The 72,089-nt window shown below is 41.9% G+C and overlaps 1 protein-coding gene across 2 annotated transcripts; it reads left to right on the forward strand.

The window, feature by feature from the left end:
- Window positions 1-26,066: 26,066 nt before the first annotated feature.
- On the forward strand, window positions 26,067-46,451 carry LOC311223248 (myosin heavy chain, fast skeletal muscle-like; the record flags this gene model as incomplete). 2 transcript variants are annotated; one of them, XM_084308018.1, is made up of 39 exons in its annotated part: window positions 26,067-26,273; window positions 26,364-26,507; window positions 26,600-26,756; window positions 26,845-26,872; window positions 26,970-27,078; window positions 27,182-27,274; window positions 27,362-27,425; window positions 27,506-27,604; window positions 27,728-27,831; window positions 28,357-28,495; window positions 31,646-31,764; window positions 31,964-32,113; window positions 32,220-32,390; window positions 32,485-32,785; window positions 32,994-33,064; window positions 33,159-33,246; window positions 33,362-33,479; window positions 33,559-33,682; window positions 38,109-38,245; window positions 38,339-38,594; window positions 38,702-38,944; window positions 39,033-39,209; window positions 40,158-40,303; window positions 40,418-40,508; window positions 41,299-41,688; window positions 41,775-41,901; window positions 41,981-42,099; window positions 42,195-42,391; window positions 42,484-42,667; window positions 42,759-42,924; window positions 43,040-43,164; window positions 43,312-43,620; window positions 44,710-44,913; window positions 45,019-45,144; window positions 45,490-45,660; window positions 45,770-45,874; window positions 45,996-46,091; window positions 46,193-46,324; window positions 46,431-46,451. In XM_084308018.1, the coding sequence occupies 39 exons, from the start codon at window positions 26,067-26,069 to the stop codon at window positions 46,449-46,451; spliced, it is 5,808 nt and encodes a 1,935-aa protein (XP_084164144.1). The 2 variants fall into 2 exon arrangements, with proteins under 2 accessions (XP_084164144.1, XP_084164145.1); XM_084308019.1 differs by having other exon boundaries at window positions 26,367-26,507.
- Window positions 46,452-72,089: the final 25,638 nt, after the last annotated feature.

The raw sequence follows: 72,089 nt of genomic DNA on the forward strand, positions 1-72,089 counted from the left end.
TATGTTGATATGCTACTGTGAGATTACAACATCTGATGTGATATTACAGAGGATTTTGATTGCAATATTTTATTGTGAAATAATAAATAAATTATGTGAAATATTCATATGCTACTGTGATATTACAACATCTGATGTGATATTACAGAGGATTTTGATTGCGGTATCTTATTGTGAAATAAGAATAATATAATGTGATATGTTGGTATGCTATTGTGAGATTACAACATCTGATGTGATATTACAGAGGATTTTGATTGCGGTATTTTATTGTGAAATAAGAATAATATAATGTGAAATCAAAAGATACTGTCTTTTTTACATGTATTTGTTGGGATATTACAGGAGGCCTTAATTACAATATGTTACTGTAAGATAATACTGTTAAATGTTGTGAAATGCTGGTTACTTTTTACAGTGTAGGGTTCCCAAACTTTTCAGGCCAGGGCCCAGAAAATAAGGCGTCAGAGAGCCGCGGCCCAATGCACATCGTCAGGCTTTTTTTTTTTTTTTTTTTGCCAGGCGACCGATTTTTTAAGCCAAATATCACTTCAATCCTATTAAGTTTGTTCAAGTTAGTTATTCATTTATATGTGCTATTTATGAGAGGGCTAACTTGTTGCAAAATAATAATGATAATAATCATAGCCTCATTAAAATACTATTGTTGCTTCGGTTGTTTTCAGCGTTTTATGTGCATAATCTGTTATTTAGTTTGAAATGTTCGTTGAAATAAGTAGATTTTTCGTTTTTGTTTATTTATTAAGTTAATATAAAACCATATAGTCACATTTTAGAATACAATAGAATAGAATTATAGAATACAACTAGAAACACTGTCCTGGCCTGCTTCTAAGTTCAGTGGCCTGACAAAAAAAAATTAAAATTAAAAAATTAAAAATTAAAAAAATATTATTCTTTAATTTTTTTTAATTTAAATTTTTTTTTTTTATCATCTCGCGGCCCACCCGTGGCTGCTCGCGGCCCACCTTTGGGTCGCGACCCTGACTTTGGGAACCACTGATCTAGTTGACTCATTGACTGAGACTGCTAGATAATTGGACAATATTTCTCTCCCACCCCCCCAGCAGTGTTGGGAAAGTTCACTTTCTACATGAACTAGTTCAGTTCACAGTTCAACATTTTTAAAATGAACTAGTTCAGTTCATAGTTCATAATTCAAAATGTTTAACTAAAGTTCATGGTTTCAAAAATGAACTAATTTAGTTCTTTTTAGTTCTTTTTTTATTTATTTTTTATTATAGATTTTTCACGTACAGTTACTTACATTACAAAAACACACATTGGGACAAGGGGGGGGGGGGTCCTCCAGTTCATCTCTATGCCATCATCCACACCATAAGCAAGCAAAAACAAAACAAAAAGAAAAACAAGCACAAAGGAAAGCAGACCAAGACAGGCACTGTACAGTATTGCACTTGCCTCGAGCGCATTCACATGTAGACATTACATACATATATTTATTTTGTCCATACAATGGGGCACTGGGCCTTTAGAAGGATCCGATACATTTCAGCAGGATAATAGTCTAATAGTGGGGCCCACACCTCCTGAAAGGAAGCGTCGTTGACTCTATGCATTGCACAGTGTCTTTCATGGGGTAGGAGCACACCGAAGATCTCTCTATACCACATTTGTAAAAATGGAGGCTTATCCTTAATTCAGTTTATCAGAATGCATTTCCGGGCTGAAAGTAGAAGTTTATCAAATCGTTTGAATTGTAAACTCTTTTAAATGCATACGCCGACGTCTAGAGGTAGAGTCTGACTGTGACTGAGCGAGTGCTGCTGCTGCTGCAGCTCTCGGCTTCTGCGCGCAGATTCCGAGTGATTCCTGTTCCACTGCTTGTTGTGAGGAGGAGTCTGATGACGTAGCAGGGGGTGACAGGCTGGTTGCCAGATCGGGTGGTTTTACGCATAATCTTTAAGCCTGTTTACAGTGTTTTAACTGAGTATTCGGCTGAAATGCATTATGAAATATGGCACATATTTGAACGCCGTTATAATAGAGTGCTGAGAATGAACGCACTTTTGAACTCCGTTACACAGGGTTGAGAATGAACGCGTTCTCAATTACGTTCAGTTAGCGGATATACAGTACGTTCAGTTCAAGTTCGCCCAAAATACGAACGCGTTCATGAACGATCGTTCATTGAACGCGTTCAGGTACATCACTGCCCCCCAGCCCCTATAATGTACAGTCTCCTCCCCATGTATATTCTCTGTTAGGATCTATGGGTAACAGTACTGTATATTTGCATATCGTATATGTCACAAATGTAACAGTGATATACCTGTATGTCATGTATGTCCCTATGTCATAAATGTCATGTATGTCATAAATGTCACTATGAATTGAAAATGGGGGACCCTGATGTAAACAAGACAAACATCTTTCTCTGGTCTGCATCCCCTTAATAATTGTGTGTATTGAGCCGTACTGTATTTGTAAAGGCCATATGAGTGTTTTGGTTATTATTATTATTATTATTATTATTATTATTATTATTATTATTATTATTATTATTATTATTATTATTATTATTATTATAATTATAATTATAATTATAATTATAATAATTATTATTATTATTATTATTTCAAATAGAAGGATATGATTTATGGGAATGTTATGATTTATCTGTGTAAGAGCCAAAGCTATATATATTTCGGTTATTGTATTACATGAATGTTTAATATTGATTGGATTTAGGGCGGCTACGTGGTGTAGTGGGCAAGGCACTCGCCACGAAATGCTGGAGACGCTGGGCTCGTCAGTTCGAGCCCAGCGCTCCACATTTGCTTTCAGTTTAGCTGGTCGTCCGTACTAATACACATTGGCCGTATTAGGGGGTGGGAAACTGATGGGTGGGGATCGGGCGTTGTGGACAGCGACAGTGGGAGGCAAGAAACAGCGTCCGTGACAGGGGAGGGTTGAATTGGATGATACGAAATTGGGATGGGAGAAAATATAGAAAATGGGAGAAAAAGTGGATACAAAAATATTGATTGGATTTAGATAAAGTCATTGAACCGTCGTATTTGTCATAATAGGGCATTCTGGAACCTAGAACCTTCTACAGCGTTGTGGTGATGTCATAATAGATCTTGCTGGAACATAAAACAGACTGGAACGTTTGTGGTGATGTCATAATAGACTTTCTAGAACATAGAACATTCTAGAACCACCGTATGACATGATGATAGAACGTTGTGGAACATTCGTGATGGCACTGTATGATGTCATAACCGAACCTGCTAGAACATTTGGGTCTCTATATATAGCCACGATTCTCTCTCTGTGTCAGTTGCATCTTCGACCAGACTGGACGGGACCGAAAGGATGGACTCAACAATGAACTGAAGCCAGAAGCCAGCAAGTAGATTTACGGCTGGCACACTACGAAGGAATTTTCCTGTGTGGAGTCGGCGGTGATTTTGGAGACTGGGAAAATACAGTTTTCTTACCTTGTAGTAAGTAGTATGTGCATGAGCAGTGTTGGGCAAGTTACTTTAAAAAAGTAACTAGTTACAGTTACTTCTTCCAAAAAGTAACTAAATTACGTACTCAGTTACAAATTATAAAAGTAACTAGTTACTTCAGAAAGTAACTATTGCGTTACTTTCAAGATTTTTTTTTACATAAACAACATACAAATCATACAAATACAAACAGAATAGATGTTTTGGAACTTTTGATATGTATTGCCCCTCAACAGGCCACAACTGGGCAACATTAAATTATGCTTGTTAAGCACTATACCAAAAATAAATAACAAATATATACTGATTGATTGAACATTTTAATTAACAGATTTCAGCCACCCGAACAACTGCCTCTTTGAACTGCTGCGGTCAGGCAAGCGATACCGGAGTCTTAAGGCGAGCACAGAAAGACTCAGAAGAAGCTTCTATCCCCAGGCCATCAGGCTGCTAAACGAACAATAATCACTATGCAACAACCATCAAATGCACACAGCACACACACCCACACGCACACACTCACTCAAACAAACAACACACTGCAGCACCCACTCTCCACACTTTAGATCACACAAACACACTTACACTTTATATTTATTGATAAAGGATTTGCACTACAACTCGTACACCTACTGTGAATTGTACCTAAATTGCACCTCGTCCCATTTCTCCATTTCTGCCTTGCACTATATAGTATTGTATATTAGTACACTGCACAGTATTGTATATTGTATGGTAACTACGTCTATTCTGCATCGAACATTGTACATATGTCTAAACTGAACACTGTGACCTCATTTTTTTTACTTCTAATTTTACTATGTTATTTTATTTCATACTTATCTTGTCTTGCACAGTCTCTGGAGCGCAACAGTAAGAAGCATTTTGTATAAAAGTATTCTGTACTTCTGTATGACAACTATTAAAGAAACTTGAACTTGAAACTTGGGTACAATACAGTACGGCTCAATACACACAATTGTTAAGGGGATGCAGACCAGAGAAAGAGTTTCGTCTTGTTTACATCAGGGTCCCCCATTTTCAATTCATGACATTTATGACGAAAGTCTTTCTCTGGTCTGCATCCCCTTAACAATTGTATGTATTGAGCTGTACTGTACTGTACCCATTCTGCAATCTGTTAATAAACTTTTCAATCAATCAATCAATGACATACACAACATACAGATATAAGAATCTAATCGAATCATCTAAACTAATCTAATCATTACATTTAAGACATGCATGACATACAGAGATATATATATCTCTGAGCACCTGAAGCCTGTGCTATTAAACCAGGAAGTGCAGCACTGTTGATAAGGCTGTCAGCACTGCAGTAGAGCCACTCAGTGCCCTGCGCTGCAGAGTGAACACAAAACGCTCATGGACCCGCGGTCTCATGTTGACTGAGGGTGTGGTTACACCTTTCGTTTCATTTTCGTATCATTGTCATATGCGTTTCGCCGCGACGTTGTGCGCCTCGAGTCACACTTTCGTTTTTTTTTCGTTTTTGTCACCTGAGCACACTGATGTAGTACACTGCCAAAGCAGTAGGTGGCAGTAGGTGGCAAACATGAAGGCAATTTCAACCAATCAGTGCCAACTTGAATGTGCCAATACACTTCCTGGAAGCTCCAGCAAAGAAAATGTCAACAAGGCAGACGCCTATGCCGCGCCACCATCTTGCCTATTTACTCAATGCAGCAATTCTTTTTCAGCAAAGCCTAATAAAAGTGCAATAAACAAAACGGATACATTCACTGTGTGTTCTGCCTGTCATTTGTTGATGAAACAAAACTAACATCAACACAAGTGACCACCAAGAGCGGATAGTTTAGTCTAAAAAACGATCGGTAGCATTGTTAGCTGCATGCTAACGTCAATGGAATTTGCCATTATAACAGTATAGCATTGTGGCTAGAAGCTAACGTTAGCTCACGCTACTTAGCCAGCACCAAACTGATGATATCGGGAGCTATCAGTGGTTAGATAACATTAGAGACAACGCTGTGTGTATTAAACAAAGGTGAATAGATGACTGGGCCATTTTGTTTAATGCTTGTTAAGTTGAAAGAGGAGCTTTGAGCTAACAGGGTTTGATAGCTAACACTAGCTCATGTTATCCAGTGGCAGTGCCAATCGGTAATGCTAGCAGAATGAATGGATGTAAACTTTCTTTAACATATTGCATATGGGTACAATACAATACGGCTCAATACAAACAATTGTTAAGGGAATGCAGACTGTTGTAGCTTGGACTGGGGTCCTTATAACAATAACTTGACAACACATAGTAGCTGCAGCTATTTGGTTTGGGACAGCTCTCTGTCACCGGAAGGGCACGCAGATGGTATCTACTGCGCATGGGCGTTTTCGCAACAACGGCTCATGCAGACTACACGTTGTTGTCGGCGCGTTTTTTAGCGTTTCTCCAAAACGCAAACACAATTTTGCGTTTCAGCCGTATCCACAAAAAAACGCCAAAAAACGCATTTCTGTGTAATAGGGACATGAAACGTATTCAAAAACGTATAAAAAAACACCACAAATACACTAGTCTAACCATGGCCTGAGTCGCTTGTGTTGTTCGTTGGATTCGTTTTTGAGCTCAAAACGTACACTACACGGACCGCGTGTACCGGTTCCGCAACAGTAAGTGACTTCCGGGTAGGCCTGATTGGCCCCCGACAGGCACGTGACGCGGCAAACTCAGGACGCGCAACGAGGCTGCTGAGAGCTGTCGCGCGGAAATAGGCTGTCTATTGCCATTCTCTAACACAAACTCTAACCTTAACCAGCTCCTTAACAGCGCCTAAACTTAACCGTTCTAACCTTAACCAACTCCGAAACAATGCCTAACCTTAACCTTAACCATGCCTAACCTTAACCATAGAAAGAATATTGCCATTCTCTAACACAAACTCTAACCTTAACCAGCTCCTTAACAGCGCCTAAACTTAACCGTTCTAACCTTAACCAACTCCGAAACAATGCCTAACCTTAACCTTAACCTTAACCATGCCTAACCTTAACCGGCGAAAGAATACACGTTAAAAAAAAAATCACGTTAAAAAAAAAAGATTTGATAGGATTCGAACTCACCAACAACGGACCGCAGGATCGCAGGACCGCTGCTCTGCGAGGTGAGCTATAGCGCCGAATGAGAGTCATGGCGTATTTGGACGGTTACGTAATTCCGTAAGGGCTCCGCGGAGCGTGCCGCGCGGCAGAGAAAGTTGCGCGTCACGTGCCTGTCGGGGCCAATCAGGCCTACCCCGGAAGTCACTTACTGTTGCGAAACAGCTACACGCACACGGACCGCGGTCTCATGCTGACTGATCAGTGATCGCTTGTCTTGTCGCGCTGTGTGTCAGACTCTGGATGCTTTAGACACCCGCCCACCTCCACCTCTGATTGGCTTACCATGACATTGTATTCAACCTCAGCCAATCGTCAGCATGTATGCTTGGCTCGCGCACTGTCCACTAAACAAGGAAGAACATATTATTGCCTCTCGGCGCAGAGATATGTCTGATGAAAGAAACAGGTTCATTCATAGTAACGCGCCGCATTTTTTTGTAGTAACGGTAACAACGTTATTAAGATTGGAAGAGTAATCCGTTAGATTACTCGTTACTGAAAAAACGAACGCCGTTAGTAACGAAGTTACTTATAGTGCCGTTATTCCCATCACTGTGCATGAGTGACAAGAATATTTAGGAAAGTAGATTTAGGACCACTTCTGTAAAGAAAGGCTTTGCAAATAAACAATTTGAATATCTTTACTATACACGGAGCGGCTGTGGACATTGCTTTTCTTTATCAACGGACGTACTACTCACAAGTAAGTAATTTGACCAGTGGAGTGGAGCCCCGGCCCGCACAGTATTGTTTGTACCCACTCTGCAATCTGTTAAATAAAGTTTTCATTCATTCAGTCATGTTATGTAGTGTAGTGGGAGTCACACCAACCCAACTAACTTGGTCTGGACCTGGCTGAAGCCCCCCTGCCCCTCCCCCACGTCCACCACTTAACACCTTGTGTTGCCCATGCGCAGGACTGCACAGCGGCAGTACCTGGGGACGCCTGTATCAGTTCCGCAACCGTTCCTATTTCCGGGGTAGGCCTGATTGGCCCCGACAGGCACGTGACCCGCCGCGGCCACGCCCCGCGGCAGCCCCAGGACGCGGCAACGAGGCTGCTGTGGTTCACCAACGAGGCTGCTGTGGTTCACCGCCGCTTTCCGCCTTCAACGCCGCAGAGTTACCATACGCTATACAATATACTATGCAATGTACTAATATACAATACGGCTCACTTTTCCCACTTCAATGACAGAGCCGCTGTTTAATAATATTGTCGCGGCGGAGCTCCGTCGCGGTAGCATTATGTAGCAGTAATCCCCCCTTTTTTACCATCGACAACCAGCTCAATTGGTAACGCTGCTTGGCTGTGGATCCTATGGTCCGTTTGTGATTCGATTCCCTTAATTTATTATTATTATTTTTTTAACGGATTTTTTTTTTAGCAGAATAATATTTTCCCTAATGTGTAATTACTCTGGTAAAGTACCGAAATAATCTACAGAAGTATAAAGATTACGTACCTTATCACTTTTCATGGATAAATCTACCAAATGAAGTCAGCCATTTAAACACGGAAGGTCGGACAAAGACGGTTGTAATAATATTGTAAATCATCAAAAAGCAGTAGGGCTTCATGCACTAATCGTGGTTATGCAAACAGACATATTCTGTTTACTCTATTTGAACTCAATACATAACTAAACAAGCTTGGGTTTTACTATTTTGAAATACTAACCTCATTAATGAATATGACATGAAACGAATCACAAAATAAAACAAGCTGATGAAATCAAATAAAGTAGTAATGGAAATCTTCCCAGATTATAAATACATGCAACATTACACCCACTGGGAAGAAGTTAGACACCCGCAGTAATATATTTTAATGACTCTGATCATTGCCAAGAATTCAATTCAATGAATTCAAAGAATTCAAACTGTCTGCCTGACAGTTTGTGGGTATCGCTTCTCGGCCTTTTGGCTAAGATCAAGTGTAGTATCTGTTCTTATCAGTTTAATATCTGATACGTCCCCTACCCGGGGACCATATATTAAATTGATTTTTGGAGCAGGGAGATGGAAAAGGGGCTTGCTCCGTCCACTCCACGCATCGACCTGGTATTGCAGTACCTCCAGGAACGGTGCACCCCCCTAACTCTGTCAAAATAAATGTCACCATAATAACAAATCACGTTATGTGTGTGATTCCTTTAAGCCCGACGGGCCCGGTACATGAGATTCATATCACTCCATAAATATATCAATAGTACATATTAATGAATGATTGGTCTTTATTGTCATTGTCACAAGAATGGTACAACGAAATTTAAAATGCAGCCCTAGGTGCTAACACAACACTTTGATGAACATTGTTACTCAGCTGATAGAGTTGTGCCCTTCCTGATGACTTGTCGTACAGAACTTGTAAGTCGCTTTGGATAAAAGCGTTTCAGCTAAATGACTAAATGTAAATGTAAACAGTCACACAGTCCTAAATAATAACAACAGTCTTAAAATAATAAAGACAAGAGTGAGACATAATAGACATAACAGGGGGGGTATAAAAAGAAAATTGCACTATTCCCTTGGTGTTGTGTGTGCGTGGGGGGGGGGGGGGGGGGTGCAGGGGAAATTGTTTGCTTTAAATTTTAGCTGAGTTTATTGCACTTATGGCCCTGGGATAAAAACTGAACTTGAGTCTGTTAGTCCGGGTGGGCATGACGCTGAAACTCCTGCCCGAGCGCTGGCGTATGAGGTGTTTGTTGCCAGGGTGGTGTGGGTCCTTCAGTATTTTAACTGCCTTCTTAAGCCTAAGACAGCAGGAGTTGTATAGTTCTTCCAGTGAGGGGAGAGGGCATCCGATGATTTTCTGTGCCGAGTTGCCGACCCTCTGGAGCGCCTTCCTCTCTGCTGCTGTGCAGCTGAGGAACCACACGTTGATGCAGTAGGTGAGGATGCTTTCCACGGAGCAGCGAAGTATCAGTCTTTTTTTCAAATCCTGCATTCTAGTGAATTTTCATAGTAACACACTGCACTTCAGACAAACTACAACTGGTGATGTCTAGGTCTTTACGTGTTAAACAGCTGAGAGCAGTCACTGCTGTTTTTTGTAGTCTTCTTTCATACAAGATACAAGAGTTTTATTTGTCACGGCATACAGGTATACAGTGAAATGCGGGGGGTCTTGCCCGCAACGATGTGCATAATACAATAGTAATAATATATAATAAGAATCCAACCAATAGCGACATTGTGCAATAAACAAGTAAACAAAGTAGGGCATATCGATATCTGTACATGAGTTATTTACAGAGCATGGTAGGACATGCTAGGTCCTGTGGTAGTGCAATACACTGTTAGCTACGGATGAGGCACTGGGTCTTTATGTACACTGCTATACAATGCTATATTATACAATCTCAAGCTCTACTATACTATTCTTAAAGTGACCTTCTGTAAAGTGTCCATAAGTGTGAGCATGTGCAGCATGAGTGTGTGTGTGCTCATGTTAAAGTGGCTGCTAGTGTGTGAGCGTGTACAGTGTGTGTGTTGTGTGTATGCTCATGTGTGCTTGTGTGTGGAGAGTTCAGTGTTCAAGGCTCTGATGGCCTGGGGGAAGAAGCTGAGCCGAAGTCTCTGTGTTCTAGTTGCTGGTGTTCGCAGGCGTTTGCCTGACCGCAGCAGCTTGAACAGGCTGTAGTTGGGGTGGTGAGGGTCTTTCATTATCCTGCAGGCTCTGGATTTGCACCTCTTGTTGTATAGGACCTGCAGGGGTGGTAGAGCAATACCTGTGGTGCGCTCGGCTGAGCGCACCACTCTGTAGGGCCTTCTTGTCCTGTGCCGTGCTGTTGCCATACCAGGCAGTGATGTTTCCAGTCAAGATGCTCTCTACAGCTCCGGAGTAGAAGGACTGGAGTATCTTCCCAGATACTCTGAACTTCCTTAACTGTCTCAGGTGGTAGAGGCGCTGGTTCGCCTTTTTTACGACTGAGTCTATGTGTGTTGTCCATGTCAGGTCCTCTTGAGATGTGGACCCCCAGGTACTTGAAGCTGCTCACCCTGTCCACGGTAGCCCTGTTTATCCTCAGTGGTGTGTGTGTCTCCTGCTGTCTCCTCCTAAAATCCACAATCAGCTCCTTGGTTTTACCAATGTTCAGGAGCAGGCTGTTGTCCTGGCACCAGCGTTCCAGTACCTCAACCTCCTCCCGGTAGGCCTTCTCGTCATTGTCCGAGATCAGCCCCACCACCACTGTGTCGTCCGCAAACTTCACTATGGAGTTGGAGCTGAACTTGGCCACACAGTTGTGTGTGTATAGTGAGTACAGCAGGGGGCTCAGAACACAGCCCTGGGGGGACCCGATGCTCAGGGTGATGGTGTTGGAGGTCTGACCCCCCCACCCTGACCGCCTGGGGCCTTTCGCTCAGAAAGTCCATTATCCAGGCGCTCAGAGCGGAGCTCAGACCCAGCTCGATCAGCTTGTCCACCAGTCTGGTGGGGACTATGGTGTTGAACGCTGAGTTGTAGTCAATGAACAACAGTCTCACATAGCCCCCCTTCTGGCGGTCAAGGTGAGAGAGGGTGCTGTGCAGTACTTGGGAGACCGCATTGTCAGTGGACCTGTTTGGCCTGTATGCAAATTGCATAGGGTCCATATCACTGGGGAGGGAGGCACAAATGTGATCCTTGACCAGCCTCTCGAAACATTTCATGGCCACAGAGGTGAGTGCCACCGGTCTGTAGTCATTGAGACATGTTGGGGAGGGTTTCTTTGGTACAGGGATGATGGTAGACATCTCGAAGCAGGCAGGGACCACTGACTCCGCCAGGGATCGATTAAATATGGCGGTGAACACAGGGGCTAGCTGGTTGGCACAGGACTTAAGTATGCGTCCTGTTATTCCATCTGGGCCAGCAGCTTTTCTGGTGTTCACCTGCATAAATGCTCTTCTCACACTGTGTACCGACAATGAGAGAGCGTCCCCGCCCCCCCGCGGATGCCCCTCCACAACAGCCGGCGCGCCACACATCTTACCAAGTTTTTTTTACTCACTGTCATCACTGAGCACTCTTTGCCACCACCGCAAATGCAAATGAGTGCTCACTGAGTTAAAAAAAGTAAAAGACAAATTATACTTTGGGGCGAGCCAAAGTATTAACATGCAGCAGGAATCTCCTCTTTTCCTCACCCCTCTTAACTCCTCCCCCCCCCCCCCCCCCCAGGTTGATAAAGGCCACCACCTCCTGTCCGGTGGCGACCCCGTCGTCAGGTTATGAGAACATGAGTCACTACAGGGTTAACTTCAAGAGGCAGGAGGGGGCTCTACGCTCCATTGACTTCATCACGGGTACAGTTAGTGTATGATACTATGTTCCTCTGGGGACGTCCCCTTCTAGTCCATTGATTGGTCAGTTTTTATTTTAGTTGATTTGACCTTATTTTCCTGCCTTTCTGTTGATGCGACTGTTCTGGATGCTCTGTGGGATAGGTTTGCACGGCATGGGGTGGGTTCTAGAGTTGAAGACGGAGGGTTCTGTTTGGAAGAACCAAGGAGTTGGTCTGCTGGAGAAGAAGGGGGAGGTTGGAGGAGAGGTGGAGGGCTGTCCCGCCCCTCACCCTGTCAGAAAGGGAAGCTCGTATGAAGTCCAGGACGGAATGAGCACACAACAGGTACAGTATTAAACATGATGGAAATGGGCAAATGTTCTCATAGTTTGAAAACCTTGGAATTTCAGTTTTATTAATTGAAAGTTTACTTGGTCCTGTATGTGTTAAAAGAACACGCCAGTTTCCTCTCTGTGCGTTCAGTAGAAAGCTATCTGGCTGCACGTTAGCCTAGCTTAGCACAATGAATGGAAGCGGACATGGCCGGTTAGTCCAACTAACACCTCTCCCGAAGGCTAACCGGCCGTGTCGGTTGAAAATCCCTTGTTTGAAGTGCCCTTTTAAATTTTTATGAAAGGTTAGCCCTCAAGATGAACCCTTTTATAAATTTTGTATCCACTTTTTCTCCATCTATTTTTCTCCCATCCCAATTCCACTGCCAATTCTCCCCTCCCCTGTCTTGAACATTGCTTGCATATGGCCCCACTGGCCGGTTGTAGGGAGGATAGAAGCCTTGCATCATGTGTCCCCTCCGGTACACGAGGAGGCAGTCTGTCGCATCTTTTCACCTGCCAGCACGGACTCTCATTGGCGAGGTGTAACGTGTGGGAGGCTCACACTACCCCCGCCATTTCCTGTCTCTGCTGTGCAGGCGTCCCCAACCGACCTGTCCAGATTACCACCCATCGACTTCCACCCGCTAACTCTGCCAATTGAGTTAGTATGACGGCTGGCCCAAGCCGGAGGCAACGGCGACAGCCGGAGTCGAACCCGGTGTCTCTTGCGTTGGTGACGAGCGCAATGTCCGCTGCGCCACCCATCCGCCAAGTTGAACCCTTTTATGAAAGGTTTCCTTTTTGCAAATGGAAGGTTTTCATCCTACACCCAACCAGCTAACCAATAATAGTGGGCAAGATTAAATTATTGTATTTATTAATAATAACTAGGGCTGTCAGTTTATCGCGATAATTAGATTAATTAATTACACAGCAAATTATCGCGTTATGAAAATTAACTAAAAATGTATAAAAAATAAAAATATTATTTAATTTTTATTATTTTTTATCTCATTCATTCCATAAGAACGTAGACTACACATTTATAGATTTTTTTTTAATATGGTCCATTTGCATGTTCTTGGTATCTGATTCTAGGGACATCTATGGATCTCCGAAATACTGTGTCTGTTACTAGGCTTGAGTAAATTGTAATGAACCAAATGAGAATATCAATAAAAAATGTTTTATCTTTGACTGTGAATAATAACACCATGCTAAAATTGACCAGACCTGAAAAATCTAATGTAGCAGCCTGAATATTCTACAAAGTATTCAGAAGTGCTAACTAACTGTTACTTTCCCTGTGTGTGTATAACGTGTGATTAACAGTGTTCTTTTGGATAGCTCGCCCAGTCTAACGACGAGGTGAGGTGCTACTCTTCTCCGGCTTCAGTATGAATCACTAACAATAACATTGAAGCCCTTTTTCCCTTTCTGGAGCGGTCCTAAAGTGGGATCAGTGGAGGTTGCCAGCAGGGGGCGGAGTGCCAGTGGTGGCAGGTGGAGCGGAGGAGAGAGGAAAGCAACGAGGAAGAGCGAGTTACCTGGGAGCGAGAGTACCAGGAAGCTCTCTTCGGCAGTGGACTTGACCGTGATCAGTCGCAGTTACAGTGGGCGGGTGCTCAAACGAGCCCCGTTGTTGGAGAGCCCCGTCGGAACGAGCGACGGGTGATAAGAAGAGAGCCCCGTTGGAACGAGCAACGGGTGATGAGAAGTACTTGCTAGTGACGGGTTATCCTAGAAGTACCAGCGATAGTGTGTGAGTAAGAGATACAGAACCGAAGGACTAACGTCTAGAGTTAACGGGACTAACGTCTATCGTTAGCGGGTTATAGTAGTTACAGTGTGCGGTGTATTAGCATGCTGCTAGCGGCTCCGTCTGACTTCAGTAGACTACCGGGCGCGCGGCGCTGAAGACCGGTGGTATAGCCAGCCACGTTGCGTTAGTAGTACAACCGATATAGCAGGAGGGTGCATCCAGACCCGAAGCTTAGCTGTGTTTAGGGTAGCAACAGTATTAGCTTGCGCGACAGTAGCATGCAAGCAACAGCCAGCAGTGGACATCTCCCAGACGGTACAGAGGACGCCTCTTCCCACCAGCAGAGGACGCCATCCAGCACGCTCCTCCAGCTAACCACTGCCTATGCTGTTTGCCCAGCCCGCTGGCTGTGCTCGCGGGATCGCCGACGCCATCTTGTCACCTGGACGAGTCGTGACAAGAGTGGGTCCGCCATCTTGGCTAAGTACTAACGGTACCCCGTGTATTAACAGCAACGTCAAGTGAACGCTAACAACCAGTGTCTAAGGGGTACCCCAAACAATTTAAACCGGCTTAGGTTAGGTTTTATTTTGGTAACGTGGGCCCACATTTACTTGGTTTTATTTTTGTTATTCTGATTATTTGGTTATTTGAATTCCCAATGTTTCTCTACTTTATGCCTGGGTTCCCCTAGTACAAGCGGGGTGTTTTAATGTATTGAGCATGCGGTGCCTATGGTGGGAAGAGCTTCCCCTACATTAATAGTGAGAGCACCCGGTGCCATGTATGAATAAATGGAAAGTGTTAATTGTAATTGATAACCTGCCCAGGCTTCAGTAAAGTAGACCTTATTGGGAGCATTGTCTGTGTGTCTGTTTCTTCCATTTGCTATTCTAACCCCTGGGTAAATATTGTGACTGCATAATTATTTAACCCTTACACCCCATTCATAGAATAGCATTTGAAGGGTCTATACAGGTGGTCAAGGAAGGGTACTGCTTAAAGGGAAGCCCAATAATACTATTGAACTGACAGTCACTGGGTGTGGGAGGGCTGTCGGAGGTACTGGGGGAAGTGAGGGTGTGTGGGGAGCTACTGCTGACCGCCTTGGAAGGCGAGGGAGACCAGAGTACCAGTCCCCAGGTTAGTAAATCCTGGGCCCCATCCACTCCAGCTGCAAGCCCTCCAGAACGACGTTCCGGGTCAAAGACGGGGGTACATATAGGTCCAATACTATAGTATCCTACTACCCAGTGTCTGTGTACTACTACTCCCACAAGCAGGGATAATCCACCCTTCTACACTAAGCAAATGAATAAATGGAAGATGATTAAACAGAAGGTTTTGTAGATACAGTACTGAATTCTGCCATCCGGACACATGCCATTTGAAATATGATTATAGAATATAGAATATCAGGCCTAAAATGGTTATGCGATTAAAATGTGATTAATTAGATTCATTAATTACAAATCCTGTAATTAATTAGATAATTTTTTTTAATCGCCTGACTAATAATAACTTATTATTATTTAAGGCTGTCACGATTGCCTTTAGTTTGCTTCAGGGGTAATTATGGAATAATCTCGTTTCAATGTGGTGGGTAAATGAGAGCTGTGGGGGTACATACATTTTCTGAAAGATATTTCTTGCAAACATTTTTGGAGGGGTACAAATTTAATAAAAATACAGACAAAGCATTAGTCTACGTTTAGACATTGATTACCATGGTAGCCATTAAAGCTTCAAAACCTAATGATAATGATGCATCTTAAATAAACCGATGGTGCTTTAACACTTTGAGTGCCACTCACGGCTTTTCTCGGGTTTACGACCCGACCGTTGAATGCCACGCCCCGAGTATTCTCGGGTATTTTTTTATTTTTTATTATTTATTAGCGATCTGATCACGCGAGCCTACCGTTGGAGATCCAGGGACCGCCGGCGCTCAGATGTGAAAAAAGCGCCCCCTATCGTCTCCCAGATGGTAAATCACCCTTTTGGAATGGACTCAATGAAAGTGAATGGGAGAACGGATTTCTGACTCCACATTTTACTTCTCACTGATGCAGCCGGGGTCTACCAGAGTTCATTCTGGAGCCTCTGAGCCGCGCGGATCGCGTGTTGCTTTTTCACAAGCCAGTAGTGCAAGAATGTGACAATTTGACCATGTGACCGCGGCAACGCGGGAGAGCGGCAGTGCGGAAATAGGCTGTCTCTAAGACAAACTCTAACCTTAACCAGCTCCTTAACAGCGCCTAAACTTAACCGTTCTAACCTTAACCAACTCCGAAACAATGCCTAACCTTAACCTTAACCTTAACCATGCCTAACCTTAACCATAGAAAGAATATTGCCATTCTCTAAGACAAACTCTAACCTTAACCAGCTCCTTAACAGCGCCTAAACTTAACCGTTCTAACCTTAACCAACTCCGAAACAATGCCTAACCTTAACCTTAACCTTAACCATGCCTAACCTTAACCGGCGAAAGAATACACGTTAAAAAAAAAATCACGTTAAAAAAAAAAATTTGATGGGATTCGAACTCGTCAACAACGGACCGCAGGACCGCAGGACCGCTGCTCTGCCAGGTGAGCTGAAGCGCCGAATGAAAATCATGGCGGATTGCGAGGGCGGTTACATAATTCCGCTTGCGCTCTGCCGCTCCGCTCGCTCTGCCGCTCCGCTTGCTCTGCCGCTCTGCTCTGCGGTTGCCGCGCCTGCCGCGGGGCATGGCGCAGCCAATCAGGGAAAACGCGGAAGCAAAAGCAGCACTACTGGCTTGGCATTAAGCAATAGGCGCGCGGATCATGTGTTATACTGTACACACGATGGATCAATACATTTATCGATTTTAAACCATTTGGATACCATCTGACCTCAGGTAAGGAATCTATGTTATCAGTGTTAGGATAATCAGACTCGTTTTCACTGATATATAAGCGTTTATGTGATATGTGATATGGCTGTTTTGACTGTAAAAGCCATGAGGAAATAAGTGCAGCGATTATCAGCGCACGGCACGAGCGTGCGTGCGCACACATATACTATCGATCATCTAGGGTTTATTTGAAAACGATTCATAAATAGGCAGACAAATGACAACGTTCAGGAATATTCCAGTAAAAGGCGATTATCATAGGCATGGGTTGTTTTTCCCCGGAAAACGGGTGATTTTCAAAATGCTATCAAACGGAAATGAAGCGATAAAAATACAATCTGCCTTGCCAATGTTGACTGGAAAATGAGTCTTTGATAAGCGACGGGCAGATTAGACACATAGCCATAATTTAAAACATAGATTAGGCGATATTAACGTTAACATTGGCCGTGGATGGTGGCATTCAACGGGGTAAAAAGGAAAACACGGCCTGGCACTGAAAGTGTTAAGGGCATTTATTAATTTGTTTCTTAACACTTTGAATGCCCATCACGAGATAACTCGGGTTATCAGCCCGCGGGTTGAATGCCCATCATGAGAATTCTTGTTTTATTTTTTTTATTAGCGATCTGAATTCATATTTCATCAACCGAGTCTACCGTTGGTATACCTGCCCCGCCAGGCGCTCAGATGTGAAAAAAGCGCCCCCCTATCGTCTCCCAGATGGTAATGCACCATTTTGGATTGGACTCAATGAAAATGGATGAGAAAAAAAAACTCCGGAATCCACATTTTACTTCTCACGCATGTAACCGGAGCCGATCAGATTCATTCTGGACCCTCAGCACAGCGTGTAATATGTGTTTTACAGTATACGCGTGGGATCAATAGAAGGATTGATTTTTGGAATGGCGATCAGGAATTGGAATAATCCATTTGGATACCATCTGATCTCAGGTAAGGAATCTATTTTACCAGTCTTAGGATAATCAGACCTGTTTTCACGGAGATATAAGCTTTTCCCCTATAATGTGATATGGCTGTTTGACTGTAAGAGCGATCAGGATCTGAGAGAATCGATTTTCAGCTCGCGGCACCAGCGTGCACACGTACACATATACTATCGATAATCTAGCGTTTATTTGAAAACGATTCATAAATAGGCCGAAAAATGACAACGTTCTAGAATATTACATACAGTACAGGGCGATTATCATGGAATCTTTTATTTTTCTTCTTCGTGAAAACGAGGGCTTTTCAAAATGCTATAAAACGGAAATGAACCGATAAAAAAACAATCTGTTTCTACAATGTTGACTGGAAAATGAGTCATTGATAAGCGAGGGGCAGATTAGACACATAGCCATAATTTAAAACATAGATTAGGCGATATTAACACTTTGAATGCCCAGCAGGGGGCGCACATTTAGTGCTTGAATGCCCAGCACCACTTCAATGTTAACGTTAATATCGCCTAATCTAGGGTTTTAAATTATGGCTATGTGTCTAATCTGCCCGTCGCATTATCAATGACCCATTTCCAGTCAACATTGTCGAAGCGGATTGTTTTTTTATCGGTTCATTTCCGTTTTATATCATTTTGAAAAGCCCTCGTTTTCACGGAAAAAATAAGAGATTCCATGATAATCGCCCTGTACTGGAATATTCTAGAAAGTTGTCATTTTTCGGCCTATTTATGAATCGTTTTCAAATAAACGCTAGATTATCGATAGTATATGTGTACGTGTGCACGCTGGTGCTGCACGCTGAAAATCGATTCTCTCAGTTCCTGATCGCTTTTACAGTCAAAACAGCCATATCACATATAGGGGGAAAGCTTATATCTCCGTGAAAACGGGTCTGATTATCCTAATACTGGTAAAATAGATTCCTTACCTGAGATTAGATGGTATCCAAATGGATTATTCTAATTCCTGATCGCCATTCCGAAAATCGATCCTCTTATTGATCCACCACGTATACTGTACAACACATAATCCCCGCTGCTCTGAGGGTCCAGAATGAAGCTGATCGACTCCGGTCACATGCGTGAGAAGTAAAATGTGGAGTCCGGGTTTTTTTTTCTCATGCCTTTTCATTGAGTCCAATCCAAAAGGGTGAATTACCATCTGGGAGACGATTGGGGGCGCTTTTTTCACATCTGAGCGCCTGGAGTGGCTGATTTACCAACGGTAGACTCGGTTGATGAAATATGAATTCAGATCGCTAATAAAAAATTAAAACAAGAAAAAAACGAATATTCTCATTATGGGCATTCAACCTGCGGGGGGTAAACCAGAGAAAACTCGGGTTGGGCATCCAAAGTGTTAATGCTAACATTGAAGTGGATGGTGGGCATTCAAGCACTAAATGTGCGCCCCCTGCTGGGCACTGAAAGTGTTAAGGCTGGAAATCCAAAACATGGACATCGTCTGCTCTTACTCATTGAGCTGCACAAGACTTGATTAGGTTTATTTCTAAATACGTTAATTAACATTTCTGTGAAATGACCAGATTTAGCCTGCTGTTGCAACTGCTGTCAGTTTCTTTAATAATCCTCTCTCTTTCCATACTTTCTTCTGACAATGTCGAGCACTGCGTTCTCACAACATTCACTCAAAAGGATATCGCTTTCAGTATGTCTTTCTGCCTTATTGGGGACCAAACTCATCTCGTCTTACTTTTCACCTTGCTACCAAACTAGGAGCCTTTCTAATTAGGTACCTCTGGATGTAGGAAATAGAAGAAGCATTAGTTTGAAACATGCTTTACATTTACATTTAGTCATTTAGCTGATGCTTTTATCCAAAACGACGAAGTTCTGTACGACAAGTCAGCAGGAAGGGCACAACTCTCTCTCTCTCTTCCTCCCTTCATCTCTCTTCCTCTCCCTCTGTCCGTCTGTGTCCGATACATTCCAGCAGTCTTTCTGACTGACGTGTTCCTCTAATGACCTCTGGGAGACGGCCAGACATCGGTTTGGCCACAATGAGGTATTTTGTGTCGCGGGCCAACCGGCATGTCAAGCCTGACTTCCCTGCCAGAACACCCATGACCCTATCACTCCCATTCAGCGCGGGTGGCTGTGTTATGCTAGCTCATCTGAAAGAGTTAACCTCAAATTAACTCTGCATGCTTGCTGACTGGGGGGCGGGGGGGTACTGACATAACGACATTTAGAGAAAATAATGACTTGTGTAGCCTAGTAAACATATCTGATGTAAAATAAATGTTTTATGAATGAATGATCTTTATGGTACAACGAAATTTCAAATGCAACCCCAATCAACACAGTCCTAAGATAATAAAAACAAGAGTGAGACATAAATAGGGGGGATATAAAATAGGGGGAGTGATCGGTAGGAATCAGAATGTATCTATTATGTAAACTTATATACATTATATAGTACATTAAATAAATAATATACATTATATGGCGTATTTACAGGGGAGTTGAGCATGAAACTGTACTTTTTATAAGCATATAAACATATGAACTAGTAACCCCAGGTTAGTAAACCCTAGGCCCCATCCATCCCTCTGCTAAATCCCAATTCTAATACTCTTACACTACAGTCGGGGGCTCAGCCGGACCCAGATCTGCTGTGCTCCCACTACCTGGTGACAGTTCATATCCACTCTCATGAAGTAGGGATAATCCACCCTTCTACAATTAGTTGTCATACAAAAAAACAGAATACTTTTATATGAAATGCTTTTTTCTGTTTTGCTCCTGAGAGTGTGCTAGATAAAAAATAGATAAAGTATAAAATAGAAAGTCAAAAGTATGTAAACAAGTGTAAACAAAAGTGTTCAATATACACATATACAATACAGAGTAGAATTTTTTTGTAACCGAATTACAATACAATATACAGTACAATGCAGAAATGGGATGAGGTAAAACTAGGGGGAAGGTGCAATGAGGTATGAGTTGTAGTGCAAATCTCTTTACCAATTAATATAAAGTGTGTTAAAGTGGGTAAAGTGGGTGCTACAGTGAGTTGTTTATTTAAAGTGAGTGTGTACGTGTGGATGTGTGTGCTGTGAGTGTATTTGATGGTTTGTTACATAGTGTTATTGTCGTTGAGCATCCTGATGGCCTGGGGATAGAAGCTCCTTCTGAGTCTCTCTGTACTGGCGATGAGACTCCGGTATCGCTTGCCTAAGGGTTATGTGCAGGTGTACAAGCAAATATATATAGGGTTGTATGTAACTATATCTAATTACAATCTAATTACAATCCTGGGTGTGTGTCTATCAGGGTAAATTGCTGGGCTAGTGTAATGGTCTGGGAGCACTTCATGCCTACCAGGGGCGGGCCAGTGGCAAATAGGTGTCACAGCCTTTTTTGTGCTCACATGACCTTCTCTACAATTACAGTGAAATGCTTGGTTCTGTATGAGCCCCCTGAGAACGTGCTTCATACAGTAAAAAAAATTTAAAAAAAAATATATATTATAATAAAGTACACACACTATACAAAACACTATAACACTAATACTACCCATGAGGTCCTGGGTTCAATTCAAACCTGGTGCCACTTACTGTATGTAATGTTTTCATATCTAGAAGTGTACTGCTTTTAACTCTACACCCAGACTCCACTTAAAAGGCAAGTCTTCATGATTGGCTTGGCTGAGCGTAGTCTGTGAATAGGAAAAGTAAAACTAAATCGAGTACACACATTCCTCACTTGATTAAAAACAAGCTGTAAACACTAGTTCTCTGAGTCCTCCATATTTCTACAAAAATGATTTACTACCAAAGTATGAAATGAAAAGTAAAAGCACATGTTCACTTTGTCTCCAGGAATGTTTGCTATTCTTGATTCGAAGTGAATCATTTTAATTAATGACCCAACCCTGTGTTTATTATGAAAACTTCTTATTTAAAATTGAATCAATGCAGGTGTTTGATAAATATAGTGGAGAGAGAACTGTGTTATTTTCTTTGAAATATAGCAGAATAATATTTTCCCTAATGTGTAATTACTCTGGTAAAGTACCGAAATAATCTACAGAAGTATAAAGATTACGTACCTTATCACTTTTCAAGGATAAATCTACCGAATAAGTCAGCCATTTAAACACGGAAGGTCAGACAAAGACGGTTGTAATAATATTGTAAATCATCCAAAAGCAGTAGGGCTTCATGCACTAATCGTGGTTATGCAAACAGACATATTCTGTTTACTCTATTTGAACTCAATACATAACTAAACAAGCTTGGGTTTTACTATTTTGAAATACTAACCTCATTAATGAATATGACATGCAACTAATCACAAAATAAAACAAGCTGGTGAAATCAAATAAAGTAGTAATGGAAAACTTCCCAGTTTATAAATACATGCAACATTACACCCACTGGGAAGAAGTTAGACACCCGCAGTAATATAATTTAATGACCCTGATCATTGCCAAGAATCCTGTTATGGTTGCAATGTTGTGAGCACCCTGGGTTTATTAATAGAGTTCTATGTCAATGTGATTAAGATGCTATATTATATGTTATTATATATTAGGATATATTATATCTTAATATGTGAAACAATTATTGAACCTTTATTATGAAAACACACATGTTATCTTGTTGATTGTAATATTTTGTAATTGTATTAACTATTAATGCAGCATTAAATCCACTGAATGCAAAAATTAAACATGTTGTATATGAATAAATGAAAATGAAATACACAAAAAATAATCAATATGGTATAAAGGCACATGATCTAGCACCACAGTAGTGGGTGGTGATAAAAAAAGCGAATATAAATCAAAAACCATTTGACCTTTTGAGGAGATGCCCACATTTAGTTTTTGCTTGGCTTGCAGAGTCAGCTCTATATAAGACCGTTGAGAGAGATGGAGGTAGTGGAGTGGAGTTCTGTTCCAGCTGGGGGTAAGTGACAAATGCTTCAGCTGCCATTCACAGTGAAGGAATTGCATGGGAGATGTTTCAGTGCTATTCATTTCATCACAATATTTATCTTCGTTTTAAATGTATAAGGGCATTTTCCAGTATAATGTTTTCCAGTACAAATTACTATGTGACCAAACATATTTGTATGTCTTTAACTTTTAATAAAATTGTCAGGGTGCTATTTCATTCAAAATGGTCTATATTTTTTTTTTTTAAATACTATGCAAGGAACACATTTTTAACTAAAACTAAACTAAACATAATTAACTAAAACATGCAGTATTTTGTATGTATGTACACAGTAAATATTATGTAGGGGAGAACGGGGGACGTTGTCACACTTTTTACTCTAGTGTGAATTGCTCATAATCAAAACATCTTTCAATAGTTATTCCTACATTAAATTGAAGCTTAAGATGTTGGCTTGAAATGTGTATCCCTCTCATTTTCCAACGTATTGTAACAAAGAGTTAATCATCTATCAAAGCCACTCTGACACATTGTGACAACTAACCCCATCATGGGGATGGTTGTCACACACTATGGGGTTGGTTGTCACCATGTGTTTTAAAACTTTTAATGGGGAAATCTTAAAAAGAAGACAAGATTTAGATTTCAGATAATGATTGAAGAAGTGCGTCTTTAGTCGACGGCGAAAGATTGGATGGGTTTCGGCTGTCCTAACTGGGGTGGGTAGTTCATTCCACCATTGTGGGGCAAGGACTGAGAATAGACAAGAAGGCAGAACTAAATTTTAAAGTTTAATTGCATTGACAAGTTGACAAATACATAACTTAGTGCATTTTAATGAACATAAACAGGAAACGCATCTTTAGGCCATCCTATATAACAAAATAAGAACACAATAAATCGGCCTAACAATAATAGCCTACACAACATGTGACAACCAACCCCAAATAAAATGTGACGACCAACCCCAACTGGAATGTCTTGATAGCATCAAGGCTAACAGCCATCTAACAACTAGTTAGCTAGCTAACAACAATCTAAACTATAGCTATCCCATCACATTTTTTTTTTTTTTTTTTTTTTTTTTTTATTATTACTTAACATGAAAACAAGACAACACAATACAACCATAATAACAATACACAGAACTTCACAGGGAGATAACAGAACAATAATAATAAAAGAAATAACAATTTATAAAAACAGAGTACAACATTTTAATTTTAAAGGGGTACTATCTTACAATTGGCCTTTCCCAGTATTCAATACCGTTTCCCGGCCGTGTGGCTCTATATCAATAAGACTTATGTCTCTAATTCTCATATTGGCGCACTCTTCCAATTCCCCTCACATCCCTCACCCTCACCAAACTGAGTCATCTCAAAACGTGCATATCAGTGATGTCAGAGATTTCCAGCTGCATAACAATGCCACACAGTGGTTGGAGCCCAGCCTCAAAACGGCTTAAGATCCTGAGGTAGAAAAACGCTGCCCCTGAGTACCCGACCAGAAATACAAAACAATGAACCTTTTCGAAAAACAAAAACCTACAGAGTGTTCCATAGACTCACAGGAACCGTGCAAAAGTGCCCAAACAGTGAAGAAATAGCAAAATAGCAAAATAGCTCCCCCCAATAAAATTCCCCCAGTTAAAGTTAAGAAGGACAAGACAAAAGACAAGACAGACAAGACATTTCGTCCTACCCCTCCCACGAGACCGCCGGACTCCCCCGAACAAGCACCTCAACCCCGCTCAGCCGCACACGGCGGTCCTGACCTTCTCTGCTGTTGCAAACCACAGGTCAATACCAGCCTGCCCCACCCCAATCACCCGCGCCGTGGATATCTCAAGATAAATCACATCAAACAGTGTTAGGGACCAGTTAATCACTGTGAGCTTCTCAGGCTCCTTCCATCTCAATGCTATTAGCTTCTTCGCTGCTGTGACGCCCGCTAGGACAACCCTTTTTAGTTGTACGGACGCGGGTAGTGTCGTTATATCGTTCAGGAGTAGCGTAACAGCTGTGAATGGGATAGTTAAGCCACACAAATCTGAAAGTTTGTCCGTTATTGACCTCCAGAAGCGGGCCACTGGTGGGCAATCCCAATACATATGCATATAAGTGCCAGCGGCCCTTTGAGAGCACAAAGTGCACCGAGAGTCGGTTACCAGTCCCATAGCAAATCACCTTTTAAGGGTAATAATTGTTTCATTATAAACCAATTGTGTAAAAGCCTATAGAAGAAAAATACTGAGGAGTGGAATATTTACAAATGGACATGAAAAACACAAAAAGTCCTCTCACCTCAAATGCAGCTGTTTCACTCCAAATATGACAATGTAGGTGAACTCTGACCCCAATTCTGGACATTTAAATACCAAAGTATGGGAGACAGGATCCTCTGGTGGTGAAATATAATGAATGTGACAACCTACCCGTGTGACAACGTCCCCCGTTCTCCCCTATGTATCATGAAAGACGGTATTGTAAAAATCCATACCTTTGACGGTATACCTTCATATTTGGTATACCTCCCATCCTTCAAATAATTGTTCTTTGGGGAAATAATATTGGGGATGTGTCCATAATTCAGTGTGATCAAATTTAAATTAATATACTGGGGGAAAAAACATATAACTCAAGTAATAACGGAATAACATTAATACATGATTATTCTCTCAAGCAGGGTTCTACATTGTGAAAAGTTCTTCTGTGATCGGGTAGCAACAAGGTAAGAACAGAACATCCTACAACCTGCCATTATTTCTCCAATAGTCTTCTGCAATCTTTACCCCAGTGGTGGTTCAGAGTGAATTTAGTTTTGTTTCCACATCCATAAGTTGGTCCTAGTGTAGGTTGTGAACTTAAAAATTGTCTTTCAGTAATATGCTACAATAGAAAACAAGACTAACATTTATTTTTGTTATATGGGAGATGTGGCTGATATACCAATACACTGCATGCAATATAGTTATCTCTTGTGCCAAAAAACTGGCGTCATGATAGACATCCAATGTACTGCAACCTTTTAGTCGGTTCAAACTAAAATGAACAAGGACACAACGTATCAAAGATGCAAAGAATGGTGACATTAATAGGTATACTTCAATGTATTCATGAATGAGTGGTCTATGAGGTCTAAATATATATACACATAAGATAGGAGAAAACATGGTATCTTTTTGTCAGTCAAATATAAAAGCAGCATGTTTGTTAGTTTTAATCTTAATGTACTAATTATGTTTTTGTCTGTTGACAGGAAGCCGCCACCATGAGTACAGACGCGGAGATGGCCGTTTATGGCAAGGCCGCCATTTACCTCCGTAAGCCAGAGGCTGAGAGGCTTGGAGCTCAGACCGCACCCTTTGATGCTAAGGCTGCTGCTTACGTGGCTGATAAGGAGGAGCTGTACCTCAAATGTACCATCCTGAAGAGAGATGGTGCCAAAGTCACTGTCAAAGTGCTTGACACTCAGGAGGTAAAGTAGGCTGAAGTGTTTCATACAGAATTCAAAGCAATACAACTTGCAGATGACTCGGTAAACTGAAATTGTGTTTCTGTATTTCAGGAGAAAACCGTTAAGGAAGATGATGTTCACCCTATGAACCCTCCCAAGTATGACAAAATTGAGGACATGGCCATGATGACCCATCTCAATGAAGCCTCTGTGTTGTATAACCTCAAAGAGCGTTATGCCGCATGGATGATCTACGTAAGATATTCTCAAATATGAGTAAAAGGTGCAATATTGATTAATGAACCTTATGATAACTTACTGTAAATGGAATGTCTATTCCCCTTCAGACCTACTCTGGGCTGTTCTGTGCCACTGTGAACCCCTACAAGTGGCTCCCAGTGTACGATGCGGAAGTTGTAAATGCCTACAGAGGCAAGAAGCGTATGGAGGCCCCACCCCACATCTTCTCTGTCTCTGACAACGCCTTTCAGTTCATGCTTACTGGTATGTCCTGGTCATGAAAATCCTATGAATTATTATTTTTGGTTTGGTTAAACAGATAATAAATATGTATTTTCTTTACCTTTCACAGATAGGGAGAACCAGTCTGTTCTTATCACGTAGGTTTCTCATCTATTGTTCATCAAAAATATCAATATAATCAAAATGATTGAAATTAGTTTGCGAGTTTCTCTTAATTCAATTATCTATACACAGTGGAGAATCTGGTGCCGGAAAGACTGTGAACACCAAGCGTGTCATCCAGTACTTTGCCACAATCGCAGTGGGTCCTGGTGGAGAGAAGAAGAAAGAATCAAAGATTCAGGTAAAATACTGAGAGAATATACTGAAAATGGAAACCACAGACATTTGAACAAAGAGTGGACATTTACTGATATGATTGTTAAAATGTGAAAATGTAATTATAGGGGTCACTGGAGGATCAGATCATTGCAGCCAATCCCTTGCTGGAGAGTTATGGTAACGCAAAGACCGTCAGGAATGACAACTCCTCTCGCTTTGTAAGTTGAATATTTTCTTTTCTATCAAATATCACTTGGGCATTACTTGGTTACACAATAATAACACTGTTGTGGTCTTCTGAAAAGGGTAAATTCATCAGAATCCACTTCCTCCCAACTGGCAAACTGTCCAGTGCTGATATTGAAACATGTAAGTATAACATTCACATACAAAATTAAACAAGTGACATTATTGGTAGGCTAGATATTTATTATGACCAAACCTCATAGATCTGCTGGAGAAGTCCAGAGTGAGCTTCCAGCTTCCAGATGAGAGAGGCTACCACATCTTCTACCAGATGATGACCAACCACAAGCCTGAGCTGATTGGTGAGCTGAATAACTGATTAACCGATAACTGATATAACTAATCTTAATTGTCAACAACAATGGTCCATAATCATTTGACGGAAGCAGATCCAGTCTAACTTATTTGATGCGTTTCCACACCAGAAATGACTCTCATCACCAGCAACCCCTATGACTTCCCCATGTGCAGTCAGGGTCATATCACTGTGGCCAGCATTGATGACAAAGCGGAGTTGGATGCCACTGATGTGAGTGATGTGTAGTAATCTACCTACAGATGTTCCAACTTATTATATTATTTTGTATGTTTAAATGTTAATTTAAGAATAATTACATTAGGCTACATATGCACTTTCTCAAATTGCCATAAGATGGTAAATGACTTAGAATTAACCTGACCCGTCGGATGGTTTGTTACACAGAAGAACCATCTGGGAAGTATAGTTAGCATGAATTCTCAAGATGAAAAGCAAGTCAATACATTGCATTAAAGCAAAACAGCAATGATCGCTTATCCACTTATCCAAAACATTTTAATTTAAAAACCTAGTTGGCCTGAAGGAAGCACTATGGAGCTCAAATTTAGAAGGCCTTCAATTCAACACCAAAATTCTAATTACAGAGAAATGTAGCTGACATATCCAGCTTTCCTTGCTCTACAAGTGTGCCTTTAACCCACTAGTCCACAATAAAGCTCTTGGTCACTTGTCTGCATGTGGCTGACATTCTTATATATTTTTTTCTTTTACTTATTTCAACTTCTTTTCATACAGGATGCTATTGACGTTCTGGGCTTCACTGGTGAAGAGAAGAATTATATCTGGAAGCTGACTGGTGCTGTGCTTCACCATGGCAACATGAAGTTCAAGCAGAAGCAGCGTGAGGAGCAGGCTGAGCCTGATGGCACAGAGGGTGAGTATTAAAACATAGGTTCACTATTTTTCAAACCAGCCCTTATGTTGCTTTCCATCATTTATAATCATGCATCGCAAAATCTCACTGATAGATTTAGTGTTGAGAAACATATCCCTCCACTGCAGCTTCTCTGTGGACTTAATTCAGTCTCAGTCTAATAGGGAGGTGTAGTGGTTACGTCATTTTCGTTTTTTCCTGTTAATGTATTTCCCCATTGCCCATTTCTAAAACGGTTCATTTAAAACAAATAAAGCATGGACATTGGCATGGTGTACCTTTCTGTGCGTATTCATCCACAATCTATAGCTCAACATGAAAATATTCGCAATTAATCGTAAAGGTAGCAAAATAACAACGTTTATGTTTTCGTTCGCTGAGAAACTACACTGCTATTTGGCGCTGCTGACTGACGTCACCACAGCGTAGACGCCTGGCTTTAGTCGCAGACCTAGGATCAGATTTCCCTTACATTCCATAAGCTTAACAATTCGTACAATGGGAAAATAACTGACCCTGAATCTGTGGCTAGTATCTCTCTGGTGATCATAATCATTTATCAGATGAAGCCAACCACCATTTCTAAAAGCAACAACCACGTTATCATTATTTGTATTCACTGCATATTAAATCACTGTAAATACTAATGTAAATCATTGTTTCGTTGTACATATTGTGTATAGTCTATAAAGTTATTGTTTTTACGGCGGGCTCTACATGCCCCAATTTAAAATGGTTATCTCCTCTTTGTATACTTTTGTCCTCACAAACAAAGTATTCTGCCAGGGAACTTATAGACACGACAGTAGTAGGCCTAGTTAAAAGGTTTTTGAGCTTGTAACGTTCACGCTAGTTAGCTATCGTGGTATCAGACGGCTGTGACATGTAGCTAGCTAGCTTGCTAGCCGGCATGATGTGTGCAGTCGGTGCACAGGTCTGAGAAGAGGACCTGCACATTTTACTCTGTCCCGAAATGCCTCTACATGCCCTGATTTTAAATGGTTAACGACAGTAGACATTGCTAACGTCTAGTACGTTTAGCGAGGTAACGTTAACGTTAGCTAGCTAGCTAGCTTGGTATCAACTGGCCGTGACGTGGATTAGGCGACAGCACTGAACAGGCTGCCTAGTGAACAACAGGCTGCCTACTGGTAAATGTAGTTCTTTTTTTACGACAAATTAAAAACCTTATAACTACCTTTATTTCAACCAAAAATGCTTAAACAATAATGTTAGTGGTAGAAGGGAACTCATTTTGTGCAAAAATGCAAGCTTGTCAATTTCCATGCGGCACAATTGTTACAATTGAATAGCCGATAATCCATTTTCCCAATGATAAATCCCTATACGGGTGGAACAACCAGTGACGTCAGACTACACCTCCCTATTGGGCTTTACTTTTATAGTTTAGACCTTCAAAAACCATGATAAATCTACTTTTTGAACTCACAGTATATGTTTACAGTAAACGTTTGACTGAAACACAAACCATGCTTTCTATCAGGTTATATTGACTTTATATTGTAAATATGTTCCCTTGGCTACATCCACGCAAGAAGCAAACATTGTGCTCCTACATTTTTCTCCCCCAAGAGGAAAAACTATAGTTTAATCAAAAGAAGGAAAAATCTACAAATGTTTTATAATTAGCCGTAACTCCAATGGAATACATACATACTACAAGAGACAAGATACAAAATCACAGTCTGTTAAGTCGAGGGAAAGTGTTCAGCCTGGTCATGATGAATGGGTTGGGGTCAGATTGGGCAATTATTGGAGGATGCTGCTTACACCTAAAAAATTTACATTCACAATCCATTGTGGTAATTTTCTTTTAAAAATTCTAAAATAACATGATCGTTTGAGCAAGTATCATGCAGAATTTTTGCAAGAAAACATTTTCAGTGATACAATCCTGACTTTCACACAGGCACATTTGCCTTGGGCTCTGTTTTTGTTCAAGTATTATATTCCATCTTTGCTATGCTAGTGTGACTCTATGGCATCATGCTGTCTCTTTGCTATGCTGAACCCTAGGTATTATGCTATCCAGGCACGTGCACACATAGAGGCCAATGGGTGCTCGAGCACCTGCCCTTTTGAGCCTCATAAAAAAGTGCCCTTACATTTATTTTATTTTTTTTATTTCATTTCTTTTCACCGTTGCGCATATAGACTGTCCTTCCAACTGAAAAATGTCAGGATAGAATCAAAATATTAGGTAAAGAGAGAGAGATGCCCCGTATTCCATTGTAGTTTGCACGGCCTCCTCAGCGTGCCTCTCTGTGGACCTATATATTGTATGCATACTGTAGCGTGGGTGGTGATGATGATGATGATGATGATGATGATAGAAACCGCTGTGGCGCATACAGTTGAATGCTGGTATTATACTCACTGAGGGACACGAAGAAGTGAAGTCCGATGGGATTTGGGAATCTCAAATACAAATCGGGATTGGAATAAAAAATGTATTTATATTAAACAATAAAGAATATACAGCACTTCTTGGGGTTTGTAGGGTAAGCACTTATTCCCTCCCCCCTGAACATTTATGGAGATGTATGGGTCTTTTAAGTCAGTGATAAAGGTGTCTTTCAAGGATAAGTGAGCTCCTGCACTGATTATTATAGTTCAATATTCAATATTTGATCACCAAAACCCCCCAAAAAGCATAAAAAGGGGACCCCTACCCAAAAAGGACACCCAAGAAATAGGCTTGGTCGCGCGCTTGGTTAGAACACACACAGGTATACTGCCCTTTTCAGCCGTTGAGCACCTGCCCCTCTAAAGTCCTGTGCACGTCCCTGATGCTATCTATTTGCTATGCTAGTGTACCTCTATGGCAGTACGCTGTCTCTTTACTATGCTTGTGAAACTCTGGCATTATGCTGTCTCTTTGCTATGTTAGTGTAACTCTATGACATTATTTTGTCTCTTTGCTATGCTAGTGTGACTCTATGGCATTATGCTGTCTATTTGCTATGCTAGTGTGACTAGTCTATGGCATTATGCTGTCTCTTTGCTATGCTAGTCTAACTCTATGGCATTATGCTGTCTCTTTGCTATGCTAGTGTGACACTATGGCATGAATCGTGAATCCAATATTCCTGGATATTTCTCCTGAATGCGTTTTATACACATTTTCAGAGGCTGACAAAATCGCCTACCTTTTGGGCCTGAACTCTGCTGACATGCTGAAGGGTCTGTGCTACCCCAAAGTGAAGGTCGGAAACGAGTATGTCACCAAGGGACAGACTGTGCCTCAGGTGAGCAAGATACATTACATCCTTCCCCTTCTATGTATTTCACACACAGGTCACAGCAATTATGTTGCTTCACATTTTCCTGTATACACTATTTCCAAAGTAACATTTTGGAGAGTGTGTGCAAGTGGCAGACTGGCAGCATTGGAGTGCTAATGTATGTAGATACATGCATTTTAATTCAATAAAAAAAAAATTTCAGGTCTATAACTCTGTTATGGCCCTGGCCAAGTCCATCTATGAGAGGATGTTCTTGTGGATGGTCATCCGTATCAACCAGCAGCTGGACACCAAGATGCCAAGATCGTCTTACATTGGTGTGCTGGACATTGCTGGGTTTGAGATCTTTGATGTAAGTATGCAATTATAGCAATCTATAGACTGCCTAATTTCATGGAACGGTATTTCCTCAAGTAATGTAGGAGATTAGGCTAATATATATTTCCCCCAACTGACAGTACAACAGCATGGAGCAGCTTTGCATCAACTTCACCAATGAGAAACTGCAACAGTTCTTCAACCACACCATGTTTGTCCTGGAGCAAGAGGAGTACAAGAAGGAGGGTATTATCTGGGAGTTCATTGACTTCGGCATGGACTTGGCTGCCTGCATTGAGCTCATTGAGAAGGTACACCATAACGTTGTGACTTATTGAAATATTCCTTAGAATGCCACAAGGTGTGTCTAAATGATCTGTATATCTCTTTTCCACTTTTATAAAGCCCATGGGCATCTTCTCCATCCTTGAAGAGGAGTGCATGTTCCCCAAGGCTTCTGACACTAGCTTCAAGAACAAGCTGTTTGACCAACATCTTGGCAAGAACATAGCATTTGAGAAACCAAAACCAAAAAAGGGCAAGGCTGAGGCCCACTTCTCCATGGTCCACTACGCTGGAACTGTGGATTACAACGTCACTGGATGGCTGGAAAAGAACAAGGATCCACTGAACGATTCGGTGATGCAGCTTTACCAGAAGTCTTCCGTTAAACTGCTGCCTGTACTGTATCCTGCTGCAGTGGAAGGTACGTCATTATGAAAAATATACTTTTAAGTGTGATTATTAAGATTTGTACTTTGGTCTAAGAGACAATTATCTCAACTTCTAAGTATCCTCTGTGTCATACTAATGCTATCAATTAAATTACATTGTCCAACAAAAATGTCCAGCATAATTCCATTTAGATAATAATGTTGAATCTATAAACTGATGATGTATTATCAAATTATTAGAGACTGGTGGTGCAAAGAAGGGAGGCAAGAAGAAGGGTGGCTCCATGCAGACCGTGTCCTCCCAGTTCAGGGTAAGATCTAACAACAACACTTGTTGACTTTTTGGAATTAAATACAAATAATTGCTTTTCATGAATAATATTTGGTTTTGATATGTATCTACAGGAGAACTTGGGCAAGCTGATGACCAACTTGAGGGCCACCCATCCTCACTTTGTGCGTTGCCTGATTCCCAATGAGTCAAAGACTCCAGGTACACTAACAGTTAACATGATGTCTTATTATGATGTGCTTTAGTGATTTAGTGTAGTGGAGTGGTAATGAGTCATTACATTGTCGTAATAATCGTGAAAAAATCTTCTCTGTAGGTTTGATGCAGAACTTCCTGGTTATCCACCAGCTGAGGTGTAATGGTGTATTGGAGGGTATCAGAATCTGCAGAAAGGGATTCCCTAGCAGAATTATCTATGCTGACTTCAAGCAGAGGTATCCATTAACTCTCAACAAATGTTTAAACTTACAACTACCTAAGTGCTGAACATGACCATGAACTCTTTCACAAAAGGTACAAAATACTGAATGCCAGTGCCTGCCCTGAAGGTCAGTTCATGGACAACAAGAAGGCCTCTGAGAAGCTGCTTGGTTCAATTGATGTGGAACACGAAGATTACAAGTTTGGGCACACCAAGGTAAAGAAAATACTAAATGTTGATTGACTTAATTGAATATGATGGCCTGAGAGAAGTCTCAATACTGACTGTATGGAGGGTGTCCAGTATAACCTAATAACCAGATAATTACATATAATTTATTTTCTTAACATACCAAACAAGTCGTTGTATTTACCTGCTGAATCCATTTAGACTAAGACATTTCTGAGTCGGGTACTGCCCTAGTAAATGGACTGCAATTATACTGGAGAATTTACCGCCTTGATTCATTTGGGTTGGTGTGAACACTGGAATCGAACTTGGGTGCAAACAACCACATCCTGGTCCACCTGTTTGAGGTGGGTCTCAGTCTCAGTCTGCTTCCAAGGAAACCCTGGAGCGGTTTGTTTGATGCGTGAAAGCAATCTGAAAAATATACCTGAAAACTGAACATTTAATAAGCTGATTGGACAGTTTTCCATTTATTTCCAAATATACTGTACACTTTTTCATCATCTAAAATCACAATGCTATTATTTCCACCTCCAAATGACTGCTCTACCTCCTGAACCACTGTCGCCCCCACGACAATGTATGAGGTGCCGATTGGGAAACAAGTCTGTCAAATACAAGACACCACCTATCCAGTTATCCTGCGCGACCCAGTTGGTCCACGCGCGCCGCCTAGTTGGTGCGTCGATTGGGACAAAAGCCTGTCGAATACAAGACACTGCCTATCCAGTTGGACCGCGTGCGATACCCAGTTTTGGTCTGCCAGAGAGGACCAAATGGCCCGCGAGAGAAGCCCAGATGGGTCCGCGCAAGGCCAGATTAAGAATTCAGAGGCCTCTGGGCCAGACTCTTGTGGAGGCCCCCAAACACACACACGTGCACGCAGTGGCGATTTTATAAAACATTGGTGGGGAGGGCGGCTACGTGATGCAGTGGGCAAGGCGCTCACCACGAATACTGGAGACGCTGGGTTCGCCTGTTCGAGCCCAGCGCTCCACATTGCTTTCAGTTTAGCTGGTCGTCCGTACTAATACACATTGGCAGTATTAGGGGGTGGGAAACTGATGGGTAGGGATCGGGCGTTGTGGACAGCGACTCCTACAGGTCGGTTGGTGCGCCTGCGCAGTAGGATCAGGAAGCGATGGGGGCGACGCCCCTCCAAAGCGCAGACCCCTGACGCTGAAAGATCGCGCCGCGCAGGTGAAAAAGATGCGACTGCTGTTACCTTGAGTATCGGAGGGGACTCGTGCTATGTATGACTTAGTCCACATTGCAGCCGGCTTGTGGGAGGCAAGAAACAGCGTTCGAGACAGGGGAGTGTTGAATTGGATGGTTCCGAAATTGGGATGGGAGAAAAATTGAAAATGGGAGAAAAAGTGGATAAAAAAAAATCAAAAACATTGGTGGGGCAGCCACTAACCAAGACTACATACCAGGCAAACTACAGTAATCAAAATGACAGTAATCGTTGTTCACAAATTTCGCACCACATATCAGGCATAGGCTACAGGTAAGCCTGCATTGTTAGTCGTGAAAGCAAATTAATCTGTCCACGCTGAATTAAACCCTCTATTTTCCTCAGACTTTCCTTTTTTTGGATTTATCCATGGTTAGCTTACTGGGGGGTCGGAAACTCAAGATTAGTCACTTGCAGACGGCAGGGAGAGGCACGGGGTGTGATGTACTGTATATTTTAGTTGATGAAATATTTTTGTTGACTAAATATTTTAGTTGATGAAATATTTTTTCATTTCAGTGTCACAGTATGACATCGATCTTCAAAATAATAATAATAATAAAAAAAAAAAAATTTAAACAAAAAACAAAACAAAAATGTGGAGGCCCCTCGTCACTAGAGGCCCACGGACTGCGGCCCAAACGGCCCGGTCGTTAATCCGGCCCTGGGTCCGCGGGCCACCCAGCGGACCAAAACTGGGCCAAAACGTATTTAAAAGAATAAAGTGGTGTACTCCTGAATTTCCCCAAGGGGGCCAATAAAGGAATATCTTATCTTATCCTTCACTTCCACAATCAGATCAGTCAGCATTTGCGCATGTCATATGATTCTTTCCCACCTTCCCACACAGACAGAATGTCGGGAATGGCTAGAAGAATAGAAGTTGATAGAATTCTTAACAACGGACAAAAGGCACTAGAGAACACTTAAATTCACACCCTTTAATTAATGAAGCAAACTATAATAATTTATAATAATAATAATAATAATAATAATAATAATAATAATAATAATAATAATAATAATAATAATAATAATAATAATAATAATAATAATAATAATAATAATAATAATAATAATAATAATAATAATAATAATAATACTACTACTAATAATAATAATAATAATAATAATAATAATAATAATAATAATAATAATAATAATAATAATAATAATAATACACTGTTTGTATAGCACCTTTCATACAAGAATTGCAGCTCAAAGTGCTTCACAGCAGTACAAAAAGACAGGCATAAAATGAGCACAACATTGGCAGATCAAGAGCAATGCATAAAGTGCAGACATAAAGCATAAAATAGATAGCAGTAAAATAGACAAAGTCAAGGTAAGACATAGAACATTAAATCACATCGTTTTTCATATTAGGATCTAAGATCTAGGGTTAACTCGCCGAACGTTGAGCGCCAGGACCCCCGAAAACCAGAGTATAGTCGGGTTTTCATCGTTGTTTCTTTTATTCGATATTTCCATTCATAAAGACATGCCGGCAGCCTGTGTTATCACTGGGGATGGGTCTGGGATCTCAAAAGTCCAATACCGCCGCCTAACACCTTGCGGCCGCTATTGCACTCCATTTGAAACGATGTGGCTTGGTGTCTGTCATTTTGGAAATGACACCAGACCACCCTGAAACTACACTCATATTCACGACGGTATAAAACGGAAATGTATGGATGGAAAAATGATCTGTTTTTTGCATCTTGACCGGAAGAAACTCAATGACAATCGACTATATTATTAGATCCATAGCTATAATATATAATATAGCTTTAGGCCTGCAAACACAGCCACGTTATCCCCATGTTAAAAGGCGCTGGCCTTTCAACAGTAACAGTAAACAGCGCCATCTGGCGCTGAAAGTGTTAATATGCGTCTTTGTTTACGGTTTGATTATCACTGATACAAAGTAAAATAGTGCAGTGCAATAAAATAGTTAGTAAAATAGAATAAAATAATGCAATAGTGCATTGCAATAAAATAGTTATCATCGTATTTTTTCGGGAGGCCGGTAAGGAGTGCATTACAGTAGTCGAGTCGGCTTGAGATAAAGGCATGGATCTGGTTTTCAGCGTCCTTTTGATTTATAAATGGCCGTACTTTAGCTATGTTTCTAAGGTGGAAGAATTATGTTTTTGTCAACTTGTTGATTGTGATTTAAAGCTTAGGTCTGAGTCTACCATAACACCAAGACTTAACTCACTCAAATACAGTTAGCAGCTGGATAGACTACAGATGGAAATTAGCTTCTGCTAAATCTGGTGCAAACATATTTTCATGTAACAATGATTAATTGTCAAAAAAAAATTTTTAATAGATTCTGGGCTTTTCAGAAAACATTCGGGGCTTGAGCCCAAGTAGCCACCCCCTAGCCCCACCCTGAAGTGGCTGGGTGGCGTAGCGGAGATTGCGCTCGTCACCAATGCAAGAGACTCCGGTCTCGAATCCCGATGTCAGCATTGCCTGCGGCTTGAGCCAGTCATCATACTATCTCAATTGACAGAGTTAGAGGGTGGAAGTCGATGGGTGGGGATTTGGACGTTGTGGACAGCGACTCCTACAGGTCGGTTGGGTGACGCCAGTACAGCAGAGACAGGAAGTAGCGGGGGCAGCGTGAGCCTCCCACGCGTTACTCCTCGCCACTGAGAGTCCGCGCTGTTCAGGTGAAAAGATGCGACAGCTGCCTCCTCGTGTACCGGAGGGGACACGTGATGCAAGGCTTCTATCCTCACTACAGCCGACCAGTGGGAGGCATAGTCTAGCAACGTTCAAGACAGGGGAGGGGAGAATTGGTCATACGAAATTCGGATGGGAGAAAAATAGAAAAATAAGGAGAAAAAGTGGATAAAAAAAAGAAAAGAGGGTGAAGAAGGCTGGGAAAGATCAATTGGAAAACAAAGTAGCTCAGAACTGTGCATGATCTGTGCAAACCAAATTCAGTCATTAGCACTCAAAATGATGTCCAATGTTTGTTTTTTAATTGGCAATATGAATATGAAACAAAAGCAAAATAATACAAGCTGGCAAAAGAATAAAAATGTCATGTAGGTAGGGAAATTAATCACATGATAACTGTTTCAGTGATAATGTCATCTATGATAAATCCATGCCTGAGTTTTATTTAAAAAAATGCTGGCATTATCCCATCAAATAAAAACCAACAAAGTCATATAAGAATATGTCATTCATCTTATTCAGGTGTTCTTCAAAGCTGGTCTGCTGGGTGTCCTTGAGGAGATGAGAGATGAGAAGCTGGCTAGTCTGGTCAAAATGACTCAGTCTCTTTGCCGTGGTTTCCTCATGAGGAGGGAGTTTGTGAAGATGATGGCGAGAAGGCATGTTGAAAACAGCCACATTCTAAATACATTGTTATGTTAAAAATCATGCTAAAATGAATTTTGAATTGAACAGCAACTCTTTTTTCACAGGGAAGCTATTTATTCCATCCAATACAACATCCGCTCATTCATGAATGTCAAACACTGGCCATGGATGAAGGTTTACTACAAGATCAAGCCTCTTCTACAGACTGCTGAGACTGAGAAGGAGCTGGCTAACATGAAGGAGAACTATGAGAAGATGACGACAGACCTGGCCGCTGCTCTGGCTAAGAAGAAGGAGCTGGAGGTGAAGATGGTGTCTCTTCTCCAAGAGAAGAGTGATCTGTCGCTGCTAGCGGCATCTGTAAGTAGACTTCATCTGTCTAGAAACTGTTGATATATGTAAATTATAAACTGTCTCTCTGTTTTTGTCATATAGAGAATAATATTATCATTATTATTGTGCCCTAGGAATCAGATAATCTGTCAGATGCTGAGGAGAGATGTGAGGGACTTATCAAGAGTAAGATCCAGCTTGAGGCCAAACTCAAAGAGACAACTGAGAGACTGGAAGATGAGGAGGAAATGAATGGTGAGCTGACTGCCAAGAAGAGGAAACTGGAGGATGAATGCTCTGAGCTCAAAAAGGACATTGATGACCTGGAGCTCACCTTGGCCAAAGTGGAGAAGGAGAAACATGCCACTGAGAACAAGGTTCATAAATATTTTCTCTGGCTAAATTATCAAACGATAACAAGATGATCATTCATTTATGATAACATGATTTGTATTCCTTATTCAGGTGAAGAACCTGACTGAGGAGATGGCCGCTCAGGATGAGAGCGTTGCTAAGCTGACAAAGGAGAAGAAAGCCCTCCAAGAGGCACATCAGCAGACTCTTGATGACCTGCAGGCAGAGGAAGACAAAGTCAACACTCTGACCAAGGCCAAGACCAAGCTTGAGCAGCAAGTGGATGATGTGAGTTATGAGTTCTATAAAAATGTTGAAGAAAACAAACAGGCAATTTTAGATGAGCTGTGACCAATTTGTCATCAGAAAATTTTACATTTACAGTTTATTGCTGCCTGGGAATGCTTTAACCTGAACACGAGATCCATTATCTTTATGCAATTATGTAATTGGCGGACCAGTGTTGTAGACTAATGATACATGTAGCTGGATATATGTACAAAGTACCATGTCGAATGGACTCTGCAGTGTACAATTTATTGCTTTTCAACGTTAAACATTAGCGCCACCATCTGGGTTATTGGTGTGATATTTAGAGTGAGAAATTGCCACATCAAAATCTTTGTGGCAAATTGAATGTCTCTATTATATGATTTTTGTGAATATCACCATCATGTGACTGATTCACACAAACCTTTGGACATCTCTTTACTATCATGGAGCAAGCATGTGTGTCAAGTGTGGTGTCACTTCCTGTTTACAGTGTCTTTTTCCAAATTCTATTAGGAGTAGCCATCATACAGAAAGACCTAGAAACTTTCAGGAATACACATTTCAAGAAGCTGTGCTCTTGATGCCACACAGCAAGCGTTGTGAGAATCAGGTGAATAGTCAGGCTTGGAGGAGTGGTGGAAAGATTCTAAATGGCAGAAAATGCAATATGGCAGACATGGGTCATCCTACTGGTGAAGTTGTAGAAAAGGGATAGCTTGGATGAGCACAAAGTCTATAGTGTCAATCAGATTTACGGTGTTTATCTTTGAATGTTTGGCAACGATCTGATCAACTGGCATGAAATGTGATGTGTTGTGTTGACACACCAATATCTATCATTATGTCTTGGCAAACTATTTATTAACATTTTGGGATGGTTCAACCGATAGACAAATGTATACTAGCTGCTTGGTTGCATCTAAAAATCCTATTGTTGACCAATTTCTAAACTTAAATTCACAGCTTGAAGGTTCTTTGGAGCAAGAGAAGAAGCTCCGCATGGACCTTGAGAGAACCAAGAGGAAGCTTGAAGGTGACCTGAAACTGGCTCAAGAATCCATCATGGATCTGGAGAATGACAAGCAGCAGTCTGACGAGAAGATCAAGAAGTAATATAGATTGGGTTTCACTTATATACTGTACTGTATATTTTCTCATGCATGACATAATATACTGTGTGAAGATGAGGTGACTATACTGTTTTTTTCTCATGAATCTTATAGGAAGGACTTTGAAACTTCCCAGCTGCTTAGCAAGATTGAGGATGAGCAGTCCCTGGGTGCTCAGCTTCAGAAGAAGATCAAGGAGCTGCAGGTGAGTACCATTATATTTGACCTCTTTCGTACAACATATTCGCCAAACATTCGCCAAACATTAGATTCTGATTGGCTGAGAGTATGGCATTTATTCATTGAATCCACCAAAGTAGTGCCAATAAGTAGTTTTGGTTCTAAATCAATTCCGAAATGTACAGCACAACTGATTACTATTGATTTTGAAATGTAATTTACTTTACCCTTGCAATGACACTCAGTAGCGAGAGAGAGAGCCACAATCTGAGGCTATAGCCAAGATACAAGATGTATTATTGCCAGTGTTGGTACTAATCATTTTGTTATGATGTGGCAGCTATGTCCCAGCCCAAAACCACCAAGGAAAAATGTGTATAGTTGTTTGCTGGAACATTAACAGTAAATAATGATTCCATTGCATAGGAATCTAATGTTTGTGAATAATTGTGTTCCATGCATTAGTTAGATATTCAGGTATTGCCAGGAAAACAGAGATATCACTAGCTAAATGATTTTATTTTCAAAAGTTAAAAAGTCCATATTTTCCACGTTTTTGTGGACATTTTATTATTTGATCATAAGCGGTTGTATGAAAAATTTACTTGGGCCCAGGAGTTACAATTTAAATGCCCTTTGTGCAGAGTGTAATGTGTGACACCTCTGTGTTGTGACATTAAAGAGTGCTACAGCTCTTTGTGTCAAAATAAAGTATTCAATTCAAAGCTGGCTGCTCCTTCATTTTCCTTCAATGAACCTATTGTCAAACTTATGAATTGCAATCACTCATCATATGAATTTGAAATCATTTAAAGGCCCGTATTGAAGAGCTGGAGGAGGAGATTGAGGCTGAACGTGCTGCTCGTGCCAAGGTTGAGAAGCAGAGAGCTGACCTCTCCAGGGAACTGGAGGAGATCAGTGAGAGGCTTGAGGAGGCTGGTGGAGCCACTGCTTCTCAGATTGAGATGAACAAGAAGCGTGAGGCTGAGTTCCAGAAGCTGCGTCGTGACCTTGAGGAGTCCACCCTGCAGCATGAAGCCACCGCATCTGCTCTCCGCAAGAAGCAGGCTGACAGTGTTGCAGAGCTGGGAGAGCAGATCGACAACCTCCAGCGTGTCAAGCAGAAGCTGGAGAAGGAGAAGAGTGAATACAAGATGGAGATCGATGACCTCTCCAGCAACATGGAAGCTGTTGCTAAGGCCAAGGTATACTAATCTACACAGTACATATACATTCATGTGTAGAACACATGTCTGAAAAAATTACACAACCCATTCAATGTGATTAACAGGGAAATCTTGAGAAGATGAGTCGCACCCTTGAGGACCAACTTAGTGAACTGAAGGCCAAAAGCGACGAGAATGTGCGCCAGATAAATGATATCGGCGGTCAGAGAGCAAGACTTCTAACTGAGAATGGTGAGTTTTTTTTATTTTTATTCTAGCATTTTCTTTTTTTACTCTAACATATCTAAAATAAATCAAATTTCAAAATCAGGTGAGTTTGGTCGTCAGCTTGAGGAGAAAGAAGCCCTTGTCTCCCAGCTGACCAGAGGCAAGCAGGCCTTCACTCAGCAGATTGATGAGCTGAAGAGGCAGGTTGAGGAGGAGGTTAAGGTGAGCAGAATCTTCTCAAAAAGGTATGACAGATCTTTTTCTTTGAATTATTATTGTCTCTAATTAAATTGTACTTATTTCAATAACCTTTTTAGGCTAAGAATGCCCTTGCCCATGGTGTTCAATCAGCCCGCCATGACTGTGACCTTCTGAGGGAGCAGTTTGAGGAGGAGCAGGAGGCCAAGGCTGAGCTGCAGCGTGGCATGTCCAAGGCCAACAGTGAGGTGGCCCAGTGGAGGGCCAAGTATGAAACTGATGCTGTCCAGCGCACAGAGGAGCTTGAGGAGGCAAAGTAAGTCAATGTTGTTATTTTTTACTGTACATCTCAACAAACATAGTTAATTACATTTCATAACATTGTTACATTTAATAATTGTTCACCAGGAAAAAGCTGGCCCAGCGCCTTCAAGAGGCTGAGGAGCAGATTGAGGCTGTGAACTCCAAGTGTGCCTCTCTGGAGAAGACCAAACAGAGACTCCAGGGTGAGGTGGAGGACCTCATGATTGATGTGGAGAGGGCCAATGGTCTGGCTGCCAACCTTGACAAGAAGCAGAGGAACTTTGACAAGGTACATTGATATTCATGACTTTAACTAAGGACATGTATTGAGAATTTGTGCCTTCAAATACTAGGTTACATTTCTCTAAATTACTTTGCAGGTCCTGGCTGAGTGGAAGCAGAAGTTTGAGGAGGGCCAGGCAGAGCTGGAGGGAGCTCAGAAAGAGGCTCGTTCTCTCAGCACTGAGGTGTTCAAGATCAAGAACTCCTATGAGGAGGCCCTGGATCAGCTGGAGACACTGAAACGCGAGAACAAGAACCTGCAGCGTGAGTCCGTTAAGAAAAAGAACTGTTACTTAATACCATGATAGATGTAGATGAACACACTAGCTAGGAAAGCTGCAATGTAGTGTTTCTAATCCCTGTTTTGTGGTATCTACAGAGGAGATATCAGACCTGACTGAACAGATTGGTGAGACTGGAAAGAACATCCATGAGCTGGAGAAGGCCAAGAAGACAGTAGAAACTGAGAAATCAGAGATGCAGACAGCCCTTGAGGAAGCTGAGGTACATATTATCTTAGCTATCTCTATATTATAATGTTATTTTGTTTGTAAATTTTGTTTTTACAGTTAATCAAATAATGTATATATATATATATTTCCATTACATTCGAAAGTGAACCAGGACTATATATTGGATGTATATTTTTAGGGAACTCTGGAACATGAAGAGTCCAAGATTCTGCGTGTCCAGCTGGAGCTCAACCAGATTAAGGGTGAGGTTGACAGGAAGCTGGCAGAGAAGGATGAGGAGATGGAGCAGATCAAGAGGAACAGCCAGAGGGTGATTGACTCCATGCAGGGCACTCTGGACTCTGAGGTCAGGAGCAGGAATGATGCCCTGAGAATCAAGAAGAAGATGGAGGGAGACCTGAATGAGATGGAGATCCAGCTGAGTCATGCCAACCGCCAGGCTGCTGAGGCCCAGAAGTCACTGAGGAATGTTCAGGGACAGCTCAAGGTACTGGATGAGGAACCTTTGTATTACGCTGTCACAGTATAGTCCTCTATATGCTAATTAATCAGTGATCCAAAATATGAAAGGTTTATATGTATGTCATTATATTCTTAACTCATTGACTGTCACACTGTTTTTCCATCTTTACTCCCTGGCGCTTTGTTATTGACCATTTTTACAATGTTTGCGGACCCATCGTATATTCTATATTATAGCTATGGAGACAATAGTATGGATCATTTGACAGACACTATTTATACTCCAACAGGGACAAAACTGTTTATTTCTACATACCTTCGTTTGTGCGCTATACCACGCAAAAAATCACCCCGTTTCACAATAATCCAGGCTGGTTTTCTAGATTGTGAGATATAGTGTTTTGTGCAGCGTATGTGCAAATCTCGCGGCTGCTCGCCTGAAACCTATATTATTGCCACGTCAAAGGTAAACACGACCATGTTTCTTCACAAAGCCGTGGGGGGAGGGGGGGGGGGGGTTCCGACGCTGCGATCATTACAAAAGCATGTTTTATCATGGGTTCTGTAAAATAGACGTTACCTTTGTCAGTCTCCACTCTTACTCCAAGTGTCTTGAATCACGACAGGATCGATACATATAACGTTAGGTGGTCCTCATCCGTTGTCTTCTTCTAGTCTGCTCGGGCCAGACTATACCACGGAGCCGAATAGGTTTTCTCTATAGTTTGACTATAGTATTTTTATGATTTACCAGAAGTGCTGAGTCCAACATAGTCTGGTGGAAATGCACCTTATCACCCATAATCATCATCCATATAATCTGTTTTGTCTTAGAAAAAAAAGAAAAGGAACTAAAAACGAGATATCTCATTTTTGGCGCTCAACCGCTGGCTCTCAGAAACAAGATATCTCGTGATTGGCGCTCAATGAGTTAATTGCTGTTTACATTTATTTTTGTATTACTGTTGATGTCCCCCACTTGCATGAGATATTGTAAATTAAGCTCCAATTCCACGGCTGCCTGAAGCTGAAAAGCATGTATGGCATACCCTTAATTGTAGCCACATTCTGACCTTTTGTGATAATTTCAGTCACCTATGTCTTTTAACATTAGGATGCCCAACTGCACCTTGATGATGCTCTCAGAGCACAGGAAGACCTGAAGGAACAGGCTGCCATGGTTGACCGTAGAAATGGACTCATGGTGGCTGAGATCGAGGAGCTGAGAGCTGGTCTGGAGCAGACAGAAAGAGGCCGCAAAGTGGCTGAGCAGGAACTGGTGGACGCCAGTGAGCGTGTTGGACTGCTGCACTCTCAGGTAAACAAACAACATTATCTGATCATTTGTTTTTAGGCATGTGTTTCTTTGGGTTATGTGTGAGCCATCCTTGAAACTCTTATCTGTATAATGTTTTTCTTTTAGAACACCAGCCTTCTGAACACCAAGAAGAAGATTGAGACTGACCTGGTCCAAGTCCAGGGTGAAGTAGATGACAGTGTTCAGGAAGCCAGGAATGCAGAGGAGAAGGCCAAGAAGGCCATCACTGATGTGGGTTTACATTTCATATGAGTTTCTTTATGGCCAAGAAGGCCATCACTGATTTGATTTGAAATCTTTATTTCGAACATCTAAATAAATACAAACAATATAAAATCAAAACAAATAATTGATCTCAAGAAATTAAATAAAAAAATAAACAAAAGCAAAACATAACTCAATTTACATGTTCGAAAACATGAAACATGAAACTGATGTGGGTTTACATTTCATATGATAGTTTCTTTATGGCCAAGAAGGTAATCACTGATGATTTGGTTTCTTCATGTCATTTCAGTCAACAATGTAACATTTTCTCATGACATTTCTAGTGAATACAAATTATTTATCTTATAGGCTGCCATGATGGCTGAGGAGCTGAAGAAGGAGCAGGACACCAGCTCTCACCTGGAGAGGATGAAGAAGAACCTGGAAGTCACAGTCAAGGACCTGCAGCACCGCCTGGATGAGGCTGAGAATCTGGCCATGAAGGGGGGCAAGAAGCAGCTCCAGAAACTGGAGTCCAGGGTAAGATAAAATAATAGCCACATATCAAGATATATATTGTTGAACTAATGTAGTCATCTGTACAATTACAGAGAAACGTGGATTCTTAATATTTTATCCAATTCTGAAGGTGCGTGAGCTGGAAGGAGAGGTTGAGGCTGAGCAGAGACGTGGAGTAGATGCTGTTAAAGGTGTCCGCAAATACGAGAGGAGAGTGAAGGAACTCACCTACCAGGTATGTCATGTTCACATTCATGACAACTTGATCATCATTAGTGTTTCTTTTGACTGAAGGAAAATATTGAACGATTGCTAACTCATTTAGCTGCTTCATTTTAATTCCTTGCTTCCATTAGACTGAGGAGGACAAGAAGAATGTTGCCAGGCTGCAGGATCTGGTCGACAAGCTGCAGCTCAAGGTTAAGACCTACAAGAGGACGGCTGAGGAAGCGGTACGTTGTTTTAAGTCAAAATGCTCTACTTGTCTTTCTTCATGCTTTTCATTCTACTCTTAGTATTCCTAACGTAATACTGATCTATGAAACTTCCACAGGAGGAGCAGGCCAATGGTCACCTGTCCAAGTGCAGGAAGGTTCAGAATGAGCTGGAGGAGGCTGAGGAGCGTGCTGACATTGCTGAGACCCAGGTCAACAAGCTGAGAGCTAAGACCCGTGACTCTGGCAAGGTAAATGTGAATATGTTATCTGTGAACATTCATACAGTGGATTTTAAGTATGATAAGACTCAAAACCTTCCATTGGATATTGTCTCAATATCTTTATCTTTTACAGGGAAAAGAAGCTGCTGAATAAGCCTTCAATCTGGACGATTGAAAACATGTTATATATTGTACAGTAATATGACAACATTATCTACTGTATTTCAATAAATGTCACTTCAAAATCATTTTGTTTATCCTTTGTTTCATTACCATGTCCAACCAGTGTTAATTTCGTCAGCTATTTAACATTTTTGTTTTAGTCTTAGTCATGTGTCAAATGCTCTTTTTCGTTTTCATCATATTTAGTCACCTTCATTTATTTTTCGTTTAGTGCGTTTTAGTCTGAGCATTTTAGTCTTCGTTTAGTCTTGATTTGTCTTTTTTGTTTAGTCTCGCCACTCAGTTACAGCCTCATAAATTGGAGTGAGCAAAAAAAGCTAACGTTAGTACTAGCTGGTTAGACTTATGTAAGCTTTTTAATGTGTTATATTGTGGTGGATCAACATAATCTACAGTAGCGATCCGTCATGCAGTACTGTAGGGAAGAAAGAGGAGAGAACAGGAGTGATACATATAACGTTAGGTGGCCCTCATCCATTGTCTTCTTCTTCTAGTCTGCTCGGGCCAGACTATACCACAGAGCCGAATAGGTTTCCTCTATAGTTTGACTATAGTATTTTTATGATTTACCAGAAGTGCTGAGTCCAACATAGTCTGGTGGAAACGCACCTTATCACCCATAATCATCATCCATATAATCCATTTTGTCTTCTTCATAATATCTAGCTAGTTCGATCTAGGCGATCGCCATTGTCGAACGTTAGATTGCTGTAGTTTGCTCAGTGCTGCCACCTGCCATGCCACTGCTGGGAGTGCCCTAGTGATCCCTAGTGATTTGGTTGTGCTCAGCCTGCAGTTCATAAGGTAGGCAATACGGCCACCTGTCTGGATTCAATCGTCATTGCAGGTCCCAGCCACACTCACAAAGGCCGATGCGAGTGTTTAGAATAAGAAAATAGAACAAAAGGGAAAAAAGGAACTAAAAACAAGATATCTCATTTTTGGCGCTCAACCGCTGGCTCTCAGAAACAAGATATCTCATGATTGGCGCTCAATGAGTTAATTGCTGTTTACATTTATTTTTGTATTACTGTTGATGTCCCCCACTTGCATGAGATATTGTAAATTAAGCTCCAATTCCACGGCTGCCTGAAGCTGAAAAGCATGTATGGCATACCCTTATTTGTAGCCACATTCTGACCTTTTGTGATCATTTCAGTCACCTATGTCTTTTAACATTAGGATGCCCAACTGCACCTAGATGTACATAAAATCCATGAAAATGTTCAGTTTGGCTTTAAACCGTGCCATAGCACCGAAACAGCCCTCCTGAGAGTTCTTAATGATCTCATTTTAGCTGCCGATTCTAGAAATCCCGCCATTCTCGTGCTTTTAGACCTCACAGCCGCCTTAGACACTATAGACCACACTGACCTACTGCCGCGGCTGGAAAAATATGTTGGCATCACAGGCGTCGCCCTAAGCTGGTTCAAGTCCTACCTGACTGGCCGGAGCTTCTCAGTCCAGCTTGGAGAATTCTTCTCTTCAGCGGCCCCTCTTACCTGTGGTGCCCCAGGGGTCGATACTGGGCCCCATCCTTTTTTTATTATATATGTTGCCCTTAGGCTCAATCATTGCGAAGCACAACATGTCCTTCCACTGCTTTGCTGACGATGTGCAGATCTATTTACAAGCAAAAGGCACGTTACATTACAGCCACTGTTAGATTGCCTGGCTGACATAAAAATATGGATGAGTGCATATTTTCTCAACTTAAATGAGCGCAAAACAGATAATTTTATTTAGTAATGATTCGGTTGACCCTACTGCCAATGCCCTAGGTCCTATGGGCTCAAATATCCGCTCCTCTGTCAGAAACCTTGGAGTAATCTCAGACATTTTTTATTTGACAAACAGGTTAGCTCGGTGGTTAAAACCAGCTTTTTCCACCTCAGACTCCTGGCCAAGACCAAACCATACCTCTCTCAGAAGTATCTGGAGAGGGTGATCCATGCCTTTATTTCGACCCGGCTGGATTACTGCAATGCGTTGTATGTTGGCATTGACCAGTTGCTGCTCTGTCGCCTGCAACTGGTACAAAATGCGGCTGCCCATCTTCTTTCTGGTACCAGGAAACGTGACAACAATATCACCGGTTCTGGCTTCACTCCACTGGCTCCTCGTCCGTTTCCGTATAGATTTAAAACTTTTACTATGACTGTTTTTAAAGCACTACACGGGCTGGCTCCACTGTACTTAGCTGAGCTCCTGCATCACCACACCCCATCCAGAGCCCTAAGGTCTGCTGACCAGCTACTGCTGGATGTGCCTAGGACCATCATACAGAAATACAGAATACTTTTATATTGATTGATTGATTGAAAAGTTTATTAACAGATTGCAGAATGGGTACAGTACAGTACAGCTCAATACATACAATTGTTAAGAGGATGCAGACCTGAGAAAGACTTTTGTCTTGTTTCCATCAGGGTCCCCCATTTTCAATTCATCATATGACACACACGACATACAGATAGACAGTACTGCTACATCTATACATTTATGACATACCAGATTTTCAAATACAGTACTGTTTGTGATACTAAAAAAATCCAGAAAAAGACTGTATATACATTTGACATAGAAACTGTGCATTGGAGGAGGTTGGGTAGGTGGGGTGGGGCTGTACATTGGAGGTGGGGGGGGGGGGGGGGTTGGGTAGGGGGGGGGGGCACTGTACATTGGAATACTGACATACATTTGACATAGAAACTGTACATTGGAGGAGGTTGGGTAGGTGGGGTGGGGTTGGGTGGGGCTGTACATTGGAGGTGGGGGGGGGGGGGGGGGGTGGTTGGGTACATTGGAATACTGACAAAGCCATGCTTGGTCTTCATTGTACAACTGGGTTAGGACATTTGTAGGGGCCAGTTTTGAATTGCAGTCTCCCGTAGGTGTTCTTTGAGAGTGTTTTTGAAGTTGGGTAGTGATTCACATTCCTTTACAGCTTTGGGTAGGGCGTTCCACATTGATGTGGCATAATTGCGAAACGTGTTTAGTCCCTTGTTTGAGCCGAATCTGGGTTTTACATGATTTGTGGAGCTCCCTCTGGTGTTGTGATCGTGGTATTCACTGACCTTTGGGAAGTATTTTGACATGTACATGGGTACCTTGGTCGTGTAGTGTATCTTGTAGACCAGGCCCATTGCAAGTTGCTGTACTCTGTCGTCTACTCTAAGCCATCCTAGGTTGGCAAAGTGTGCAGGGGTGAGGTGGGTTCTAGGAGTCAGGTCAAGCAGTTGTCTGACTAGTTTGTTTTGAGATGTTTGTAATTTGGTTTTTAGTGCCTTTGAGGTGCTTTGGTACCATGAGGTGCAAGCATAGTCGTAGTAGCCTTGAATGAGTGCTCCTGCCAGAGTCTTCAGGGTATTCTTGTTTACCAGAGAGGAGATCCGGTACAAGAATCGAGTTCGTTGATTGACTTTTTTTATTACATTGGATGCCATTTTGTCACAGGAAAGATTAGCCTCTAGGATGGAACCCAGGTAGGTAATTTCATCTTTCCTTGTGACAATATTGTCACCCACTGTAACTGAGAAGCCGTCGGTCTTGCTGAGTTTGTTATTTGAACCGAAGAGAATGGACTCTGTTTTGCCCATGTGTAATGATGTCGGCGAGCCATATGCAGATTTTGCCTAGTTCCGAGCTGAGGGTTTTTTCAACCTGTAACTTGTTCTTGTCAGAGACCAGCAGGGCTGAGTCGTCCGCAAACAGGAACAAGTTGCAGTCACAAGCTGACGACATGTCATTTGCATAAATTAGGAACAGTAGTGGTCCTAGTATGCTTCCTTGTGGAACACCACAGTTCACTGTGAGGGGGGGGGGGGATAGGGTACCGTTTACCTCCACCATCTGTTCTCTCCCCTCCAGGTAGGATTGTATCCAGCTCACTGATAAACTATCACCAATTGCTTTTAGCTTGTCAATCAGAATGGTGTGATTGACAGTGTCGAAGGCCTTTTGTAGGTCTAGCATGACCATGCCGCAGTATTTGCCCGCGTCCACCTCTTGCTTGATGTGGTCGTTCAAATAGAGAAGGCATGTGTCAGTGGAGTGGGATGTTCTGAAGCCAGATTGGAATTCGTAGATTAGATTTTTATCCGCAAGGTACTTTTCGACCTGTTCGTATACTATTTTTTCCATGACTTTCGAGATGGATGTAAGGATAGAAACAGGGCGGTAGTTGCCTGGGTCTAATTTGCTGCCCTTTTTGTGCAGGGGTGTTACTCTCGCTATTTTGAAGTCCTTGGGGACGTGTCCCTGTTTTATGGAGAGGTTTATTATGTGTGTGATGACTGGGGTGATGGCGGCTGCTGAGTCTCTGAGGAATTTGGAGGGGATGTTGTCATGGCCAGTGGCCTTGTTCGGTTGGAGGGCGCTCAGTTTATTGAGTACCTCAACTGTAGTTACCATTTCCAGTTTGAAATCGTCTTTGTGGACGCCTAGGTTCTTGTAGTATGCTACTATGTGTTCTACCCCATACTGCCGTGAGTGGGAGGGTAGTTTGTTTACCAGTGTTGTGGCTATGTTTGTGAAGAAAGTGTTTAAGTAATTGGCTGCATCCAGTTTGTCTGTGATGAGCGTGTTGTCCGTCTTTATGTTTATGTTTGAGAACCTGGTTTTATGTTTTTTACTGCAGCCTAGTTGATTATTGAGTAATTTCCAAAGTTCACATGGTTTATTTTTGTGAATGGTTTTTGTGAACCATTATTTTTATGGAATGCTTCTTTCTGTTTTGCTCCTGAGAGTGTGCTAGATAAAAATAGATAAGTATAAAATAGAAAGTCAAGTACGTAAACAAGTGTAAACAAAAGTGTTCAATATATACAATATACAATGCAGTGTAGAGAAAAAGTAACTGAGATACAATACAATATACAGTACAATGCAGAACTGGGATGAGGTACAACTTAGGGTAAGGTGCAATAAGGTATGAGTTGTAGTGCAAATCTCAAATCTCTAAATATAAAGTGGGTGCTACAGTGAGTTGTTTATTTAAAGTGAGTGTGTACGTGTGTGCTGTGAGTGTATTTGATGGTTTGTTACATAGTGTTATTGTCGTTGAGCATCCTGATGGCCTGGGGATAGAAGCTTATAGAGGTATGGCAGACTAATTGAGTGGGAAAAAGTATACAGACGCAGTTTTTTGTTATGCTTTTTTGTATTAGGTTACATTCTTATATAATGATTCAATTATATGTATTAAATGTATGCCTACATTTTAGTGGAGCTTTGGCAAGGAAATGTGGAACAATAAAAACTTTTAAGGCAGCCTTTTATTTACTATCCTTATTCAAGTTCATGTTTTGTTTTATTTGTCACATATAAAGTACATGTACATTACAGTGAAATGCTTGGTTCTGTATGAGCCCCCTGAGAATATGCTTCATACAGTAAAATGTGTATAAAGAATCAAGTCCAAACACACTATGCAAAATATACAATATCCCTGGGACCGCTGCCAGAGACTACTACTAGGAACTACAATCACTTAGTGTGTCTGACTTCCACCTAAATGGACAATGTATAACGTATGGCGTATATCACAGCATACCTTATGCGTACTGCACCTGTGTGTATACTGTATACTTACTCAATCATAGCATATATGTATCATATATTTAGATTATACAGTATATATATTAGATTATATATATATTTTAACTATATTTATTGTAAGGCAAATATAACTGAGAGGGCATACATACCCTCATCTGCACCTTGACTTATTTACACTGCCTACTTGCCCATATGCGCAATTGTTATATTGTTTACACTGCCTATTTTTATTACATTTTTATTTTCACTTCTCCACTGTACTATAATTGTATGACCTGTATCACATCTTCCACTATCACATATACCTGTATCTCCCCTCCCCCAAATTTCCCTCGGGATGATAGTATTTCTATTCTATTCTATTCCCATGCTGCGATGATGCCTGAATTTCCCCAAGGGGATCAATAAAGGAATATCTTATCTTCAATTATCTTAATACACAAACTAAAGTACGAAATTCAAACAATGAGGTACAAAATGCTAACTTTTTTTAAATGCAAAGATTTGGTACATAAAGACGGACAACACGCTCATCACAGACAAGCTGGATGTGGCCAATTACTTAAACATTTTCTTCACAAACATAGCCACAACACTGATAAATAAACTACCCTCCCACTCAGGGCATTTTGGGGTAGAACACATCATAGCTTACTACAAAAACCTAGGGGTCCGCAAAGACGAATTCAAACTAGAAATGGTAACAACAGCTGAGGTACTCAAAAAACTGAGCGCCCTCCAACCGAACAAGGCCACTGGCCATGACAACATCCCCTCCAAATTCCTCAGAGACTCAGCAGCCGCCATCACCCCAGTCATCACACACATAATAAACCTCTCCATAAAACAGGGACACGTACCCAAAGACTTCAAAATTGTGAGAGTAACCCCCCTGCACAAAAAGGGCAGCAAATTAGACCCAGGTAACTACCGCCCTGTTTCTATTCTTACCTCCATCTCGAAAGTCATGACATTTTTTTTATACGAACAGGTCGAAAAGTACTGTGGTAGATTCTGGGAACAACATAGATCTCAAATGGTAAATAATGTGTTATATTTAGAGAAAACAGCTGCTAAAGTCAAGTCAGCCAAAGATATGGCTGGTGATTAGATTACTCTGCCCTTTTGGTGAATTTGCATACAAAGTGTGGGCAACAGCCTGTATCCTGTGTGATCTGTGGAATCGGTCCTGTGAGAACAGCTGAGTAGACAAGTTTCAAACCAAGACAATAGAGGAACTGTTTACAACAACTGTTTACGCAATCAGCCACCTGGGTGAGACAAGGGGTGGGGGGCAGGAAGCCTTAGCTACCCATTCACACACACACACACACATTCACATACACACACACACACACAGACACACACACACACACACATACACACACACACACACACACACACACACACACACACACACACACACACACACACACACACACACACACACACACACACACACACACACACACACACACACACACACACAGACACATAGACACACACAGACACACATAGACACACATACATATATATATATATATACACACACAGATCAGAGATATGTTACGGGATGGGTTAATCGCAGATACGCATTGTATGCATGGTTCGCATGTGTGCCAAATGGTGACCTCGGAGCAGGTCCTAAATTATTATTATTATTATTATTATTATTATATATGAGCATTTTGTATTGATCTGAACTACAGTTTGCAGAAATTCAATGTCTACAATTAGTTAATGTGTCTGTTCTGTTTTCATTTATGTTCAATTTGATTAATTGATTGTTTTATCCTCTTCATCTATGCTAATCAGTTTTATTCTGGTCTATTCTATTCAGTTCTATTCTGCAGTTCTAATTTGATCTGTTATTCAGTTATATTCTATTCAGTTTATAAAATATTGATGTAAGCTAACAGAATGATTAGATTTGGTAGAAATTTATTGAAAGTCAGCAGACTTTGTGGTAAAGAAATATATCTGGGTTTATGTGAAGGGGGTTGGCCTATTAAGCCAAACCCCTATTTTCAAATGCAAGCTGAGCCGGCCTGGCATTGGAGGAAAGAATGTGATGATGTCATCACTCCAAGACACCGGGCCTTGGGGATATAATGGGATGTGGGGAGGGGGAGAGGGACTCTGGAAAAACCCAACCGACACGACAAGACCTCCTTCACCATCTCATCCACAAGCAAGGCGGGCAACAACAAAGGAACTTTTGGAGGGAAAAACAGAACTATACTTTGATCCCTAAGCCAAGGGAACAAAGCCATCATCAACTATCATTCTCTTTATTCTGGTTGTATCAATTACGGCATAGGGTTTTTGATCACAACTATAGCATTCTTTATTTGTAATTTGTATACACTCTTAAACTTTGATTAAACAGCTGTTATATAACCTTTTTCCTCCTAATTCCTTCTGCCTGCACCGCTGAAAGAAGAGAAGTGATTCCCAGAGCTTTAAGGGTATTGAATCACAACGCAGAGTACTAAACAACCCGGTTCTGAACAGAGCAGAACCGAAATAGCTTGGGAAATCCACTACAGTACCTTGTGGAAAAAAATCGAATCTACGAATTCCAATCTGGCTTCAGAACATCCCACTCCACTGACACATGCCTTCTCTATTTGAACGATCACATCAAACAAGAGGTGGACGCGGGCAAATACTGCAGCATGGTCATGCTGGACCTACAAAAGGCCTTCGACACTGTCAATCACTCCATTCTGATTGACAAGCTAAAAGCAATTGGTTTTGATAGTCTATCAGTGAGCTGGATGCAATCCTACCTGGAGGGGAGAGAACAGATGGTGGAGGTAAACGGTACCCTATCGCCCCCCCTCCCATGAGCTGTGGTGTTCCTGTCCACAAGGAAGCATACTAGGACTGCTACTGTTCCTAATTTATGCAAATTACATGTCGTCAGCTTGTGACTGCAACTTGTTCCTGTTCGCGGGACGACTCAGCCCTGCTGGTCTCTGACAAGAACAAGTTACAGGATGAAAAAACCCTCAGCTCTGAACTAGGCAAAATCTGCACCTGGCTCGCTGATAACAAACTATCATTACACCTGGGTAAAACAGAGTCCATTCTCTTCGGTTCAAATAACAAACTCAGCAAGACTGACGGCTTCTCGGTTACAGTGGGTGACAATATTGGAAAGATGAAATTACATACATAGGTTCCATCCTAGAGGCAAATCTTTCCTGTGACAAAATGGCATCAAGGTAATAAAAAAAGTCAACCAACGAACTAGATTCTTGTACCGGATCTCCTCTCTGGTAAACAAGAATACCCTGAAGACTCTGGCAGGAGCACTCATTCAAGGGTACTACGACTATGCTTGCACCTCATGGTACCAAAGCACCTCAAAGGCACTAAAAACAAGATTACAAACATCACAAAACAAACTGGTCAGACTACTACTTGACCTTACTCTAATAGGGACAGCAAACGTATTCAAACGTATTCAAAAAACAACCACAAAAACACTAGTCTAACCATGGCCCTAGAACCCACCTCACCCCTGCCCACTTTGACTACCTATAGGATGGCTTAGAGTAGACGACAGAGTACAGCAACTTGCAATGGGCCTGGTCTACAAGATACACTATACGACTAAGGTACCCATGTACATGTCAAAATACTTCCAAAAGGTCAGTGAATACCACGACCACAACACCAGAGGGAGCTCCACAAATCATGTTAAACCCAGATTCGGCTCAAACAAGGGACTAAACACGTTTCGCAATTATGCCACATCAATGTGAAACGCGCTACCCAAAGCTGTAAAGGAATGTGAATCCCTACCCACATTCAAAACCGCTCTTAAAGAGCACCTACGGGAGGCTGCAATTCAAAACTGGCCACCGTAAATGTCCAAACCCCCCCACCTCCACCCCCTCCTAATAGACAGTCTCCTCCCCACCGTATGTATATTTCTCTCCCACCCACCTACCCCCTCCTAATGTACAGTCTCCTCCCCATCGTATGTATATATTCTCTCCCCACCGTATGTATATTTGGAGAATTATCCGACGTTTTTCCCAATATATTTATCATTATTATCCTTCATTATTATCATGAGTAACATTTATTGTATACATTTATTGCATGAGTTAGTTATTATCTGGTGCCGCCTAGTGGACTCATTTGGAGCACGTATTACGACTCTGAGCAGGTAAGCTGTCTCTGCGCCGGCGCGTCGTGCTATTTAAGTGACACTCTCAGCTTAGACTGTAAGGTGAAAAGCCCTGTGGGCGAACTCTTGACTGGCCAACGGTACGTTGCATTGTATGCGCCGTTAATATCCGCATTTATCTTTAATTCATATATCTAGTTATTAATTAATGCTGTTTATTTCCTTTCCTTTGTATAGGTAAATAATCTGACTAACGTCTGATTGTACGTTGCTGACTAACGTCTGATTGTACGTTGCTGACTAAACGCTGACTGAATGTACATGCTAACTATGTGTAGCAGGGTGGATTATCCCTGCTTCGTGGGAACGGTTGCTGGCAGTCACAAGGTAGCTGGACACAGTAGAGCTCCGTCTGACTGCACCCTCGTCTTTGGGCCTGGAGCGTCAAACTGGGACCCGGTAGTGGGAGTGAATGGGGCCCGGGATTTACCAACCTGGTTTGGTACTCTGGTCCTCCTCGCCTCTCCGGGGCGGTCAGCAGTACTCCCCAACTCGCTCTCACTTCCCTGATTACCTCCGTGGGCCCTCCCACACCTAGTGACTGATATGCCTAAATAGATTCGTCCCTCCCGCGAGCAGTACCCTCCTTTGATGACCACTAGAAACCTTACAATGAAAAGGGGAGAGTTGGGTAGGAAGGGGTTAATTGTATTAACGTTGCCCACACAAAAAGAGTTGTTAAACGGCTCACGAATGGACACGCACACAGAACTCCCATCTAATTCTTTAATGCTAAATATACTGGTCAGTTACAATGATTTAATAAGAGTGGTCAAATGGACTGAAGTCCCACTATAGTTCCGTTTGTAACTCAATACCTCATAAACACGTATATTATCCACCCACCTCTGGGTTAGTATCAGGGATAATATACTTCAATGTGTTTGACTCATCACCCACGTCTGGGTCCGCACCCTGTATAATACCTCTGACAGGCTTTAATTATACGGCAAGAATAATACCTCTGACAGGCTTTAATTATAATGCACCAGGTCTGTAACCTCCCCAAAGGGAAAGGGTTAATTAGATGGGAAAATATTATTAAAGAACAAACACGTTATCACACTTAAAGGAAACCAAAAATGTGGGCCCACTGTATACCAGAACAAAAGTCCTATGCTAATGCCGGCATGTAATGTTTGGGGTACCCCTTATGAACTGTAGTTAGCAACCATTAGCTTCGCCCGCAGGCTGCACCACACTGTGTACTGTGTAATAGATCCGGAGCATTGATGCTCGATTGTACTCAACCAAAATGGCGGCCGTGCCGCACCACCACCGTCCGGGTGGCAAGATGGCGTCGAACGCTCTCGTCGCGGGTGCTAGCAAGCGGGGCTGGAGCAGGGGCAGTGGTGAGCTGAGAGCGTGTGCTGGGTGTTGGCGACCTCTGCCGGTCGGGACGACCTCCCGTGCTGGCCTGAAGACAGCCGGTGCAGAACGGTTGTAGACAGCCGGTGCAGAGTCGACGGCGCGCATCCATAAACTTGCCCTCACTCACTCTGAAGCTACACTCTGGGTCCCAAACAGCCCACCTGCTACACGGTTACTGTGGCGCAACGTGGTTGACTATACCACCGGTCTTCTTCAGCGCCTCGCGCTAGGGGTGCACTGGAGTCGATATAGCCGTTAGCAGCATGCTAATTATACCGTCACGCTGCTACTATAACCCGATAACTATGGACGTCAGTCCTGGGGCTCAGTCTCTCTTACTCACGCACTATCACGGATACTCTTATGATAACCCGTTCCTCGCTCCGGCGGGGCTCTCTCGTGGTTCTTTAACAGGGCTATTCCAAAGCACCTCCCGTTGTAGCTGCGACCGTTCACGGCTACATCCCAAGCTGAAGAGGGCTGCCGGTTCTTCCCTCCTCCAGGTGACTCCCTCTTCCTCGTTGCCTGCCTCTCTCCCGTACACTCTCTGCCTGCCACCGCCCCCTGCTGGTACCGCCTACTAGTCACACAGGGAGAGGATGGTGAATATGATCCAGAGATACTGTGTATAATCCATATTCCAGCCAATAGAAGAAAGAGAAGCTCGCGTCATTGTTCGTGAGAATATCAATGGAAACTAGTCAACATGTCTTTGTGCACAAAGGGGAGATAAAAGGCAAGTCAGCACTTCTGAATAATGGGCATATTTTCAGGGTGCTACATTTGGACTGACTACTTGCAGACTGACTAACGTCTGGCTAACTGTTACCTGGCTAAACGTCTGGCTACACTATCAAGTACCGGCGGTTGCTAAATTGCAACCTAACTATCAACGAACTATTATCAAAGTCGACTTGGTTGAACATTACCAAATACCATATCGACCTCTACTAACATTATCCACTAATGCTTGGATGTAAGCTGCTACTAACTATCAGCTACAAGCTAACCACTTGTTTAATTGACCACCTGGTGATTATTATGACAAGGAGGAATTGGATGCTGGACATCAAAGTCCAAATAAACGAACATTCTTATAAAGTCTGAATTGTTTCAATGGTTTGAGTATAAGTTATTTCGCCCACACCCTTCCAAGGGGGACATCTAGTTGACTCATTGACTGAGACTGCTAGATAATTGGACAATATTTCTCTCCCACCCCCCCAGCCCCTATAATGTACAGTCTCCTCCCCATGTATATTCTCTGTTAGGATCTATGGGTAACAGTACTGTATATTTGCATATCGTATATGTCACAAATGTAACAGTGATATACCTGTATGTCATGTATGTCCCTATGTCATAAATGTCATGTATGTCATAAATGTCACTATGAATTGAAAATGGGGGACCCTGATGTAAACAAGACAAACATCTTTCTCTGGTCTGCATCCCCTTAATAATTGTGTGTATTGAGCCGTACTGTATTTGTAAAGGCCATATGAGTGTTTTGGTTATTATTATTATTATTATTATTATTATTATTATTATTATTATTATTATTATTATTATTATTATTATTATTATTATTATTATTATTATTATTATTATTATTATTATTATTATTATTATTATTATTATTATTATTATTATTATTATTATTATTATTATTATTATTATTATTATTATTATTATTATTATTATTATTATTATTATTATTATTATTATTATTATTATTATATATTATAATTATAATTATAATAATAATTATTATTATTATTATTTCAAATAGAAGGATATGATTTATGGGAATGTTATGATTTATCTGTGTAAGAGCCAAAGCTATATATATTTCGGTTATTGTATTACATGAATGTTTAATATTGATTGGATTTAGGGCGGCTACGTGGCGTAGTGGGCAAGGCACTCGCCACGAAATGCTGGAGACGCTGGGCTCGTCAGTTCGAGCCCAGCGCTCCACATTTGCTTTCAGTTTAGCTGGTCGTCCGTACTAATACACATTGGCCGTATTAGGGGGTGGGAAACTGATGGGTGGGGATCGGGCGTTGTGGACAGCGACTCCCACAGGTCGGTTGGTGCGCCTCCGCAGTAGAATCAGGAAGTGTCGGGGGCAGCGTGAGCCTCCCACGCGTTACGCCTCGCCACTGAGAGATCGAGCTGCGCAGGTGAAAAGATGCGACTGCTGTTACCTCAAGTACCGGAGGGGACTTGTGCTATATATGACTTAGTCCACATTGCAGCCGGCTTGTGGGAGGCAAGAAACAGCGTCCGTGACAGGGGAGGGTTGAATTGGATGATACGAAATTGGGATGGGAGAAAATATAGAAAATGGGAGAAAAAGTGGATAAAAAAAAATATTGATTGGATTTAGATATAGTCATTGAACCGTCGTATTTGTCATAATAGGGCATTCTGGAACCTAGAACCTTCTACAGCGTTGTGGTGATGTCATAATAGATCTTGCTGGAACATAAAACAGACTGGAACGTTTGTGGTGATGTCATAATAGACTTTCTAGAACATAGAACATTCTAGAACCACCGTATGACATGATGATAGAACGTTGTGGAACATTCGTGATGGCACTGTATGATGTCATAACCGAACCTGCTAGAACATTTGGGTCTCTATATATAGCCACGATTCTCTCTCTGTGTCAGTTGCATCTTCGACCAGACTGGACGGGACCGAAAGGATGGACTCAACAATGAACTGAAGCCAGAAGCCAGCAAGTAGATTTACGGCTGGCACACTACGAAGGAATTTTCCTGTGTGGAGTCGGCGGTGATTTTGGAGACTGGGAAAATACAGTTTTCTTACCTTGTAGTAAGTAGTATGTGCATGAGCAGTGTTGGGCAAGTTACTTTAAAAAAGTAACTAGTTACAGTTACTTCTTCCAAAAAGTAACTAAATTACTTACTCAGTTACAAATTATAAAAGTAACTAGTTACTTCAGAAAGTAACTATTGCGTTACTTTCAAGATTTTTTTTTACATAAACAACATACAAATCATACAAATACAAACAGAATAGATGTTTTGGAACTTTTGATATGTATTGCCCCTCAACAGGCCACAACTGGGCAACATTATGCTTGTTAAGCACTATACCAAAAATAAATAACAAATATATACTGATTGATTGAACATTTTAATTAACAGATTTCAGAATGGGTACAATACAGTACGGCTCAATACACACAATTGTTAAGGGGATGCAGACCAGAGAAAGAGTTTCGTCTTGTTTACATCAGGGTCCCCCATTTTCAATTCATGACATTTATGACGAAAGTCTTTCTCTGGTTTGCATCCCCTTAACAATTGTATGTATTGAGCTGTACTGTACTGTACCCATTCTGCAATCTGTTAATAAACTTTTCAATCAATCAATCAATGACATACACAACATACAGATATAAGAATCTAATCGAATCATCTAAACTAATCTAATCATTACATTTAAGACATGCATGACATACAGAGATATATATATCTCTGAGCACCTGAAGCCTGTGCTATTAAACCAGGAAGTGCAGCACTGTTGATAAGGCTGTCAGCACTGCAGTAGAGCCACTCAGTGCCCTGCGCTGCAAAGAGTGAACACAAAACGCTCATGGACCCGCGGTCTCATGTTGACTGAGGGTGTGGTTACACCTTTCGTTTCATTTTCGTATCATTGTCATATGCGTTTCGCCGCGACGTTGTGCGCCTCGAGTCACACTTTCGTTTTTTTTTTGTTTTTGTCACCCGAGCACACTGATGTAGTACACTGCCAAAGCAGTAGGTGGCAGTAGGTGGCAAACATGAAGGCAATTTCAACCAATCAGTGCCAACTTGAATGTGCCAATACACTTCCTGGAAGCTCCAGCAAAGAAAATGTCAACAAGGCAGACGCCTATGCCGCGCCACCATCTTGCCTATTTACTCAATGCAGCAATTCTTTTTCAGCAAAGCCTAATAAAAGTGCAATAAACAAAACGGATACATTCACTGTGTGTTCTGCCTGTCATTTGTTGATGAAACAAAACTAACATCAACACAAGTGACCACCAAGAGCGGATAGTTTAGTCTAAAAAACGATCGGTAGCATTATTAGCTGCATGCTAACGTCAATGGAATTTGCCATTATAACAGTATAGCATTGTGGCTAGAAGCTAACGTTAGCTCACGCTACTTAGCCAGCACCAAACTGATGATATCGGGAGCTATCAGTGGTTAGATAACATTAGAGACAACGCTGTGTGTATTTTTTTTTGATTTGAAGTCTTTATTTCGAACATGCAATGAATACAACAAACAATAACAAAAAAGAAAAACAACTCAATCTGCATGTTCGAAAAGGAGTAGGAAGAAGTATACACTTATTTAATCCTACCCCTTTTCCACTACTCAAATGAGTGTACTATTTTAAACATAAAAAAGAAAAGAAAAGAAAAGAAAAAAAAAATATATATATATGCAAAACAAAAAACAAAAACTATATATGTATAAAATAAAATAAAATAGAAACAAAATAAAAATGTAAACACCTGTGAATATCAAGTCCCTTCTTCATCCCTGTACCTTGTGAACATAATTTCCTTATACATCAGTTTGAATTGTCTCATGTTTGGACATTGCTTTAACACCACATTAAGACTGTTCCACAGTTTCACTCCACATATTGAGATGCAGTGTTTTCTCATGGTAGTGCGTACGTTTAGCACCTTTAAATTGTGTTCTCCCCTCAGATTATAACCCCCCTCCCTATCAAAGAACAATTCTTGAATGTTTCTTGGAAGTGTTCGACTTTTTGCTTTATACATTAATTGTGCCGTTTTAAATTCCACAAGATCATTTAACTTCAATGTCTTTGACTCCAGAAACAATATGTTAGTGTGATCACGATAACCTGCAATGTGAACTATCCTTATGGCCCTTTTTTGGAGTATAAAAAGTGGTTGTAGTGTAGACTTATAATTGTTTCCCCAGACTTCAGCACAGTAATTTAAATATGGTAAAACTAGTGAACAGTAGAGAATGTAGAGTGATTTTCTATCCAGGATGTGCTTTACTTTACTCATGACTGAAATGCTTCGTGAGAGTTTAGATTGGACATGTTTTATGTGAGGTTTCCAACAGATTTTATGGTCTATTATTACACCTAGGAATTTATTTTCATAAACTCTTTCAATAATCACATCATTTATTTTAACTTGTACCTGAGTATCCAATCTACAGTTTCCAAACAACATAATTTTAGTTTTGCTCAAGTTCAATGATAATTTGTTTCTATCAAACCATTCCTTCAATTTCTTCATTTCAGATGTGATGACCTCTAAAAGCTGCTGGACATTCTCACCAGAAAAAAAAAGATTAGTGTCATCCGCAAATAAAATACATTTAAATATATTGGATACTTTACATATCTCGTTAATGTACAAGATGAACAGTTTTGGACCCAACACTGACCCCTGGGGGACACCACAAGCAATGTCCAAACATTCAGATTTATAATCTCTCATTGTCACAAATTGTTGTCTTTTATTTAGATAGCTTCTTACCCAATCCAATACTACCCCCCTGATCCCATATCTCTCCAATTTCCTGATTAATATATCATGATTAATAGTATCAAATGCTTTTTTTAGGTCAATGAATACTCCAGCTACATGTTTTTTTTGATCTATGGAATTTGTGATTTTTTCAATGAGTTCTATTAACGCTAGTGATGTTGACCGGTGTGTTCTGAATCCATACTGGCTATCGGTGAGTAAATTATGTTTATCAATGAATTTATCTAATCTGTTGTTGAAGAGTTTTTCTAATATTTTTGAAAACTGAGGAAGTAGAGAAACAGGCCTATAATTTGTGAAGTGGTGTTTATCTCCAGTCTTGAACAGAGGTATGACTTTTGCTATTTTCATTTTATTCGGAAATCGACCAGTTTTGAATGATAAATTGCAGATGTGCGTGAGTGGTTTTGAAATCCCAATAATGACATTTTTTACTATTTTCATATCTATTTCATTACTGTCTGTAGATGTCTTGTTTTTACATTTATTAGTAGTTTCTATAATTTCATTTTCATCTACCGCTTCCAGAAACATTGAACTAGGATTTCTTTCAATGTAATTGTCTTTTATGTCTTCAGGAGTCACTGGATCTGGGATTTTTCCCGCTAATTCTGGTCCAATATTTACAAAAAATTTATTAAAGTTGTTAACCACATCATCCATATTGCTAATAGTTTGATCCTCTTCCATAAAATACTGAGTATTGTATTAAACAAAGGTGAATAGATGACTGGGCCATTTTGTTTAATGCTTGTTAAGTTGAAAGAGGAGCTTTGAGCTAACAGGGTTTGATAGCTAACACTAGCTCATGTTATCCAGTGGCAGTGCCAATCGGTAATGCTAGCAGAATGAATGGATGTAAACTTTCTTTAACATATTGCATATGGGTACAATACAATACGGCTCAATACAAACAATTGTTAAGGGAATGCAGACTGTTGTAGCTTGGACTGGGGTCCTTATAACAATAACTTGACAACACATAGTAGCTGCAGCTATTTGGTTTGGGACAGCTCTCTGTCACCGGAAGGGCACGCACAAAAAAAACGCCAAAAAACGCATTTCTGTGTAATAGGGACATGAAACGTATTCAAAAACGTATAAAAAAACACCACAAATACACTAGTCTAACCATGGCCTGAGTCGCTTGTGTTGTTCGTTGGATTCGTTTTTGAGCTCAAAACGTACACTACACGGACTGCGGTCTCATGCTGACTGATCAGTGATCGCTTGTCTTGTCGCGCTGTGTGTCAGACTCTGGATGCTTTAGACACCCGCCCACCTCCACCTCTGATTGGCTTACCATGACATTGTATTCAACCTCAGCCAATCGTCAGCATGTATGCTTGGCTCGCGCACTGTCCACTAAACAAGGAAGAACATATTATTGCCTCTCGGCGCAGAGATATGTCTGATGAAAGAAACAGGTTCATTCATAGTAACGCGCCGCATTTTTTTGTAGTAACGGTAACGACGTTATTAAGATTGGAAGAGTAATCCGTTAGATTACTCGTTACTGAAAAAACGAACGCCGTTAGTAACGAAGTTACTTATAGTGCCGTTATTCCCATCACTGTGCATGAGTGACAAGAATATTTAGGAAAGTAGATTTAGGACCACTTCTGTAAAGAAAGACTTTGCAAATAAACAATTTGAATATCTTTACTATACACGGAGCGGCTGTGGACATTGCTTTTCTTTATCAACGGACTCACAAGTAAGTAATTTGACCAGTGGAGTGGAGCCCCGGCCCGCACAGTATTGTTTGTACCCACTCTGCAATCTGTTAAATAAAGTTTTCATTCATTCAGTCATGTTATGTAGTGTAGTGGGAGTCACACCAACCCAACTAACTTGGTCTGGACCTGGCTGAAGCCCCCCTGCCCCTCCCCCACGTCCACCACTTAACACCTTGTGTTGCCCATGCGCAGGACTGCACAGCGGCAGTACCTGGGGACGCCTGTATCAGTTCCGCAACCGTTCCTATTTCCGGGGTAGGCCTGATTGGCCCGACAGGCACGTGACCCGCCGCGGCCACGCCCCGCGGCAGCCCCAGGACGCGGCAACGAGGCTGCTGTGGTTCACCAACGAGGCTGCTGTGGTTCACCGCCGCTTTCCGCCTTCAACGCCGCAGAGTTACCATACGCTATACAATATACTATGCAATGTACTAATATACAATACGGCTCACTTTTCCCACTTCAATGACAGAGCCGCTGTTTAATAATATTGTCGCGGCGGAGCTCCGTCGCGGTAGCATTATGTAGCAGTAATCCCCCCTTTTTTACCATCGACAACAAGCTCAATTGGTAACGCTGCTTGGCTGTGGATCCTATGGTCCGTTTGTGACAAGTTCGATTCCCTTAAATCTTTTTTATTTTTTTTTTAACGTGCATTGCACTATAGCGTATTGTATATTGTATATTGTATGGTACAGTAACGGTCTCTGGAGCGCAACAGTAAGAAGCATTTGCACTGCAACGCATACACCTTACTGTAAATTGTACCTCATCCCATTTCTGCTTTGCACTATAGCGTATTGTATATTGTATATTGTATGGTACAGTAACGGTCTCTGGAGCGCAACAGTAAGAAGCATTTGCACTGCAACGCATACACCTTACCTTTTTTTTTTTTTTTATCAAATATTTTTATTTTCTTTTCTTTTTTCCAACATGAAACAAAACATATCACAATACAACAACAAAAATACATAAAAAGACTTCCCAAGACAGTAACTCAACACCACATGACAAGACAACAACTGATACAACTGTACAGTGATCATCCTAACATGGACACTCGCTCGTTCTCTCCCCCCCCCTCCCCCCGCTCACCCCAGGACCTCAACATGAGTCACACTCATAATACATCACAATACATCACTCAGCAAAAAAAAAACAAGAATCAAAACAAACATTTCCAAACTTATATGCGTTCCCTCAACTTTGCCACTGTAGCCAACCAAATTACGATATCAGATTCCCTAACCCCTATAACACGTGCCGTGGATATCTCCAAATAGATCACGTCAAGGTAGGTGAGAAACCATACCTTTGGACAGAGTCTATCTGGATGAAACCAACGTGAGGCAATCAATTTTTTTGCGGCTGTGAGGCCGGCCAAAATGAGTTTTTTCACCTGTATAGAGGTCGGTAATTTAGAGAGATCATTCAGTAATAATACAGAAGGAGATACAGGTATGGTTAGAGAGAAAATGTCTGAGAGCTGATATGTAACATTTTCCCAAAAAATCACAACAGGAGGGCATTCCCAGTACATATGCATAAATGTACCTGTGGCGCCATTTGGACACAAGGTACATAGAGAGTCAGGTCTGAGACCCATTGAATTCAATCGTCTAGGGGTTAAATAAGTCCTGTGAATAAAATGTAGATGAATCTGTTGGTGATCTGGGTTGTGTGAGGATAACCGAACATTTTCCCAGACTGCATCCCAATCAAAATCTACATCCAACTCCGGAACATCCTTTCTCCAAATCGTATCCAGGGGGAGCTCTTTATACGAGGTCATGAGTAAATGGCGATACAAATCAGAGACAAAGCCTCTCGATGTCTCCTTGTCATAAAAGAACTTGTGAAAGCGGTGATGCACTAGTGGAGCATCCCATGGCACGCCATGAGCCTTCAGAGCTGCTCTTATTTGTAAATAAAAGAAAAAGGAGGTTCCGGGGAGATCATATCCGTTGGATATATCCTGGAAAGATCGGAGGCCAGAGTTATCAAAGATATCCCCCAATGTGTGGATACCTTTCTTTTCCCATCTAGGGTACCTAATAGGTTGTTGTTCAATAAGGAGAAGATTGTTATTAAATAGAGGGGAATGCGTGTACACGCATACACCTTACTGTAAATTGTACCTCATCCCATTTCTGCTTTGCACTATAGCGTATTGTATATTGTATGGTAACTCAGTTACTTCTATTCTGCATCGAACGCTGTACATATGTCTCTATACTATTTTATTTCATACAACAATGTATGCCTTTCAAATGTTAAATGATAAATGATTGCATGATACACACTGAAATAATCCTGCGCTCGCGCAAATTTGCTGCTGCGGGCGGCGTTGAAGGCGGAAAGCGGCGGTGAACCACAGCAGCCTCGTTGCCGCGTCCTGGGGCTGCCGTGGGGCGTGGCCGCGGCGGGTCACGTGCCTGTCGGGGCCAATCAGGCCTACCCCGGAAATAGGAACGGTTGCGGAACTGATACAGGCACCTGGGACCATAGATATATATAGAACACTAGATAGCTTACCCGCGCTGCCGGCCAATGGAGAGCGACGTCACTGAACCGCCGCCATCTTACCCCAGTCAGCCTTGAGTGAGAGTGAGTGAGCTGCACCGACAAAAATACTCATAACTCGCTGAAATATTGACGGATTTACAAACGGTTTGGTTTATTACAAGCATTATTAACGTGGCTATGATTCAAGCGGTTTGTAAAAAAAACATATTTAAATTTTTTTTTTTATAAGTATGCAGTATCATAACTACATCTTTGATGTTTATAGCAAACCAACCCGTTTGTAAATCCGTCAATATTTCAGCGAGTTATGAGTATTTTTGTCTGTGCAGCTCACTCACTCTCACTCAAGGCTGACTGGGGCAAGATGGCGGCGGTTCAGTGACGCTGGTGACTCCTCCTTAAGCTATCTAGTGTTCTATAGATATCTATGCCTGGGACAACCCCCCCCCCCAATAGACAATAGAAACCCTGCCCTCTTTTCTTGATCCTCCAATCACAACTGTCGCTATAATAGACTACCACCACCATGACATACTGTAATATAACCTGTAGTTGTCTTTTGGAGTATTTTACATCGCCCTTTTAAGAAGACAAGTTGGACATGATGATAAACCAACGTTAGATGACCAAACCGTCCGGGACGCGGCTCGTCGGTTTTCATTGGAAAGGACGTTGGCGGATGTTTTCAACACATAATACACATGCAATTTTAGTAAGTATTTATTTGTTTTCATTGACTTTTTCGTCAAAACAATTGTTTTTAGTGCCCGTTTAATGTAGTCTAAGTTATGTTCTGTCCTAGAATAGAATAGAAATACTTTCCTGTCGTCGAGTGTTTTGATCAGATGCAGGGATGGAAAAGCTGGAACCTCTTCAGAGACTCACCAGCAGTTAAGGCGAGAGGTTTCTAACGGGTCTGAAGCAGAAGTTTATTAAAATCTCAGCTCACTGTCTGGAGTAACGTTGCATAGTTAGCAAGATGTTCCTTTATTTATTGATCCTCTTCTTGGGGCAATTCGGGCGTCATAGCGTCATGGGGGAGGGGAGGTATACAGGTATGGATGAACTAGTTGAAATACACATGACATAAGCAATACAATTAGATCTGGATATAAAAATAAGAAAACATAAACAATATAATTAACTGAATATAAAAAGGTGCTTATTGAAAGGTGTTTTTGTGCAGGACAGACCAGACACGCCTTCAACGCAACGGCTGCGTTCCAGAATATTGTGATGTGAATGGGCCGAAGTAATGACGTCAGGAGCAGGGACTCAAGTGGCTTCATTATTGAACGCAGGTGTTGCTGATTGTGTGCGGGATGAGACGCTGAGACTGTTGATAAGCCAGTGGGACTCAGATATCGGGGTTGGAGCACGCAAGCAGTAACCAGACTCGGTTAGGGCCGGGGGTGGGGTCGATCGTGGAGAGTTATCCACCGGCGATGAAGACAATTTAGCCAGCGTCCACAGGTACCGGTAGCTTGAGGAGGGGAGGCTTACCCTCCTGGAGACAGATAGGGACGGGACATAGAGGGTCTGAGTTACATCGCTCCCAAAGACATTATACTCGGAACGTCCTCGCGGACACCGGGTACGATTGCCAGGTTACAAGTCAACTGCAACCTGGAGGACCACCGTGCGCCGGAGCATTCGCCCGGAGAGTTGGACGGGGTCCAAGCGTCGACCCTCGGGGGGGGTCGCGCCATGCAGCGAGTTAAGTCCACTGTTACCCACATTGCACTTAGTATAGGATTTTGTATTATGATCTATTTTATAACTGTGTAGGCCTACTGTATATATATATATTGTATATGGTATATTGTTACAAAGGGTCAGATTAAACCGAATATATATATTTATTACTTGAGATATATTGTATAGTATTTGTATATCGTCTGATATCTCTTGTATATTCTTTGTACATATACACGGAATATCCCTTTACCTAGTACAGGCCAGACCATAATATTCGTTCTCCTATTGGACAGCGACCCCCCTAGGCGCCACGGCCATACCCCCAATGTCTAGTTCAAAGTCACCGCTAAGACATGTCTCAACATGCCCAGGTTTGCGCAGTAATACGAGACAGAAATAAGGCTGGTACTAGATTATTCACCTTACGTATAAATACGTTGCAGGTGGATACAGCAGTTAGTTACCCCAATAAGTTGAAGCCTTCACCACGATACAACGTGCTGTGAAGTGGGCCCGTTTTGCCCCGAAATAGAGCCTTGAGACCGCGTGCGAATTGATAGCTGAAGTGTCAGAGTTTAACGCTGTATCGTCGAGTTCGACCTATTCTATTATTAAGTAATAGTCTATTATGTATACATTTACATTTAGTCATTTAGCTGACGCTTTTATCCAAAGCGACTTACAAGTTCTGTACGACAAGACAGCAAGAAGGGTACAACTCTATCAGCTGAGTAACAATGTTCATCAAGTGTTGCGTGTTACAGTGTAGGTTAGTTTATTAGGACAAGTGCATGACAGTAAGGTTAGTCATTTTTTATTTTTTATTTTTTTTAATCATTTCAGATAATGGTTGAAGAAGTGAGTCTTTAGTCGACGGCGAAAGATTGGACGGGATTCGGCTGTCCTAACTGGGATGGGTAGTTCATTCCACCATTGTGGGGCAAGGACTGAGAATAGGCGGCTTCTCTTTGATGACCCTCCGGGAGCTTGGATAGGAGTAGGTCTGAGGCGGCCAGAAGATGCAGAGCGTAGGGGTCTTGAGGGTGTGTAGTTAGAGACCATTGACCGGAGGTAGGCGGGAGCGGTTCCCTTTGCTGCACGGTATGCTAGGTCGAGGGCCTTGAAGCGGATACGTGCAGCAATAGGGAGCCAGTGCAGGTCCCTAAGAAGTGGGGTGACATGGGCCGACTTCGGTAGGTTTGATATCAGGCGGGCCGCTGCGTTTTGAATGAGTTGAAGAGGCTTGGTGGCAGTGGCCGGGAGGCCAGCTAGCAGTGCGTTGCAGTAGTCGAGGCGGGAGATGACTGTTGATTGGATGAGGAGTTGGGTGGCTTATTTTGTCAGGAAGGGGCGTATCCTTCTGACGTTGCTCAGGAGGAATCTGCAGGTTCTGGTTGTCGCTGCGATGTGAGCAGAGAAGTTCAACTGGTCGTCGAGGACAACACCAAGGTTCTTGGCGGTCGGGGACGCGGTCACAGCTGCATTCTCGACTGTGATGGAGAGGTCGGTCAGGGGGGAGGATTTGGCCGGCAGGTGGAGCAATTCTGTTTTGCTTAGGTTCAGTTTGAGGTGGTTGGTCGTCATCCAGGCGGAGATGTCGGACAGACAGGCCGAGATCCGCTCAGAGACGTGGATATCTGAGGGAGGGAAGGAGAGGAAGAGTTGAGTATCATCGGCATAACAATGATATGAGAAGCCATGAGACGTGATAATGTTACCCAGTGATTTAGTGTAGAGGGAGAAGAGAAGGGGTCCTAGGACCGAGCCCTGGGGGACACCCGTCCGGAGGGGGCGGGTGGCCGACAGAGTCCCTCTCCATGACACTTGGTAGGAGCGGTCGTTGAGGTATGATGTCAGCCATGTCAGCGCAGATCCAGCCACTCCCATTCCTGCGAGGGCCGCGAGGAGGATCTGATGGTTGACTGTGTCGAAGGCTGCAGATAGATCTAGGAGAATCAGGACAGAGGAGAGGCCTTTCGCTTTTGCTAAGTGAAGTGCCTCTGTGACCGCAATGAGGGCCGTTTCTGTGGAGTGGCCAGTCCGGAAGCCAGACTGATTGGGGTCTAGGAGGTCATTCTGTAAGAGATAAGCAGTAAGTTGGTTGGATACAGCACGTTCAAGTGTTTTAGAAAGAAAGGAGAGAAGAGAGACAGGACGATAGTTGGCTATGACGGTGGGGTTCAGGGTTGGTTTTTTTATGAGGGGCGTGACTCTGGCTTGTTTTAGGGAGGTGGGGACCACCCCCGAGTTGAGTGAGGAGTTGATGGTTGCAGTTAGGAATGGGAGGATGTCCGGTGCTATGGTCTGGAGGAGTGGGGAGGGTAGCCGGTCCAGCTGGCATGTAGTCGGACGGTTCGACGTTACCAGTGTCAGGGTCTCGGCTTCTGTAATGGGAGAGAAAGATGACAGAGTGAAGGATGAGGTTCTCGATTCAGCGTTTGGAATGGGTGGGGGTTGGGAGAAGGAGCTGCGGATGTTCTCCACTTTTTCCTCAAAGAAGATCGCAAAGTCTTCGGCAGAAAAAGATGAGGGAGGAGGGGGTGGGGGGGGAGTGAGGAGGGAGGACATGGTAGCATGCAGTTTGCGAAGATTCTTGGCAGAGGCCTCGATCCTATGGTGAAAGAAAGAAGCTTTGGCATTAGTAATGGTTTTGGAGAATGTTAACAAGAGGTTGTGATATGTGTCGATGTCAGCAGTGAGGCGTGATTTTCTATACTTCCTCTCAGCCGCTCTCAGGACCTGTCTTTGTTCTCTCACTGCATCCGTCAGCCATGGACTGGGTGGGGAACGGCGGGCAGGTTTCTCAACGAGGGGACAGAGCTTGTCAAAGGAGGTTACAAGGGCTGAGAGGAGGGTGGAGGTTGCCATCTCTGTGGGGAGAGCAGAGAAGGTGTCACTCAAAGGTAGAGCGGATATTATGTCAGAGGAGAGGGT

This window comes from Notolepis coatsorum (assembly GCF_963971535.1).
Source record: "Notolepis coatsorum genome assembly, chromosome: 2".
Classification (NCBI taxonomy): domain Eukaryota; kingdom Metazoa; phylum Chordata; class Actinopteri; order Aulopiformes; family Paralepididae; genus Notolepis; species Notolepis coatsorum.